At 37.8% G+C, this 51572-nt stretch overlaps 1 pseudogene; it reads left to right on the top strand.

Annotated features, from left to right (window-relative positions):
* Positions 1-15918: 15918 nt before the first annotated feature.
* On the top strand, positions 15919-41099 carry LOC114053142 (annotated as a pseudogene).
* Positions 41100-51572: the final 10473 nt, after the last annotated feature.

The raw sequence follows: 51572 nt of genomic DNA, 5'->3' as shown, positions 1-51572 counted from the left end.
GAAGGAAGGAAGGAAGGAAGGAAGGAAGGAAGGAAGGAAGGAAGGAAAGAGTTACCTGAAGGAGCTTAGATTATATTACAATATAAGGGTGTAATGGGGTGTGAAGGGAGAGGGAGAAGGTAAGACTATTAATAGTAGGGCAACTAGCCTCTTTCCTATGCTCTAATATTAAACATCCATCTAACATGTACACAGATAAGGGTTGGAAGGTGTGTGCAGTTTGCTGTCCCATAAAAAATGAGGTGACCAGTTAGGAAAAATGGGTAAGCCATCTGGAGAGGCTCTACTAATTCTGTCTATTGTCAAATAGTATCAATGGATTTAATTTTACTGAGACATTGAAAGAGCTAAAAGGAGCCTTATGAAGCAAGATTGTTGTTGTTTGTCCTTCGTTCTGGATCATGACATGAGAGAGGTGATGCCATGACATGCAAGTGAATTGGATTTAAGTGGAGGTGGGCTATACAAAGTCACCAGCCTCACTTTCCCCTCCAGAGCCATCTGGGTCCAGTGGCAAGATATAGATCAGGATGACAGGAGATGGCCTCAGATGCAATGAAAACAGATGAAACAAGATGTATGATTACAATAATGTAATTTTTTAAAAGGATAGTTGAACTCAGACCAAAGACTTTAATGACCAGTCCTTATCCTTAGGGAAGATGATGAAATACACTTCCTTAATCTCTATATCAAGGTAGGGACCTATAGGTGAGAATGGTTTCTATGTTATCAGATGAAGTCACTGTATAATTTAGTTTTGCATAAGTTTCATTATTTTTTGCTATTGGTATGACAGAGGATTGTTGTGGCCAAAGGTTATTTGGAGAAACATATATAAAAGCCAAACAAAAACAAAACAAAACAAAACTCATCCATTTTTAAGTGATAAATCAGTGATACATTCTGTAATGACTATTAGTATATATATGGTCTGTAAGTTTAGTTAGACATGGGTTTGACCTTCACTAGCTTTCTTGAGTGGAGTACAGAACTTAAATCCTACTGCTGAGAGCAGTTGTGTGACCCAGGACACATCAGGTCCCTTCTTTAAACCTCAAATCTCATCTGTAAAGTAGGGACAAAAACATTTCTACTATCTACCTCATGGGGTTGTTGTGAGGAAAGTGTTTTGTAAACTTAAAGCACTGATATTACTATTATTATTATTATTATTAATTTTCCATGGTCATTCTTCCTCACCAGGTACGTCAAAAATCTGTTTTTTTTTTTACAAAAGGGGTAAGGAAAGGAAGCCTCAGGACTCCAATCCACTACCACTAGCAGGAAGACAGCCCTCAGGACATGCTCTCAGGACAATGGATTAAGAGCTGCAAATTTGTGCAGGCAACACAGAACATTAGTAATAAATTTATTAAACATAATCCTTTTCTAAATTGAATGGTCAAATTGAACTGCCATTATATTAAGCTAACTGGTAAAGGAGAAGCAAAATTGTTGAATGCTGTGTTCATATGAATGCTTAGATTAGTTCTTACATTCAAGTGCATGTCATGCTCGATTTATTTCTGTGGGTTCAGAAAGGCAGTTGGTTGTGTACAGTGATACACATTTGACATGGATAGCTAGCATTTATATAACACTTTAAGGTTTACAAAGTATTTTACATATATTATTTCATTTGATCCTTACAGCAACCCTGTGAGGTAGGCTTCACTATTAACCTCACTTTACAGAGGGGGAAACTGAGGCCGACAGCATTTAAGTGACTTCCTCAGGATCATATAGCTAGTTAGTGTCTGGGACAGGATTTCAACTCAGCTTTTCCTGTCTTCAATCCAATGCTCTTTCCATTACACCATCAAAGTGCCTTATGAATGAAATTGGTACCCAAACTTCTGGACAGGGATAATGCTCACACTTTTACCTTAGATACCCAAGATGAAATTAGCTATTAGACCACCCAACTTTTCCAAAAGACATGAGTTAGAGCCCAAACTTTGTGACTCTGTTGCCTCAGACAAATATTGGGATTCTTTGCTAAGGAAGAGATCTTTGAGGTCATCTAGTTCCAGTTCCCTAATTTTTGAAATGAGGAAACTAAAGCAATGAGAGATGAAGCCATTATTAAGGTTATTAAGCAGCAGAGTTTGATTCTGGACCCACAACCTCTGACTTCAAATCCATTGTTATAATCCACTATTGTTACACTCACCTCAGTTTCCTCACGTGAAATGAGCAATCTAATATATCAACGACCTTAAGCTATGGTGAAGATTGAATACTAGTAAGTATGATAATGTAATATGTTGTCACTATTACTCTAGCTATTTCATAGTATTATTGTAAAAATCAAAGGAAATAATATATATAATGCACTTTTTAAACTATAAAACACTACATGAATGTCAGTTGTGATTTCATTGGTGAATCTTCTTTATTTCCATTAGCATGTAAGCCTCTTGAGAGTAAGGGTTATTTTTACTTTTTTCTTGTATCCTTATTGTTTAGTATAATACCTAGCACATGATAAGCACTTAAATACTTGTTTGTGTGTGTGTGTGTGTGTGTGTGTGTGTGTGTGCATGTGTGGGGGGGTAGGAGGGTGTAGGTGTATACACACACATATATACTCATATATATTTATATATACATATGTGTATGTAGATATAGATATCTTCTGTGCAATTCATTTACATGTCTATGCTGTCCTGCACCTTTTCAAAAGTTGAAGATGCACATACATGTATATATGTATGTGCATGTATATATGAATAGATTTACATTTACATGCATGTATGTGTCATCAGTACATTACATATGCATGTAAATAACATGTGCATGCAAGTGAATACGCATTTGGATATGTATGTGTTGTACTGGTAATGTAAACATTTAAAATTCACTATTTTTATTTGAAAGGCAGTTGTCAGGTTGACATAAAGCTGCATTTTACTGTACTACAACTGTTTTTTTTTTCTTTTCCCTGATGCTTTAAATAAAACCTATCCCTGGGGCAAATATCTGCTGTGAGATTAAAGAAACTTAGTCAGCAATAATATCACTAGCAACAATGATTTAAAAAATAAAAATTAAAAACACCAGGCATGAAGCCATTAGTTCAGTCATTAGTGTTAATGGAGAACCTGCAACCTGCTTTCAATGAATGATTAAAGCAGAGACTAAGAGTCAGAAGGAGCTAATCAGCTCATTTTCCCCAGGAGTCAAAATAACAAGATGCAATTTTCTTCCTTGTCAAAGTGTCCAGGGAACAGAATAAACATATATCAAGCACCACCTGAAAGAGTAAACACAAACTACCTTAAGCTCTTCTCAGTAATGTTTTGTTATGATTGGAGGTCCTTTCCATAGAAAACATTTTCTTTTGAGTTAGCCTTTGTGTATGTCTGTGTGTGTGTGTGTCTGTGTCTGTGTGTCTGTGTCTGTGTCTGTGTGTCTGTGTGTCTGTGTGTGTAGATGCAGAGTAAAATTGGTGGTAAAAGCTACAGGGAAACAGCTTTGGACTGGAAATCAGAAAAGCTGAGTTCAAATCCAAACTGCAATATTTATTGTTTACGATGACCATGAGACAGGTATTTCACCTCTTTTAATCTGCAAAAACATATTGAAAGGATTTGGACAAACAACTTCACAAAGCTGTTGTGAAGAAATCATTTTATAAACCTTAAAGTTCTATATAAATGTAAGTGATTTTTATTTTGTAGAACTATCTATTTATTTGTACTGTGTATCACATAACGGCATGCATTATTCAGTAGATGAATGAGTTTCTGAAAATTTCTGGGCAGATTTATTTATGTAATTAATTAAGGGGGTTCACTGTTTTAACAGAACACTATGGTGAACCTTTTATAAAGTGAAGAATTCATGTGCAAGAAAAATAATCATCCCCAAAGTTATCTGCTTTGGAACTATAGATTTTTATAGATCACATTCTATAGAAAATGTTTACTCTAGAAGGGATTCTTGTGGGATTCTGGATTCAAGTGTGGGTTGGTTTACATGGTCTATGTGATCACTTCTCACTTTGAGGTTCTGTGATTCTCAAAAATGGGCTCATCTATAAAACCATTCTTAGTGTGATCAAGATACAGGAGGTATGCATGCATTTCCTGGGTATCCCAGGAGATATGCAAGGTGCAGCAGGAATTGTGGTGTACAGGAGTACATATTGGTCTGTGTCCTGTGCCCCACTCCACCCCCAAACCTACAGACAGACAAGAAGTGACTGTCATCATTTTTTTATTAATTTAAGTGTCATCAACAAAAAATACCAATATTATAAATGGAACAAGAAAGAAGTTGGCTCAAGAAAGCATGATTTTCTGTTACATACAGTGAAAGGGGTAAAACATCTCATATCATCAAGCACTTTGGGTTCAAAAAAGACCCCCATGTGGGTTTGTTTGTTTGTTTGTTTGTTTTTGGTGGGAAGTAAGGAAGAAGAGTGAGGGGCAGTGTGTTCTAATCAATAGAATGCTGCTTCCAATCCAAAAAGACCTCAGCTGAAGTCCTATCTCTAACACATACTGGCTGTGTTCCTCACTGTGAAGACCCAGGAGTTCCTTGTACCAATGAAATGAAAAGTCTAGTACCTATCTATGTATATGTATATGTGCATACATGTATAGATGCATATATGTACTATGATATGTATTGTGTTTATGTATATATTGTATGATATGTATATATGCATGTATAATATGTACAACTAATTTCAGCTAACTGTTAAAAGAAATTGTGTTAGTGTCTCCTTCCACATTTTTGAAACAAATAATTTACTGACCATAATACAATAAAAATTACAATCAACAAGAAGAATTTGAACAAAAGATTCAGACTTAAATGGAGGCTAAATAATTTAATCCTATAGAATGTGTGGTCAAAAAATAAATCATAAATACCAAATTCAATTGTAACAGAAACAACATGTTCAAATGATCAATCATTAAACATTAAGTTCCTACTATGTGTCAAGTATTGTGCTAAAGAATGCAGGCAAAATGGTCTTTGGAGAAATTTGTATGTCAAAATATATTCATCAACCAAAGAGAAATAAGATCAATGAATTAATCATGTACTAAAAACACTCAAAAAATGGCAAATCAAAAAATTCTCAAATAAATGCAAATTTTATGTAAACAAATTTTGTAAACCAAAGAAAAGATTTAAAAGGTAAATACAAAAAATATTTTTAAAAGTAGTAGTTCTTTTGAAAAGACAAGTAAAATAGAAAAAAAACTTAAGCTGATTTTTTTTAAAAAAAGAAAGCCAAAATTATCAAAATGAAAAAGGAGAAATAATAACAGATGAAAAGGAAATAAATTGCTAGAAACTATTTTGCCCTATTATAGGGATGCAGATTTGACCTTGATTTCACTGATAGAGGGAAATTCAGGTGATGAAACACCTTATATTAATATAGGTAAGCACATATTCTTCGATTTGTAATCTTAGAGAGTTGTCTTGGGACACTGACAGGTTAAGTGACTTGCTTGTGGTCACACAGATGATATATATCAAAGGCAGGTATTGAACCCAGGTCTAAGTAAAAGTGAACTGAATTACAAATATCCAACAGTTTTCTCAACTATGGTACTTTCTGGAAACCAGCCATCTGTCTAGATCATCTGCCACCTGCCATATTGCCCTTTTACCCCAACTGTCTCTACGTAATCTTTCTTTAACCCAATGCTTGGATCTAAGCAGATAGCTTGCTTCCTTTCAGTAGATGTCTCTAATCTCTGTACCTGATTGTATCCTATTTCACCCATCCTGTGGCCTTTTATACTGATGCTTAGGGTCTTTTCTTAGCAATGACAAAATATTACAAACCGATGAGTCAAAGACTGCTCTTTTATATGGAAGCAGAATTTACAAAGTATCATGATTCAATAAAAATCATAAGAATCCAAGGCACACCACATTTCAAAAATCCTAAAAAAAAAGAAAGGAAGAAAGAAAGAAAGAAAAAAGAAAGTTAATGTCTAATTGGCAAATATAGACAAAGTCAGAAAAAATAAATTTTGGAGATGTGGGAAATCTAGCACTGTAATACTGTTAGTGAAATTTTGAATTGGTCTAACCATTTTGGAAAACAATTTAAATTTTATGAGAAAAGTGATCTCAGAAGTAGACATACAACCTGAAAAGGTCAAGGACAGAAAGAAATATCCCATATATGCCACAATATTCACAGCAACATTTGTCAAAGCAAGCAACAACAACAAAAAATGCACAAACTAGGTGATCATCAATTAGGGAATAGCTGAACAATTTGTGGCATATTGGTGCAGTGAGATTTTATTATGCTGTAATAAATAACTAAGATTAGTTCAGAGAAATATGAGAACGCATGGACTGATTCAGAGTGAACAAAGCAGAACCAATGGAAAGCTATAGAAAATAGCAATAATGTAAATTAAAATAATGCTAAAGGACAGCTGAACTCAAATGAAATGCAGTGATCAATTTAAACCCCAGAAGACAGGTGATAAGACAGTTTTTTAATCTCAAAAGAAAGGCTACAGTTACTACATGTTATACACACTTTGGTTGCTGTGTTGGTCAGTTTTGCTTGACTGAGGGCTGGTACTTGATGGGGAGGAAATATCAGGAGGTGACTAGTATAAAAAAAGATAAAGCAACAAAATTTTTAAATGATTAACTTATACAAGAAGATTCCACACACATGAATAACATTCACTTTTATTCACTCACTTGTTCATTAATTCATTCATGCAATGACAAACATTGTGATGATGATTAAAAAAATCCATCCTCAAGGAATTTTTTTTTTACTGAGGAAAGTCGGGCAGGGAACAAGAAATATACAAGATAAATACAAAATAGTTTGGAGGGAGAGAGCACTAAAAACTGCATTAATTAGGAGGGGACTTTTACAATCATGGACCCAGAGCAATTGAAGTAAATATCTTCACACAGTTGGTTTCTGATCTGATGCTATCTCAGTTATGATACTTGGAAGCTAAAACAACTCTGCTCTGAATAATGGCCGTCGATATAACCAGAGTTTATTCTAGGGTTAAATTAAGCAAAGCAGATAGCTGCCTAGAGTCAACCACGTAAGCAGACTCCAGAGGGAGGCACATTTTGAAGTCGACTTTTTATATATGCACAAATATGTATTGTGATATGGATCCCATTTGCTCACACTGCACTGACAGGTTAGGGTTCCATAGGGCAATGACTCCTCTCAGTGTTCTAGAAGTAACCCTGAGAGGTTGTGGCATCTAATACAATTGTTCGTGAGCCTCTATCAGGTGTGCCTCCAAAACCAATCAACCAGTAGAAGTCTACTAACTTCTGGAAAAGACTATTTACTGTGAAGGCATAGAGAGAAGAGTGGTTATAGCACATTTCTTCCGTTCTATGAGTACTCTCTAATACTCTTGAACACAAAATGTCCCTAGAGAGAGTGGGGCAAAATTAAGAGTACAATGGGAATAAAGTGTACATGGAAAGACTATGTGTGGCCAAGGGGCACCTCCTGAGTCCTGCTTCCAAATGTCTTTTCCTCCCTTCTTCATGTTGGGTTTGGTCAATTGATGGCCTTCTAGAGTCCATAATCTTAATGTCTCTCATCCCATCAGTTCATGTTCCCTGAAACTTCTGCTGGTTGGAGCAGGGCACTCTTTTCACCTCCATCTTCAGGTGCTTCATCTGTCATTAGCAAGTGTTGCTATGTTAGATTCAGCTGCCAACTCTGATTGTCCATGGAAACCTCAGTGGCTTTGATGGATCTTCTAGTCTCACTGTTTGGTTCTGATTTGTATCTTGCCACTTGACCCAGATGGCTCTGGAGGAGAAAGTGAGGCTGGTGACTTTGCACAGCTCTCCCTCACTTAAATCCAATTCACTTGCAAGTCATGGTATCACCTTCCTGGTATCAAGGTCCTCTTCCAGAACAAAGGACAAACAAAAACAACAACTCACTATTCACTGGGAAACTCCCATCTCTGGATACTCCTTCACTTAAAATCAGGAAAGAATAAACACAAAAGAAACAAAGTAGCATTAGCCATACCCCCAAGCAGCCTAATTCTCACTTGAAAGTTGGGGAATAGAGCAAAAGATGCTCAGATAGAAACTTTTGTATGCATGCACATGTCTGGCTCACCTTCTCTTAAATCATCATCCTCTTCATTACCATACTCTTTCAGCCTTTCAATGCTCATGGCCAACAATGCACTCTCCAAGTCTCTCTGTGTTGGATGGGAACTGAGAAGGGAATATCTGTGCCTGTTCTGTATAACCCACGAGGAAAGGCAAATCTGAGCCTACCATAAGGACTAAGTAGGACCTCCTTGGCCAATATCCACGTTACTCACAATTTTTTCATGTCCTAAAATTCTGCTCCTTGTGGCTCATAGGGGCCTATTTTTTTGGTGTGTCACTTAAATCAATGCTAGACAAAGATTGCAAAGTTCACAACATGTTTACGTATTCACGCACACATACACACACCATCAGTACTCCAACTCATCCCCTCCCACTCCTATTACTATCCATTAGAGGCATTGGCTCTGAGTTATAGCTTTGAATCTTAATAATTTTCATATACTCCCACCTATTTGTTGGATTTCTGCTCTAGTAATATCCTTTCTCACTAATGATTATTTCTTAAATGTGCAATTATTTTGCATTTTTCCTTCCTGAGATTTTCCTTCTCTTTTTTCCTTAAATTAAAAGGGGTGTGTGTGTGTGAAAAGAATCCATACATCAATTTCAGAGACATTAAATTTTCCCAATATTTTATAGCAAGCTATAAGTGGTTTTCTTCCTGGGCCTTTCTCATTCCTATACAATAGTGGTATTTATTAAAAGAAACTGTAGTCTTCCTTTGATGTAAAAATCCTTGCCTCTAAATCCAAATTAGGAACAGTGGAAGACTAGAATATTAGAGAATTGTTGTGTGAGACTCCATTTCTTTAGAACCACTGCCATTTATTATCTCTTTAAGGACAATCACAGCAAGTTATGCTTTTTTCTCCCTAATCAGTTTGTTCTATTGTATTCTATTTATGATTGCACAGCTTCCTTTAACCTGTGATTTGCAAAATTTATGACCACTTCAGCCTGATTTTAAAAAGACTTAAACACACAGTCCTCACAGCTGACATCTGCATTGACTGGGTCACTTGACATCCTTGCAGTTTTAAAACTTTCAAAATACTTGCTCTCTTCTTAATACAGTTCAGTTTGTGGGTGACAATACTGCATTTCTCAACAGGAAGAAGCTGGGGGATTATTATTGTGACTCAATACCAAAAATATGTTCCCAGGGCTGGCTCTAGGAAACAGTAAGTAACCTTCCATCTCCATTTTGCAGTACCCCCAACCAATCTCCTTCACTTTCTACTTCTGGACACATTGCCTACCCCCCCTCAATACAACACCATCTTTCCTCAGCTACTTCCAGCTCCTCTTGGCACATTATTCACTTATTCGCCCATTTATGCAATCACTTAGTCATTGATTATGTATTCAGGGCTTTGGACATGAAGCACTGTGCTGAGAGATGGGGCAAAAACAAAGATAATTATGAAATGTGTTTATAGTCTATGGAGGGTAGAGATAAAATACATATGCACATATGCAATGCAGTACAATAAAACAATTAAGATAGGACAGGACAGGACCAGATGGGATGGGATAGGATAGGATTAGAATAGGATGGCATAGCATAGCATAGAGTAGAAGAAGATGGTACAGGTTATGATAGGTTAGGTTGCTTTGGTTAGGTTTGGTTAGGATAAGACAGATGTGATTAGGGGAGTGTACGAGACTGGAGGGACTATTCATTGCTGAAAGAAGGAAAGACTGTTTCCAATTGAAAATTTGGGACAAGGATTAATAGAAAAGGTAATGTTTGAATTGGGCCTTGAAAGATAGGTAGTATTTTGTCTTTGTTTTCTTGCCAAAAGAAAAGAAGCTAGAAGGAGGTATGATGGTATTCTAAACACAGAATAGCTTAAACCATGGAAGTATTGAACATGTACAGGTGATATCAAATTGTTTTAAATGGATAAACTAAGTAGTTGGTGTGTATGTGTGGTGGGGGGAGGAGTTGTTAAATGAGATAAAATTGGTAGCAAGCTATGGAGGACCTTTATTACCAGCCTGAGGAGTCTGAATGAATGAAGGTAGGTGGTATGTATGTATGTATGTATGTATGTACGTATGTGTGTGTGTATAAATATATATAGATATATATGCATGAATTAATTAACTGATTGCTTTATGAATGGATGGATGGATGGATGGATGAATGATTAAAAAAAACATTTATTAAATGTTCACTATGTGCCAAAACACCAAAACAAAGAAGACAGAAATATAAAAGCAAGATAAACTCTGTCCCTTAGGAGCTCACATTGTGTTAATAGGATACAGTACATATAAGGGGGAAATCATTTATAAAATGTCAACTATGTGCTAGGCACTGCTAAGTGCTTTTTTACAAATATTATTTCATTTAATGCTTACAACAACCCTGCGAGGTAGGCATTATTATTATCCATATTTTACAGTTAAGAAAATTGAGGCAAACAGGGGCTAAATAACTTGTGCATAGTCACACAGCTAGTAGGTGTCTGAGGTTGGATTTGAACCAAGGTCTTGCTGACCTCAGGCCCTTCACACTCTTCACTGTGCCACCCATTGCTTCTCACTCTAAGGTAGTTGTGGTTAGAGGAGGGTGTTTTGGTTTGGAAAATCACAGGGATGGTGAATAGAGTCACAGGAGAGACAATTGACCCAGTCTTTCCTGAAGCAATAATAGTATGAATTTAATCATTATTCCCAGAGCAGGAGGTGACAAATAAAGGATGCAGAGAAGATGGCTAGAGTGAACAGTCAAATGGGATGTGAAGCATTGGGTGTCGCCATGGGTAGTTAGAAATCGTAGATCATGTGCCTCTGCCTCAGCTGGCTCACCAACCAGGTTAGCTCAGCCTCAAAGGGGTGGTTCCCAAACTAAACAAATGAAGTCACCAAGCCTTGGTCTCAGGAGGTCCAGAGGAAGCAATAGCGGGGTAGGCATCAAGGAAACGACTGGGTGGATAACCAGGTGGAATATGAAACAAGATATGTTTGGATTTTATTCTTAAATTCCATATATCTTTCTGCTCTCTTAATCATGGTCAACAATGGTTTACCATGCTGTCCCTCTCAGATAACAATTTTTTTCGTGCTCATAATTCCTAAGAGTAACTTAATGATGGGAATTTTAGGTACCAATACAAGGTAGCAGGCAGTGGGGAATATAATTTTGTTAAAGAGGGAGCACCTCTCTTGGCATCATTCAAATCATCTCCATGAATAAATCTGGCCTTTTCTCAAGTTTTCCGATAAGAAATGGAAGGGAAAAGCTCAAACAGAATTTTCTTTGCTTGTTTAAAAAAATCACAAGAGTCCCAAGGATCCTTCAGGGTGGGGGAACTTTTTCCTCATTTTTTTTCCACTGAGATTTTATATAGTTTTCCCTGTCAGAATGATTTTCTTTCATAGCTACTGATCATGCCACTTAGCTGGTTTCCAAAGTACTTGAAATAGATTTTTCTAGATGAGTTTTGACAGGATGTCCAAACAATCTCTTAAAGTAACAGCACTAAATAAATAACCTGCTAGTACCGTCATTCTTCCAGACCTTGTGCTACCCAAGTCTTATTTCTAATCATATGAAAATGCCCTCTGGGTTACTTGTTCTATCATAATTCAAACAGGAAGATTGACAAGTAAAAGGTAAAGTATAGTCTGACCTACAGGAAGTGTTTGTTACCAAGTCTACAGCCATCCTGTCCAATCCTTGCTTAGGATATCTGGTACTGGAGGCACTCTAATGGATGTTAAATATTTACTCTTTCCAAAAACTAACCCTACCCTTCAGGAGCTTAAATTCTAATAGGGAATACAACACATATAGGAAAGTGGTAGCAAGGAAGAGGTACTTTGGTCTGTAAAGTTATAGATGTGAAGAGCACAACTAGAGGGGAATAGATATCCTTTCCACGCAGCAAAGACAGATTTTATTATAGTTCAAGAATTGGAAGGAAGGTGGGGCAAAGAGGCTAGCTAGCAAAAAAGATGTCTGGGGAGTCAAGTAAAGCATGGCTAGAACTGCACCTAGATGTAGTAAGAAACTAAGTCAACCCACAATAAGAACATTAGAATTCAAGAATCAGAGTTTGAGGGGTCTGTGTGTGAAAAGGTTAGGTCATTAAGAGATATGGTTGCTGGTGGCTGATGCATATTGTAACATTTCTAAAATTTCCTACATGGTCTCTGAGAATTGCTGTGGCCAAAATATTCATCATCTCTCAGCAAAACTGGTGATAAGTCTCTCCAAACTTAACTGGTCCTCAAACAATAGACATAAAGGCAAGTTTCTCTGATAAAGGTCTCATTTCCAAGATAAAAAAGGAACTGATTCAAAATTATGAGAATTCTCCAATTGAAAGTCAAAGGATATGAATAGGCAGTTTTCTAAGAAAGTAATTCAAGCTATCAATTGCCCTATGAATACATGTTCCAAATAACTATCAGAGAAATGCAAATTAATTGAAACCCTGAGGTTCTCCCTAATACCCATCAGATTGGCAAAATTGACAAAAATAAATGTGGGAGGGGCTGTGAAAAAACAGGCACATTAATGCACTGTTGGTAAAGAGATTTACTAAACTGCGTTTCTTATGACCAGTGATACCACTACTAGTCCTCTACTCCAAAGAAATAAAAAAGAGAGAGAGAGAAAGGGCACATATATACAAAATATTTATAGCAGTTCTTTTTGTAGTGGCAAAGAACTAGAAACTAAAGGAATGTCCATCAATTGGGAAATAGTAAAAAATGTTATATGTATGTAATGAAATATTATTTTACCATAAGAAATGATGAGATGGCTTTAGACAAATCTGGGAAAACTTGAAGGAACTGATGCAAAGTGAAATAAAGAGAACCAGGAGACCAATTTGTACAATAAAACCACCAATATAAAGACAAACAACTTTGAAAGACTTAAGAATTCTTAGCATTCCAATAGCAACCACAATTCCAAGGGTCCAATGATGAAGCATGCTACTTACCCCTTGATAGAGAGGTGTACAGCTTGAGTCTGTACAATAAGAAGTATCTTTTTGGACATGGTCAATTAAGGAATTTGTTTTTCTCACGTAAGCATAATTGCTACAAGAGTTTTGTTTTTCTTTTTTTTTTTTACAATCGGGAGAAGATGGAAGAGAAAATAAATAGTTGTTAATTGAAAAAAAGTATTTAAAAATAAATATACAGCTTATCAGCAGGCCTATACTATATAGCTACTTATTTTTCTTTTGCCTGAGGGATTAGACCAAAAATTATTGCATGTAGTAATCTGTTCAATTTGAAGAAAGTTTAATTTGCTTATCAAATCTACAGATGACATAAAGCTTGGAGGGATAATTAACACCTTGGATGTCAAAGTCAGGATCAAAAAAGATCTTGATGAGCTAGAACACTGAACCATTTCTAATCAGATGGAATTTAATAGGCATAAATATAAAATTCTACATAAGCTTGAAAAGCCAACTGTGAAAGGTGATATTGCCTGGTGGAAAGAGAAGGGACCTCAGAAGGGAGGAAGCCCAGGGTTTAAGTTGTACCATTGACAATCTAGTTAATGTCTGCAGTGTCCCAGGAGCTGGAAGGCAGTTTGGTGGCCCAATAGATAGAGTGCTGGGCCTGGAGTCAGGAAGACCTGAGTTCAGATCTGACCTCAGACACTTACTAGCTATGCGATCCTGGACAAGTGACTTAACTTCTGTTTGCCTTAATCCGCTGGAGAAAGAAATTGCAAAAAATTCCAAGATCTTTGCCAAGAAAACATACTGTCCACGGGATCACGAAGAGCCAGACATGACTGAATGACTAAACTACAACAACAATGTGTCCCAGGCAGCTCTCTAAGATCATAAATCACCAAGCCATTGCCAGTTTGCATAAGTAATGATATCTTACTCACTGGTAATTTCTTATATCAGTGACAAACGTAGTGGACACTGAGGTCCTCTCTCAAGCTGATGTGCCAAACGTTCAAACTCTACCGCAGAGAGCACAACTCTGTTGGGTTGGCCGTGTTGTTCAAATGCCAAACACACTTTTGCCTAAAAGACTATTTTACAGAGAATTCATACAAGGCAGGGGCTCACATGATGGTCAGAAGTGATACAAGGATACTCTCAAAGTTTCTCTGAAGAATTTTGGTTTTGATTGTGAGACACGGGAGACGCTGAAACAGGACTACTCAGCATGGCGTGCCCTCATCAAGAAAGATGCTGTGCTTTATGAGCAAAGAAAAATTGTGATAGGTCAACAGAAACATGAGACGGGTCTCCCTCCCAAATGGTCACACAGACTATTTGTGTTGACCCGTGATAGAATCTTCCAAGCTCATATTGGTCTGATCAGCCACGGCCAAATGCACTGTACATTGGCCTTGACATCATGATGTTGTTTTGGTCCTCTGAAAGCACAAAGGAAAAACAACAGCAACATCGATGACCAGTCTGGGAAAAAACAACATTTCTGGGAGTCTACGTACAGGATTGGGGAGGCATGGCAGTGCGATTAACACCTGGGAATTTGAGTGGACTACAAGCTGAAAATTCGTCAGCAGTGAGATATGGAAGCCAGAGGAGCTAATGATGAAACAGTTAACCCTCTTCCTAATAGAGAGGTAATTGATTTATTGCAATTTGAGAAAGTTGGGGGTTTTTTTTGAATTTAGCCAACTGGGGACTTTGTTTTGCTTGATTGTACATTTTTGTAACAAGGGTATTGCATTCTATCTTAAATGCCACATTTTAGTAAAGACTTTGTCAAACTGGAAAATGTCTTAAAGAGCACAACTAGAATAGTGAGGAGACCAGACACCAGATCATGGAGGTGGGGGTGGGGCTTGTTGCTGTTTCCAAGTATTTGAAAAGCTGTCATACGGAAGACAGATTAGACTTGTTTTCCCTCTCCCCAGAGGGTAGAATTAGAAGAGATGGGTAAACACTGCAGAAAAGCACATTTCAGGAGCTAAGGAAATCTTCCTGGTAATTGTAGCTGTTCAAAAGTAGAATGGGGCTCCCCCAGAAGAGAGCTAGCTCTTCATCTGATCAACATGAAAGCATAGATTGCAATGCTGCTCTCCCCTGGAGATGACACAAGGTTGGGAGGGGTAGCAAACTCACTGGATGAGTATAGAGGAGGAGAAAGAAGAGGAAAGGAGAGGAGAGAATGGGAGAGGGCAGGGATGAACGGGAAGGGGAAAGGGAAAAGTGAGGCAGGAATGAAGGGACGAAAAGATGAAGAGGAAAGAGAGAGAGAGAGAAAAGATGGGGAAAGAGACAGATAAAGACAGAGAAGAGAGAGACGAGAGAGAGATAAGTGGAGAGAGAGAGAGACAGAGAGAGAGAGAGAGAGAGAGAGAGAGAGAGAGAGAGAATGGTTGTAAGCTGTATTTCTAGAGAAAATGCTTATCACACCCCCACAGTGCATAATGTTACAAAATACAAATACTAATATTCTTTCCCAAACCAAATACTGACTCATTAGAGTAGGATGACAATTTACAATTCTAGCAGGAAAACAGCTATACTCATTTATATGAACTGATTCTCAGGAGATTTTACTTGGAACTATGCCCAAGTTACAACTAGCTTCTCTCTGCTGATTCACCCCAAATTTGAAGTGACTAATGCTTTGATGATAGTAAAGTTTTCCTGAATAATGTCTTTAGTCACTGTCACTCAGTCTTCTCAGAAAAGAAAAACATATGCTAATGCTCCAGTGAGGACATTAGAATTTAACATATGGTAATAATATCCCAACCTATGCTTTTTAAAAAGTTACTGTAAATCCATGTAGTATGAACTTACGTCGTGCGAAACCATGGATGGTAGCAGGTAAATAATAGCAGGTGCCAAAATCTAGTGATAACCTGAGGTTGGAGAAAGAGACCACACGTGAATAGCAGGTGTTAATGCAGCAATAAGGTCAGAAACCAGGAGAGCAGAAATGAAGCAAACCCAATTTGGGGGTGAGGGTATGCGGGGGATAAGCAAAGAGAAAGGTCAGAGGTTCAATGTCCAGATAAGTCATCATCAATCTGAGGAGCTACCAAATCATAAAATGTTAAACTGGAAAGGACCTCAGAGGTCACTTAGTAAAACCCCTAATTGAAAGAACTGAAGGAACTGTGTTAGGGGATTGGTCAAAGGCCTTCCAGTCAGCATCCAGGAAATTCACCAGAACTGAGATATACCAGGGACAAGGCAGGCAAGTGGACAGATGAATGAGCCGTATTATCCACAAAGAAAGAAGCCAAGTATGGAAGCAGCTTGTTGTCCCTGCCTCAACTACTTTTGCTTCCCTGCCCCCATCCTTTGTGAGCCTAGCATCTAGGCATGTGATAACTGCATAGGGAGAGTGACAGGAGGGGATGACATAGTTCTCTGACAGAGGAATCTCCCAGACAATCAGAGTCTCCCTGTAACATTAACCTCATGGTCCAAGTCAAAGGACTCTGTTAAAAGGGGCATCAAGTCCTAATAAGTTCTTCCAGGTAAGCTTCTCCAATGGATAAAACACCAAATTCCATTCCTTGTTAATGTCCCATGTACAGGAAATTTTCAATGAAATTACAGGCTTTATTAAGGAAGTGTATATAGCCCTAGGACTCTGTTTCCATAACACCTATACATAACGATGGAAAAGTGAACATCTCAGTCGGCCATCTGGACATTTGGTCTCCATGACACCAAGCATCAGGATATTTGGAATTAAGTAGACAACTTCTAGGTGATTGACGATATTTTTTTAACTTTTCATATGGTTTTTCGGGTAACATAATGATGCAGCTGAAGTTCAAGACACAGTAATTTTTTTTCTCAGAAAGGAATTAGTCAATCAATCATCAAGTATTTATGAAGCCTCTACTATATCCCAGGCATCATACTTAGCATTGATGATGCAAGTTCAAAGAATGAAACAAGACCTACTCTCAGGGAGATTACATTTGAATGGGGAAGGCAACAAGAAGATAAAAACCTGTTGGGCAACAATTTTACTTGCATCTTAATACTCTATGCAAACTTCATACATGTGCTATTCCCATACCTCACCAAAAATGCACCATCCTCAATTTCACTAAATTCCTTCTCAAAAGAGTTCATATGAGATAATATATGCAAAGCGTTTTGCATTCTAGCTATCATATTACTGCTGTTATCTTTGAGAGGCAGTGTGACATAGGGCCCCTTAATATGGATGAAAAATCAGAAGGCTAAGTGTGATTATTTTGGCTGTTAGCATGTGATCACAAGTCACTTTACACCCCTTAGCCTCAGGTCACTCTTCTGCAAAATGTTGAAAATAAAACCAGTACTACCTTTTTCACAGGTCTGATGCAAGGAAAGGGTTGTTGTTGTCGTTGTTGTTTTTAATTGTGATATGCTATACAAATGTGAATTGTCATTATTATGTCATTGCAATAAATTACAATTGTTTCATTATAATAAATACATAAATATATAATAGAATAGAATAAATAATATAACAAATAATATAATTAAATATAAGTATATAATAAATATATATAAATCATGGGATTTAGTGTTAGAAAAGACCTTAGATCAGAGAATCAGATCAGAGAATTCTATAATCTCAGCCTTAAGATGGACCTTAGTGACCTTTGATCCTCAAAACAACCCTGTGAAATAGGTTCTACAGGTATTATAGTCCTCATTTTATAAATGAGGTACTGGAGGCCTGGAAACATAAAGTCCCTTTCCCATGTACACAAAGAGCATAAGTAGAAAAGGTAGAATTCAAATGCTGTTCTTCCTGGCTCCAAGTCCTGAGTTCTAAAATATACCTGAACAAGAATCCACTGTTAGTGGCACCAAGAATTCATCTAGCAACTCTGGAAAGCAATTTAGAAACATGCAAACTTTGCATGACCCAGCAATGCCACTACTGGGTCTATACTCCAAACAGATCAAAGAAAGAAGAAGAGAACTGATGTGTATAAAAATATTTGACAGCTCTTTTTGTGGTGGCAAAGAATTGAAAACTTTTGGGGAGCCCAACAATTGCTGGTATATGAATGTGATTGACTTATTGTGCTATAAGAAATCATGCAGATAGTTTCAGAGAAAACTTGGAAGATTTTGAAGAATGGATAAGCATACCTAGAAGAACAATTTATTCTATAGCACCAATAGTGCAAAGACAGCAATTCTGAAAGGCATAAGAATGCTGATCAATGAAGTGACCAACCACACTTCCAGAAGACTCAAGATGAAACATTCTGTTCCCCTCCTAACACCGAGGTAATGGACTCAATGTAGATTGAGGCAGGTTTTATTGGACATGGCCAATTGGGGAATTTGTTTTGCTTGATTGTACAAGTTTGTAACAGGGGTTTTGTTTTTCTTACTTTCTTAATGGGGAGTGGGGGAGAAGAAAGGAAGAGAAGGGGGATTATTAATTGAAAAAGTTAATTAAAATATGTGTACATATATGTATATATATATTCACATAAATACCTATCTGAGCAATCTTTGCTTGAAGACTTCCAGTGAGAGAGAACTTCCTCCTGCAATTCCACTTTGGACAACTTTCACTTTATTTAAAATCTAAACAAGACATTTGCCAGAAATTGAGCCTTGTATATGTTCTTTGAAAGCTGATATAACATAGCTTGGTGGTATGTAGATTCAAAGATCAGTCAATCTTTTCACATGTCAAGTTATTTAAAGCTTCTTCAAAGAAATAATAATAACTATATAGCATAATACAATCAATAAGAGGCAGAGGAGAATAAAAGAGAGCTGGCTGCAAAGCCTGGAAGACTTGGGTTTAAGTCCGACTCTGAAACATACTGGTTTGAATGACCCTGGGCAAGTCACTTTACTGTTTAGTGCTTCAGGTCCAATGTTGTTTTAATCGTACCATCATGCTTCTCAATGAAGTATGTCAATCCACTAAGACTCTGGGAGGATCACTTTACCAGAGTGCCTAAAGGAGCCTCTCAGAGATTATATATTACAGAGAAGGAGCCGACCTTCATTGATAGAGGGAATTTCCCCACAAAGAAGTTATCTATATTAATGGAATTATAGGTTCAGAACTCATCCTTAACACAGCCTAGGATATAGATACTACCTATGAGAGAAAAATTAAAAGTGTATTATGCAGTATATTAGACCATGGAGTTCTGGGTATAAGATCTTCTAACTTTACTGCCATATTTTCAGATAAAGACCCTGAGGCTGCCTAATATCACACCACTTGCAAGTGTCAGGGCCAATATTAGAACTAGATTTCCTGACTTTAGGTACAGCACTCATGGAGAGGCAACATGTTATAGTGAATAGCACACTGGATTTGTAATCAAGAAGACCTGGTCCAAATCCTGTCTCAGATATTCATTCTCCGTGTGGCTGTGGGAAAATCACATAACCTCATTGAGTGTCAGTTTCCTCATCTGTAAAGTAGAGATAATTACAGCATCTACCTTCTAGGACAATTGTGAGAATCAAATGAGTTAATGTATATAAAATGCTGTTCAGGTGCCACGGAAATAAATATTAGGTAGTACCAATGTTTCCATAGCACCATATTGCCTTAACATGCCTAGCCTCTTAATTGAAAAGTGTTTGGTTCGTTAATAGATAAATTTATTAAAGTCAAGAAATGTAATTTCATAGGGCATAATTCAAATTCTTGAAAATTCGTGGTTTAAAGGTTGGGAATTTATAGGGGAAAAATAAGCTTCATTAGAGGGATTCTATTTTTAAGTGACTTTTATTAAATTATATAAACGAGAGCAATCTTTCTCAAGATGTAGGTCAACCCAAATGTTACACTGAATTAAATTACAGGGGACACCGGTCAGTCTCCAGGAGGCTCTGCAGGGTCGGCCGACCTCATGGGCTAGATGGAAATCAGTCGAGCCCTGGTTGCCTGGTACAGCTGCTGTTGCTATGGGGATGGACCCATGCGAATATTCCATCTGCTGAAAAAGGGACAGTTGGAAACCCTCTTGCAGGGCTAAGGCAGAAACACAGCAAACACATGACTCATTGGGTTATGAAGGCTTATTTGAGCAAGACACTGTTACCCAGATTTGGAAATAAGCAAATATGATGCTTCTGCAGCTAAAAAAAAATGCATTTGCTTTCATTTTTAAAATGTTCTTGAAAACAGTTTTATGATCAGTCGGCTTCCTATTCATCCCCAGAGGTAATCAAGTCAATTGAATGCTTTGCATGTGACCTCTATACAGAACTCATATTTGAGGCACCCTGGTATTTCACTTAGCAGCTGTCCTTTTGTTTGGATTTCATTTTAAATTCAGGCTCTTTTGTACAATTGTATTGATTTCAATGGGCATCTTATTTCCTTGCTAGACTTTAAGCATCTTGAGGGCAGGGTCTATTCCTTATCTAAACTCTGCACCATTCTTAGCATCTGATACAGTCCTTATTGGGGTGTCTACTTAGTAGCATTCTCTCTTTCTTGAAATGGTTTTGCATTTATCATTATATTTTTAATTGAGTTCTTGTGCACATATCTTATCCTTCTAGTAAATTGAATATAAACTCCTTGAGGGCAGGCACAGTGTGTGTGTGTATGTGTGTGTGTGTGTGTGTGTGTGTGTGTGTGTAAGAGAGTGAGACAGAGAGAGACAGAGACAGAGAGAGGGAGAGAGAGAGAGAGAGAGAGAGAGAGAGAAAGAGAGAGAGAGAGAGAGAGATCTTTATATCCTTATCCCCCTAGCTCAGTAACTTTCACATAATAGGAATTTAATGTGTATGTTTAATTCAAATTTTAATTGTATATGCAATTCCTGATGCAATTTTTGTTTTTATTCTATGTTAATTGGGGATAGAAGAAAGCAAACTTAAACCTGAAAGATGCTTCTTTTCTTTAAAGATATTATAGGGAGGAGTACAAAAAAATAAAAAGCAACCTTGAATAAAAGAATGTGCTATGTAACTCTTATTTCTGCTGGACAGCAATAAATTAGTTGGGAACCATTCTTACATTTTTCTTCTGCTAATATGGAAGTCTAAACAAGACAAAAAATGTTTGCTGAAAATCTGACTGTAGAATGAATGCATGAATGGATGGATAGATGAATGAATGAATAGGAAAGCACTTAAGTGCTTACTATGTGCCAAAGACTATGTTAAGTGCTAGGGATACAAATGGAAAAGTAAAGTTAGTCCCTACCTTCTAAGGAGGGACTAATAGAGAGAGATATCATACATTAGTCATGTAGGAACACTTTGGTCTGGCCCTGGACAGTGATAGGAATGGTGAATGAGAAGATTAAGGGATGAAATTGACACAACCCTTCCAGGAGCAATGACAGAGTTAATCATGGCTCCATATCTTGGGAGTTTCCAGCTGAGCAAAAAGAAAAGATACAAGCAGTTGATACAGCTACTGGGAAGATGGTTGGAGAGGAAGGAATGAAGTGAGGCATGGATGGGGCCTTCCCAAAATGGTTGACCAGGCAAATCAATAGTGGGGTCAGAACAGGGCAAAAATTGCAGGCATCAAAAGTTAAAGCCTCCATGTCAAGGCCTCAGATCCTTTGAGAAATTGGCAGCAAAGTAGGGAATATATTTGGAGTATATTTAAATTTCTCAGCCTCTCAGCACTAAGTAAACTTGTACGTAGTAACTTTGAAAGGATAGGGAGTTCACTGCTTTTGAAAGTTTTCCTTCTAGAAATAGTAATCATCACAGCTAGCATTTACAAAGCACCTACTATGTGTAAGGACTTTACAAATGTTAGTTTATTTGATCCTTACAATGAGATATTCCCTATGAGATAAGTTGCTATCATTATGTCCATTTTATAGATGAAGAAACTGAAGCAGACAGAGGTTTAGTGACTCCTTCAAAGTCACACAGCTACTAAGTTGTCTGAAGCCAAATTTGAATTCAGGGCTTCCTGACTTGAGGCCCAGCCCTCTATCTACTGGGCCACCTCCTGCCAGTAAAACAGTAGTCTCCTAAGTGAGAACTCCCAGTTACTAAGTGAGTGCTGACCTGGTAATTAAATTTTTAGTAAGAGTAATGTGTTTCACACCTTTAATAGATGAAGCAAGTCAACAAACACTTATTAAGCACCCTTTATATGCCAGGCACTGTGCTAAGCACTAGGGATACATAGAATGGCTGAAATAATCTCTGTCCTCAAAAGCTTACTTTCTAATGGGAGATATAACATGCAAACAACTATGCCCATATAAAATGTATAGAGACAAAATAATTTCAAAATATTGTTTCATCCTTAATCCTTTTTATCCTTTTTAATTTTTATTTTGTGTAAGTTTTATAGGGCTTAGTACAATTCATTTAAAATTAAATATTTATGTATATAATATATAGGTATGTGAATAATATATGAGTATGTATATATATGTATATATATACACACACACACACACATACATGGGGTTGTGCTCATTTGTTTAAAATTTTTTTTTGTTTGTTTTTGTTTTTTTAGGCAATTGGGGATAAGTGACTTGCCCAGGGTCACACAGCTAGTAAGTGACAAGTGTTTGGTCTGAGGCTGGATTTGAACTCAGGTCCTCCTGACTTCAGGGTCAGTGCTCTATCCACTGCACCACCTAGCTGCCCCTTAAAATTATTTTTTACTGATGAGATGTACAATAAAAATTTTGGAGCCAACATAATAGATAATGGAACATTTGCCCCTTTGCCCTTGGGAAAACATGCCATTTATGAAGTGGGAGATGCCTTCAGGTCAAAGCAGCCACAAACTGCTTCCCCTAGAAACTCTACTTACTGACCAGACCCTAGGGCAGGGGTAGGGAACCTACAGCCTCAAGGTCATATGTGGCCCTCTGGGTCCTCAAGAGCAGCCCTTTGACTGAATCTAAACTTCACAGAACAAATCCCCTTAACAAAAGGATTTGTTCTATAAAACTTGGACTCAGTTGAAAGGCTGCACCCAAGGACCTAGAAGGCCACACGTGGCCTGAAGGCTGCAGGTTCCCCACTCCTGCCTATGGAGGTTTTGTGGTAACTTTCTGCCCATAGCCCAAGAACACTGCTTACTAATAATGAAGAGGTTTACCTACAATTCCCAGAAAAACCTTAAAACTTTTAGATTCCTTATAGACTCACTGTATCTCTCTCAATTTGAAAGCTTATTCAAATGCATCTTTCTTCCCTGGCTCCAAAAAGAACCTGGCTTCAGTTTTGTTTACCCGTCCCAGGAAACCCTTAAAGTTTTAGAAACTGCCTTATTTCCCTTTGAAAGCCTTTTGAAAGCAAACTTCCCCTTCCAGCTCCCTTCATTATCTATTCTCATTGTCCGTTCAAATCACTCAGACATTCCAAACGGAAATTCTCACCTGGACCCTTTTCCAAAGGACCCACCTCCCCCATCAACTGACTTTCCCATTGTTTTGCCTTTCTGGCCATTCCCACCCTTAATCCTAGCTAGGCACCAGTGTTCCTTTCACCCCAGCTTGCTGGCCACCCCCATGCAGATCTCCCTAGACCCCTCCTCCCCTTACCCTAAACTGCTTGGCCACTCCTTGGACCCCTCCTCCCATCACTCCAAACTGCTTGGCCCCTCCCCAATCAGTCTGTACTAAAGGCTCACCTTTCCCCCATTCTGATGCTGAGCTGTTCCCAAGCTTAGAAGCTGAGACCCCTCATGCCCGCCCATTCTAAGGGCGTCACCTGGCCTGACCACCCTAGCCCCAGCCCCCACTCAGAGGCTGAGCTTTCTAGACTGCTTCAAGCTGCTCATCCTTGCCAGCATCACCTGACCACCTTGTACCCTATTTAGATCACTGATGTTTGGGTTCCTTTGGAGTCTGGCCTATATGCTTATCTTTAATAAACTTTTTCTCTGGCTGGAAGTTTAGTTGAATTCATTCAGGCAGATCCGCGCCGTGATTTGGGCTTTTTCCCACGATCTTGGGGTGCCTTTGTGCATCTAAGAGCACCTCAAACCCCCCCCTTCAATACCACTGTCATTTTGGAATACATCCTGTGGCCAGTCCATTAATACCATGTCTTGATAAGCTATATTCTCAAGGGATGAGTGTATTTTCTCAGAAACTTAATAAAAATTATTACCAGCATCCTTTGAAAAAATTGAATTACTTTCAAAGCAATCATGGCTTTTAAAAATCCATTCAGAGGATTACTACAGTAAATAAATTCTGTTATCTGGTGTTCTATTAACTGAAACTTTCTGTTAAATAGATCCTTCATAGGTACAGCCTTAAGGTTGGCCCTAAGCAAAATTTCAAGGTTAGTAAATATTGCTTGTTTGTTTGTTTTTGGTACCTCTCCAGGATCCCTTTTTTAATTGTCACAACTTCCCCAGACAGTGATGTCACATAATTTCATCCAAACTTTGAAGTGCCTTCTTGCCCTCCACCTGGAACTGCCCTACCAGGATATGGTCCATGGTGCAGATCTTTCCCATTTCTCTGCTGTTATCAAAACATACCTGTTTCGTGTGTCATTCTTTCCAGGTTTTACCCTTCCCGAGTAACATATTTGCAATTTTAGCAGAATTCTTTTTTATTCCATTACCCAATGGAGCTCAGGAAAATGGTGGAAGTTATGTAGGGGCAAGAGAAATTTCCATTGTATTAAGTTCTATAATTAGTCAGCTGCCTGCTAAACATAACCATAGGGGCTGGTTATCAAATAAAATAATGGTTTTTAGTGTCTTGCTTGACCTGTGCGAGATAGAAGAAGTACAGAGTAGCTACTGGTTTGCTATATATATATATATATATTTTAGCTAGGCAATGGGGTTAAGTGACTTGGGTCACACAGGGTCCAGGGTCACACAGCTAGTAAGTGTTATGTGTCTGAGGCCGCATTTGAACTCAGGTCCTCTTGACTCCACTGTGCCACCTAGCTGCCCCGGTTTGCTATATTTTAGGAAAGACACTGAAAAGTTGGCAAAGATCCAAGGGAGACGACCAAGATGATGAAAATTATGGCAACCAAGCCATGTGAGAATCATTTGAAGAAACTGGGTATGTTTGACTTGGAGAAACAAAAAATTTTAAAGGTATATGACAGCTATCTTCAAATATTTGAAGAGTTGACATGAGCAAATTGTTGAGATTCAACTTGTTCTACTGAGTCCCAAGGGGCAGAATTAGGGTAAAGTGGTGTAAGTGACCATGGAGTAACTTGAAGCAAAGGTAAGAACAAAACTTTTTTAACAATTAAAGGTATTAAAAAGTAAAATGGACTGCTTTGGGGGTCAGGGAGCTCCCCATCACTGAAGGTTCAAGGCATTCTAAGATCCTCTGGTTCTTTTTTTAATCACGGAAGAACAATCAATTTTCTGGATCATTTGAGCACCCATATTGTGTCATATTCTAATTCTTTGAAAATTAGTCATCCATGCATGGTCATTGCAGCATTGTGCATTAGCTCCATTAATGGGGGAATGGAAATCAGAAACATCAGATCTAAAGTAAGATTCAAAAACCAAAAGCAGCATCTGACATTTTTGTAGATATAATGATAGAGAGAGGAAAGAGTACGTAGACTAGTTAGTGGAAAAGGGAATTAGACAAAACTGAGACATCTGAGTTTTGAAGTGCTTCTCTTACGTGGCCTTCACATAAAACTACTGATTGTTACCAGAGGCTGATGTGTATATCCATAAGTATATACCTAGATGGTCAAATGGATCTGTGATCTTATCAATGTGTTGGGTGATCATGACACATTTATGTGTGTCAATCTTGTTTGATTCCTATCCACATTTTCCCATGAGTCTACCATGGGAGTTCATCCAACATTCTAGGGTCTTTGTGAATTTCTGTTGGCAAGACAAGAAGATGTAGATAAATAAATCAGTCCATTGATCAACAAACACCTATGGGCTAGGCACTGTGCTAGAGATAGATAGATACACAGATATATAGATACATAGATAGATGATAGATAGATAGATAGATAGATAGATAGATACATAGGCAATGGTTTGTGATTTTTCAGCATAGAAACTCCCTCTACTAATTCACAATACGTAAGTTCTAAGGTGTTGCTTGAAGAACTTAGGGAATAAATTATTTGCCCAGGGTCAAAGAGCTAATAAATTTCAGAAGTGGGCTTTGAACACAAATCTTTATGAATCAAAGCCCTCTGTCTGCTATGCCACATTGCCTCTTAAGTGTGTGCATGAATATATGCATACATACACATGTATATATACATATATGTATATATACGTTAGCATATACATGTATATGTCCCATCAGAGTTATAAAAGTCCTGAAGTTAGGGACTAAGTTAGACAGTAGTCTAGTACATCTAGGTCTTTATCTTTGAGTACACAAGGAAATGACTAGTGATAGTTGAAAGATTAGAAATCATATATGAATGGAAAAGAAAAGATATAACATTACCTCTATGAATGGAAAGGGCTTGGAAAAATTATTTTTAAAAAATCAATTTCAACCTAAATTGACATTAAAAAGGAACTAAGATGGTCACTATGTTAGACTAACTTCAGATAGATTAACCTCAAAAGTGTAAATCAGTGAGATAAATGGAAATTAAGTATCAGAGCCAGGCATGGTGGCACATGCCTATAGTTCCTGTTGCTGGGGTGGCTGAGGCTTCTAGACTGTGTTATTTCTGAGCTACAATAGGGCTAAAGATGTCTGGGTATCCACATTTTGTCCAGCACCAATATACTGAGACTTGGGACCAGAAGGTTACCAGGCTGCCTATGGAGGTGTAAACCAGCCCAGACACCACTCTGCCATGAAATATAGTAGTAAGATTGGCCACATGAGTGACACTTTACTTCCAGCCTGGATGATATGAAACCCAGGCTTTAAAGAAAAAAAAAACTGTCAGCCTAGCATGGATTCAATCAGGCTTGGACATAGTATTGCATAATATTATACTGATACATCCTGATACAAAAAAGTAATAAAATATCATGAGAATTGAATAATAAAGAATAATAAAGAAATGAATAATAAATTGAGAAATAAATGAATACTGAGCAGATGGAAAAAATAAAAACAAATTCAAAATGCTGTTTGTGAGAGAACTGTGCAGCTGGGAGAAGAAACCATCAGCTCTCTCTACAGGGTTCAGCTATAGGCCAGGTTATTCAGGGTTGTCACACTTGATTGGAACAAAAGATGCCTACAAAGCTCGAGTTTGCGTGGCCTAATTCTCATACAGCAACTCACACACTGTATAATGAATGACTGATGTTTATATCACGCTTTATTTTTAACAGGAACTGCTGATGTCATCATCATTATCATTATTATTTTTTATTATTATTGTTCCTGTGTCCGTGGGATCCTCAGTATAGGGAACTCACAGTGTATAAACACCTTCTCTGCAATTTAGAGTCTCAGAGAGTTGTTTAGAACACTAAAATTAAGTGACTTACCCATGATCACTTACTCTTCTGGATCAGAGGTAGGACTCAAAGGTTTCTCTCACTCCAAGGCTGGCTCTCTAGCCATTATACAACACTGCCTCTTAAGACAGATGTTTGTATGTCACTTTCAAGTTTGTAAAGCACTTTACACTCATGTAATTGAAGCCTCACAAAAATATCTATGTCATTCCTACCAGGACTATTTTCCTTCATTTTACACATGACGCATTTAGGGCACAGAGTTACAAATTAAGGGACTTATTCGAGGTCAAACACTTAGTGTCAGAGGTGGCGATGATGATGACAGCTAAAATTTATAGAGGGATTTAAAGTCTGCAAAGCGTTTAATTTGTTCCTCACAGTGACCCAGTGAGGAAGGTGCTTTCATGACCCTTATTTCTAAGATGCAGAAACTGAGGCAGAGTTTAAGTAACTTGCCCTGAATCACATAGCTGATAAAAATCTGAGGCAGAATTTGAACTCGGATCTTCCTTACTCCAGGTCCTGTGGTCTAACCAAAGCATGGCACCACCTCTGAGATTTGAATCCATGAGTTGCTGCCACCATGCAGCACAGCCTCTTGCTGAAGGCACCCAGAATATTCAGTGGACACACTGTGGCAGATTTACAGTAAGACATAAAAGGAACAATGAGCATTTATATAGGACATTAAGGTTTGCAAAGTGTTTTGCAAAATCTCATTTTATTCTCACAAAAATCCTGGCAGGTATGTACCAATATTATCCTCTTTTTACAGATGAAAAAGCTGGGGTAGACAGGGGATAAATGACTTGCCCAGGATCACACAGCTGATAAGGATCTGAGGCTGGATTTAAACTCAGGGCTTCCTGATTCCAGAGACTAGGGCTCTACCCATCAGGCCATTTAATAGAGTCATACAAGAGGGGCAAGCAGAGGAGGGCTGTGGACTGCAGCTGCTGAAGAGAGTATTCAAATCACAGAAACACTGGTCTATGGATATATTTGCCTACCTTACCTCATTTGATCATTACAATAACCCTCTGAGTTAGGTAGCTATGACAATCCATATTTTACAGATAAAGCAGTTGAGACACAGAAATGATCATACAACTTTTAAGTATCAGAGGCTGCATTTGAACCCAAGCATTCTTGACTCTGATTCCGGTGTTTCATCTACTATCCATTCTGCCTGGCTCTATATATTATTGACCCAATTCCATGCAGTCTAGCGCCTTTGTTTCCTCAAGTATAAAATGGAGTTAGCTTCAAAATCATGGGGGGGGGGGGGAATGTGGGAGAGGGAAAGAGAGGAATAGAGGAAGGAAGGAGGGACAGAGAAAGGGAAGGAGGGAGGAAAGAAAGGAGGGAAGAAAGAAAGGAAGAAAAAAGAAAGAAGGAAGGAAGGAAAGAGAGAAGGGAGAAAAGGAGAGAGGAAGGGAAGAAGGGAAAGAAAGAAGGAAGGAAGGAAGGAGGAAATAAAGGATGAAAGAAAGAATAAAGAAAGCAGAAAGAAAGAAAGGAAAAAGAAAACCCTGTCACAACTATTAAAGACTGTTGATACCAAATGAGAAGTCATTTTCATCTGTGGAGAAAAGAGAAAAATGCATCTGAAATAGGATACTAAAGCAAAAATTAAGTATTTTTCCATTTAAAATTTTTAAATATAACTAGAAGAAGAAATTGTGTTGAAAGTTAAGCAAAAGCAAGTCGATGGAGGAAACAATGTGATTTATTTGCATTTTTTTAATGCATTCTAAATTCACCCACTGTGTTGGGTAGCTCTAAGGAAAAGATGCACATCTGGAATTATCATTTCAATCCTATAGCTCTGAAGCACTATCCCCATCAAAAGAAATAGCCCCAGTTCTAAATGGACTTTTACAAATCAAAAAAAACATGTTTTGCTGACAAAGCAGTAGTCATAAAGCTGAGCAAGCTATAGCTGGTCCCATCCACAAAGCACACATTCAGTATCTCCAGCCCAGCCCAGGACACAAAGCAGTCAATGATAACTATCAGTTTAGAACTTCAAAAGCATATTCAAAAATTTCCCCTTAACTGAGATAACCCATGAAAAAGAATTCAGTGAATGTGACAATGCTCACAGCTGGCAAAAGTTTTTTTTTTTTTTTCCCTACTACAAGCAAAGGATGTACTTGAAATCTGCATAAAATGTATAAACCTAATAATTACAGGGAAAATGTAAATGTCTCTGGGCAGTAAATGTATTCTTTTGTCTAAAATATGAGAAAAATAAGTCAATGGGTTTGGAAAGTTTTAGCAGATTTTCAGTACCATTAAGCGCCTGCCGAGTCTTGCAAAAGGTCTGTTCGCTTGGATCCTGGCTCTTACCCAGATCTAGGTTCCCCTCCATCTTGGCTGAGATACTCGAGCAAGCTTTGTGAATAAAGTATATTTTAGCATGCCACTAGGCTTAAATTACTTTCACTTTGACAGATTTTTAAAATTCTTAGTAATTTTTTTTCAATTTGGACCCCACCTTTGGTGAATACAGAAGACAACAGTAAAGAAAAATATTGTCAAGCAAATAGCTAGGAAAAAAATACTAAAATTCCTACTAGTTTCACCTGTTAGTCCTAAATAACTATAACTCAATAAGTCAATCAATTTACCTAAAGATGATTTTATATTTATAAAATGAGGGTTGGTGTCATAATCCTATCATGATATATTTTTATATTTTTTCTGTTTTTTACTTAACCTAGCAAGTCTTTACCTTTTAGCCTTCTTTATACTAATCTTGAGAATATGTAACCAATATTAAAATATAAGCAAATACCACTGCCTTTGGCAAGTGGTTAGATGGCCCAAAGATATGAAGACCTGGATTCAAATCCTGCCTTAGACATTTATTAGCTGTGGAATCCTAAGAAAGTCATTTAATAGCTCTCTACCTCAGTTTCCTTGGTTGTAAAATGGGAATTATAATAGCATCTACCTCTTAGGGTTGTTGTGAGGTTAAAATGAGGTCTATAAAGTACTTAGCACAATGCCTGACATTTCATAAATGCTTCTTTCCTTCCTTTCCTCTTCTCCACCCACACTTCTTACATCACAAGTATGAAGTAACAACTAGAAGTGCCAGCCATAGAACCAAAAAGATCTGGATTCAGGTCCTGCCTCTGACACACACTGTGTGACCACAAACAAGTAATTTAATCAGTCAGTGCCCCCAAAATACCCTCCAAGATTCAATCATAGGCCAGTTCCGGCTACAGATCAGCCTTGGCAAAAGAAATTTCCCCACCTGGCAATTCTATATCACAGGCCCAGAAAAACAAGCAATAACTGGCCTCAGATACTTACTATTGTGTGACCCTGGGTGAGTCACTTAACTCTGCCTCCAAAAAAAAGAAAAAACAAGTAATAACATTGATCAGCCCTTCTTAAATAGCCTATATCTTTTAACCTGGCATAAGTGCATATATTTTACTGATTCTGGTGAAATAAAAATAACGGAATAATAACAATTCTAGATTAAGACCTCTGCTTTCATAATTTTCGATGCTATCTCTAACTATATTAATTTTAAAAAATGAAACCACAGGGTTTTTCTATTCTTAGTTCCTTGCTTCTATTTTTATTTTTTTCCATAGTTTTCTAAATTAATCCTTCACCTTCATCTTACACAAAGAAGTAACCCTACCTCTAACCTTGGCAAACTCCTCCACTTGCACAAGAAATCCCATTCCTTCCTATCTCCTCCAAAACGTCCCTTCTGACATCCCTAGCCTCTCACTTATATTTAATCTCTCCACATACACTGGCTCTTTCTCTACTACCAACAAATATACCCACATCTCCCCCCTTCTCAAAAAACCCTTACTCAATCCTTCTATCTTGGCTATTAGCATATATCTCTTTGGCCCTTTGTAACTAAATTCCTTGAAAAGGCCATTTACAATAGCTGCCACTACTTCCTCTCCTCTCATTCTCTTCTCTACCCACTGTGATATGTCTTCCAACTTCATCATATTGCTAGAACTACTCTCTAAAATGACCAGTGATCTCCTACCTGCCAAATCCAGCTGTCTTCTGGACAATCTTCGTTCTCCTTAACCTCTCTGAAGTCTTTGACGCTGTTGATCGCCCTCTTCTTGATACTCTCTTCTTTCTGGGTTTTCAGGAAATCTCTCTTTCCCATCAGACCACTCCTTCTGTCTCCTTTGCTAGTTCTTCATCTAGTTCATGGCCACTAATGGTAGGTGTCACGCAGGATTCTGTCCTAGTCCCTTTGCTCATCTGTCTATATTTTATTTCACTTGGTGATTTCATCAGCTTTCATGGAGGGATCTACTTATCTGCCTCAACAAGATACTTTGACCATTTTTGCTTTCCTCAAGTACTTTTCCTTCTGAGGATCTTTCTTCTCTCAAGTCTTTTCAATACCTTCATCTAAGACACTGCTTTCCTTTAGGTTCTCAGAAGCATCTATGTTTCTAAACCTTTCCACAAATATAATTGTCCAAATCCAAAAAGGACAACACTCTGTACATGAAATAAATTCAAGGTAGTTAAGGATGGAGTTCACTAGCAGATAAGGGATCCAGAAAGGCTTTATGTAGCCGATGGCGCTTGGGCTAGATCTTAAAGGAAGAAGGGGATTCTGATAGGCAGTGGTGAAGAGGAAGTGTAGTCCAAGCATGAGATATGACCAGTGCAAAGTCATAGTGATAAGAGATGGAGGCCCATTATGAGAAACAGTATGAAGAAGAATTTGATTTAACAGTACACTATACATAGGGAAGTAACATGTAATGAGGCTGGAAAGAGAGACTGATGGCAGAATGTGAAGGGCTTTACAAAACAGGTGAGTTTATATTTTATCCTAAATACAGTAGTCATTATAGTGTATTGGGTGGGGGTGGGGGGTGAGATGGTCAGATCTACACTTAAGGAAAATCACTTTGGCAGCAGTGTGGGAGTTGGATTGGAGTAGGGAAAGATGTGAAGAAAGGAGAGCAACTAGTAAAGGGAGTTTCTTCATCCAGGAATTCCCTACACTAATGAAATATTAGATCCAGTCCCTATGCCTCTGTGTGTGTGTGTGTGTGTGTGTGTGTGTGTGTGTATGTGTGTCTGTATCTATATTTGTATTCATATATGTATGTATATGTGTTGAGCATATTTTATGTATGCACATAATAAGAATAATTATATATTATATAGTGTTAATCCTTAAAATAACTCTTTAAGGTAGATAATACAATTATAATCATCCCCATTTAAAGGATGAGGGAACTACTGAGGGCCAAAGACTTTCAGAACTTCCTCAGGGTCTGAGATGGGATTTTCAATCTCCTGTTTCTGAATCTAGCTCATTTCCTACTAAACTTTGCCCAAATGTGTTGACAGCTTGCTCGTGGTTACACACTTCGTCCCTGTCACGATCCTCAGGTTTAACATACCTTTGCCTCTTGGTTCTCATCTAGCTTCCCAATGCCTGATGACAACCCAGGATCTCTGACACATTTTCTAAAGAGTACCGTAGCAACAGGAGCATCACCCTACTTTCTGCCTGCTGTAATTGTCATGCTGCATGGGCTGAGTCTGTACCCTCTAGGAGATGGATAGCCTCTTCTCCCAGAACTATTGCAGACAACTGTGGGGAACCTGGCTCCCATGTACCTTCTGTGAATCCTTCTGTACCACCCCCTACCCTCCACGCACAACTAAATTTGCCTTGATACTAGAATTCCCACATTTGGCTCTCCTACCCATATTCACTGGTTTTAACTGACAACAAATATGTTTCAGCTTTAGAATATATTGCAATTCCGTGTTACTGTTTTTAAAGGCCATTTGAGTGTTACTTGCCTCATTGGTTTTCAATCAGCACATATTGGTGTGCTCACTAATCAAACTGATTGATTCCATTAATCTGGGTGGTATCCAGAGTCGAGTGGGAAGGCAGGGAGAAATCTTTTGATCAGCAATCCAGGGCTATACGCTCTCTTCCCATCTTGATTTCTATCTCCATCTGTTCTCTCTTAGGGAAGAATTAATGATTTTCCTCCCCTTCCTGTTGTCACTGGTATATGCTGCGCCAAGGAAGCACACTCTTTCCATTTTGGGCCAAAGAGGCAAACAGGGCCAATGTAAAGTTAATACTGGAAGGGAAAGAATATGCTATCCCCACTGCCAAAGAATGATTATTAGTAATTATTATTTTATATGAGGAGAGAAGTCATGAACTCTAAGATGGTTAATTGAATAGTGTTGTACCAGAAGAGTTAAATAGCAGTGGGGGGGGGGGGGAGAGAAATGAATGAGTGCTTTGAAAAGTCAGATTTGCCGATTACCTTTTAAATAACCTCTTCTCTGTAAGAGGTGCTTTATTGATATGATATTAGCTTTTCTTTATGTGACTTCCATTCTAATCAAGTACACACCTGATATTCCTCACTGTATGATTCGTAAGTCAAACTGAAGTGGCCTCTTCACTGCAAGAAGTTTTAGACAAAAAATTATGCCTGGCCTTGGGTCTTAAGTCTCTGTAAACACACCTTTAGTCTTTTTGGATGCCTCAGGTATATTATCTTTCATGGACTTCTCAAAGGTCAGAAAAGACATTCCTTTTTATTAATAGATCCCTAGCTAACATCTCACACTTGATTTATTTAATTTTTAACCCCTTGATTCTTTCTTATCTCTGTCTTTCTCTTAATGGCTAATGAAAAAAAGTGATATGAGTATTGTGATACTTAATGCATTCTATTCAGCTTTTAACTTTCTGCTTTTTTATTGTTAGCTTGTCATTTTCTCCCTGATTTACTCTCTTAAATGCCCTCACACTTATTAATGCATTATACAGTGTTCACATTGTCACACAACAAATATCCTTGACAAAAGTCACATATAGATATGCCTTCTTCTTGTTCAGACTAATAATCAAATCAATATTATAATTGCTTCCATGAAAAGCATGACAATTTACTTCTCTGACTCCCCTAAAAATCCATTTGGTTCTGAGTTACAGGCTGCCTACCTAGCTCAAAGCAGCCTTTCCTGACCATTACTTTCTACTCCTTCCTTGCCATGACCATGTCATCACCATCCCTCCTGTGTCTCTTCCACTCTCAGTGTCTTTCCATTATTTACTTTGGAATCCACATTCTGTTGTTAACAAATAGCCCTTCTCCCTATACAATATGTGATGCATTCAACAGAGCACTGAACTTGGAATCAGGAAGAACTGAGTTCAATTCCAGCCTCAGACATTTACTAGCTATGTGATCTTGGGCAAGTTACTTCATCTCTGCCTGCCTCAGTGTCCTCATCTATAAAATGGAGATAATAATAGCAACAATCTCCCAAGGTTGTTGTAGAGGTCAAATGAGAGAATACACATAAAGCATTTTACTTACATTAAAGCACTGTATAAATGCTGCTGTTATTATAAATTATATTTAATTATTAACATGCTTGTATAACAGCTCCAATTCCTTGACAAAATATAGAGCGTTTCTATTTAGTCTCTATGTTCACAGAATCTTATCACAATTATTGGGGGCTGAACCTAAGTTAATCCATTATAACAGATTCAAGATTTAAAATGTAGTAAGCAATAATGGGTCATAAAATCCAATCAAAAAGCACCAATCAGGTCTTAAAGAAACACACTTCAATGTAAAAAGGACATAAAATGTCATTCTCTTTCATGGTCACCAAGTCAGGAACTCAGGATGACAACCTACAGGTAGTTAGCACCCAGGAAAAACTACTAATGCTGTTTAACAGCACAGGTTAAGCCTATAATGCTTCAAACCACACCTGGCCTATCAAGTGCTGAACTAGGGGGCAGTTAGGTGGCACAGTGGATAGAGCATCGGCCCCAAAGTCAGAAGGACCTGAGTTCAAATCCAGTCTCAGACCAGACATTGACACTTACTAGCTGTGTGACCCTGGGCAAGTCACTTAACCCCAGTTGCTTAAAAAAAAGAAAAAAAAGGACTGAACTAGGCTGAGAAAAGGGACAGAAATGGAGAAGAAAGAGACTATGGCAATGGCCATAACAGTGGCAAGAACATGATCATGTTTCTGCCCTCAATGGTGCAGAGAGGCCAACCACTGCTTCCTAATGAAGGCTAAGCTCCTACTATATCCCATCCCATGGGGAGAGGTCCCCAAAATTTTCTAGGTGATGTTGTACTGCTAAAAGAAACAAAACAAGTCTAGCAACAATCCTAGAGCAGGAAATTAACATAAGAGTCAATAAGACAATAGAAGCTATCTTCTTGAAACAGTGAAGGCATGAGATCTTCTGAGATTAAAAACAAAAATAAAAACAATTATGATGGCCAAGAACTACACCAGAAAAATGGAGTCCACTGAATAAATAATAATACCTCCAATATCATCAGTAGTTCCAAATAAATGACAACACTTTGGACATGTTCATCAGTTCCCATCACAAGTCTAGTTGAGGACCCATGATCTCCTTCACAAATCATCTGAATGAAGGTAACTAAAGTCACAGGCCTTTTTAATGCAATCTATCTTCATCCTAACCTCACAATAGGACTCCTGGAAATATTTTATTTGTTTGTTTTATGTTTCTTATTTCAAATATTAGCAAGTTCACTATGAATTATCATTTCTTATAAGATAAACATAAAAATTTAATGCCCATTGGTCCCATTCTCTTACTCCCACCTTTATTTAGTTTTAATTTTTTGATGAAACTACCAGTGATGATTCATGAAATGTATCAGAGTAACTCTGATTCTATTCTGGTTTATGCTATTTCTTCCTTCTCTACAGTGCTTTAAGCTGCTCTGATTCTGTCTTTGGTCACTGACTGATCTCTTATGACTTTTGCCTTAAAGCAGGCTCTCCTTGTATGAGGTGCCTCACTTCTCCCTTAGGGTGAGAAATTCAAATCCACCTTTCTTTCAAAACCTTTGAAGACAGGCAATGTACAATTTTCCATAGTTACTAAAATGTTCTAAGCATCAGGCTTCTGCAGATATCCTCAAAATATGCACAACAATAATATGCAAATGAACTCTAAAACAAGACATTTTGGCCACATTTGCCTGTAGTAAATCATTTTTTTTCTCTAAGAGGCAACCTTACATCCAATCTTTTCTTATCTGTGTTTCTCCCCACCACTAAGGGCTGATTTTTTTGGTATGCCTCATACAAATGCCATTTTTTCTATACCTTTCAATAAATAAAACATATTCAAACCAGAAAGTGTCACCACTTTACACTTAGAGTAGATCTTATCAAAGTCATGTGTTGAACCAAATCTATTTCCCTATAACTCTCTAAGGTTCTATCTATTTGGTTTTGTCCTCTGGAGAAACAAGATAATTGTGCATCCTTCATAGGAAAGCCTTCAAAATATCTGAGGCAATCCTGTACCCCGCAAGCTTTCTCTTCTCCAAGATAAATAGCTGAAGTTTCCTCTTGTGATATAGTATTCTGACTCTTCCTTACACTACTCAGTTTCCTCCATGTGTAATCTATCTTGTCAATATCTCACTGTGTAGATCCTGAAACCTATACTTATATGTAATCTGACTCATGCATAGAATAATGGAACTTCTCCCCCCACCCCAAGCTACTTCCAGACTCCCCCCCATTTGTTTGGAAGTTGATTTCAACCTGGGCTTTGAAAGATGGATAAGAGACAGGAAGGAGAACATTCCAGGCAAAAGAAAGAATCTGAGCAAAACTCCAAGGGGACAAGAAATACTTTGTGTTGGTGGTAGAGTGAGCAGAATGGAAAATGCATGTGGGAGTGGATAGTGAACAATGTGGTTGGCCAGGTATAACAAGAAAATATGATGGAGGACCTTGAAAGTCAGGACAAGGAATTTAGATTTGAAGTCACAGGAAATAAGGAGGAATTCAAAGTGTTTGAGTAGTATCTATAACTTGGCCAAATGGAAAAGGGTCTGGATCTGCAGAGGACCAGTATTTAAAATATGACTCCCCGATGAGTATTTCTGCAGGTTATTTCACAAAATCACAAAGAATATTGTAGGAGAGATTCTTGTTCAGACACATCTGACATTCTGGGGTTCCATGATACACCTTTGTGAGCTTGAAGATACACTTAGACTCAACCTTGATTTTGTTATCTGTAAAGGAGGGAGTTGGACCAAATTATCCTATAAGGAAAGGGGCCTGTGAAAATAGTTTGTTGGATGCATGAGCTAAGGGCATGAAGTAAAGGAGTCTACCAGGTGGAGAGAGGCCATTCCAGTAATCTATGTGTAAGGAGCTGAATTTGGGAGTTAGCAAAAGGAATGAAGAGTCATTTCAAAGACAAAACTGAATGGTCTTGGAGACTAACTGGATATAAGGGTTGTGAAAAGGGGATGAACTAATGTTTTCAGCATGAGAAAGAGGCTCAAAACATTTCCACAAGAAAGGCTGTCATGTGGAAGATGGACTGGAATTATTTGGGGATTCAGAGAATTTCATTCAATTTAACAAACATTTCTTAAGCAACTTCTTTGTGCAAGACTCTATGGTAGGGATATTAAAACAAAATAATATGACTTGCCTTCACATAACTGATGTTTTTTGAGGAGGGAGAATAAAACTTACACATGCATAAGTATATGCAAAGTATAAAGCTATTTGACGTAATTTTAAGAGGAAGGCACTTCTAACAATGGAACAGATCATAAAAAGGTTTTATAATAATCTAATTAATATAACAATATCTTAACATAATTAATATAGCATAACATATATTAATAATATCATTATATATACTTATATACCATATTAATATATTATGTATAATATATAATTGAAACATAATTAACATAACAATACAATGCAATGTAATAGAATATAATGTAATGTGATATGATAATAGCTGACATTTATATAACACTTACTATGTGCTAAGCACTTTGCTAATACTATTTCATTTGATCCTCACAACAACCCTGCAAGGTAGGTGCTATCACTAATCCCATTTTACAGATGAGCAAACTGAAACAGCCCGGGGTCACACAGCTACTAAGTGTCTGAGGCCAGATTTGAACTCAGGTCTTCCTGAGTCCAGGCCCAAGGTTCTGTTCACTGTGACACCTACCTGTCCCTTATATAGGAGGTGGCAGCAGAACTGTACTTTGAAGAAAGTGAAGGATTCTATGAGGCAGAGTTGAAAATGGAATGCATTCCAGACATGGGAGATCAGCTATGCAAAGGCCTGGTGGTACAACTAGCCTTACCTAAAGAGAACAGGAGAAGTGGAAAATGTATTGTGGAAGGCATGATGTTTCAGGATGAGACTAGATGTGGATGTGGAATTGGAGGACAAATCCTACCACTGTTACTATCTATGTGTGTAACCTTGGGCAAAGTACTCAGCCTCTTTAGGACTCAGTTGGGAGCTGCTCAGGGGCCATGACTATGTGACGTTTGTCTTTACATCCCTATCCCACAGGCCAGTGCCTGGCAAGACAATTGACAGAGCAGCTCATGTTTTCTGACTCCAACTGCAGCATCAGCCATCACAGAGTTTCTAAGCACTTTGTCGCCAAAACAGTTGAATGTTGACCCCATGGACTCAAATGATTTTAAGCCGGAAAAGACCTTAAACATCATCTGATCCGGTCTCCTCATTTTACATATGAAACAACTGAAGCATACAAAGGTAATGGTCACGTAGGACATAGGTAGCAGGGTCAGAATGTGAACCCAGGTCCTTAACTCTACAATCAAAGCTCTTTCAGCTACATCACCCTTGATCCTGTCACAGTTTGTTACGCAAAATGTAGCATTCGTTTCCATACTCTCTTGAATTAGTCTAGACTTTCTTCAAGTATAGATACATTTTCTATCCAAGGTGTTTGTGAGCTTTATTTTTTTTTCCTCTATCATGCTTAGGACTCTCTGTATCCACTGATTAACATCTGTTGGTCTGGCTATGTTCCTTGCACACAGATTTTCTCTTCTCTCCTTGGCCAGCAATTTCATAAATGCATGTCACTGGTCAAAAGGGAAACCAGCTGATAAAGTAGAGCAAGGAGAATTGGTCACTACAACTGCCAGAGCAACTTAAAGTGTATGCCCTACTGATAATATCATCTGTCTTCCTGCTACAAATTATTTTGCCTTTGAACATAGGACTCTTGATTCACACTTAGCTGGTCCTTTTTTTTTCTCATTTTCTTACATGTAGGTTTTGACAAATTTAATCAATATAATTATTCCATTCTACATTCTACTAATTGTCCATTTGTTTCAGTTGCGTCCCACTCTTCATGACTCCATTTGGGGTTTTCTTGGAAAAGACATTATAGTAGTTTGCCATTTTCTTCTCCAACTCATTGAACTGAGGCAACCATAATTAAGTGACTTGTCCAGGGTCACAAAGCTAGTAAGTGTCTGAGACCAGATATGAACTCAGGAAGATAAGTCTTCCTGACTTTAGGCCCAGCACCCTATCTCCTGCACCATCTAGCTGCCCCCTATTAATTGTAAGCACTTAAAATGTCCTATATCCTTGGTTCATGGGATATATCACTCTCGTGGTCAAATCATATATTCCTAAAGAAAGGACATCCTTGACATTATTATTTTTTTTTTTTTGCATTTAGAGCATCATCTTTGTGTTATGGACTTCTTGGGCAGTCTGGTGTTGCCAGTGGACCCTTTCTTAGAATAATAGTTTTTTTTTTTTATCATAATTGAAGGAAATACTTTCAGTACAAGCTTTAGCAAGGGTCTATGTAGGTAGCAACATGTTCCCCATCTTTTGGCCCTCTCACATGTGTTTTCCCCTCCAGCTCTACTACCTACCCCGCCTGCAATTGTGATGAAATAGGCCATTTCCTGCACCAAGGACTTCTTGGCCGGTGACATCACAGCTGTGATCTCCAAGACAACGAGGGCCCCCATTGAGACAATCAACCTACTAGTGCTGGTGCAGCATACAAGTAAAAAAAGTTGCTGTTGATAAGCAGTACAATGGATTGTATAGTCTGAATTCTGAAGGATCAGGGAGCACTTTCCTTCTGGTAGGATATGACTTAGTAAATGTCACCAGATCCGTCCCCATCCAGGCCTATAACTTTGCCTTTAAGGATAAGCATGAGCAGAGGTTTGGGGGAGGAGTGGATGACCATATGGAGGAAAAGCACTGGAGATATTTTGCTGATAATCTTGCTTCTGGTGATATAGCTGGAGTCACTTATCTCAGCTTTGTCTGCTCTTTGAATTTTGTGAGTAGTTGATGTTGAGAAATTTGATACTGAGAGAAAATTCAAGGCCACAAGAGACTGCCTTGTGAAAATTACCAAGTCTTTTGGAATCCATGATTCATATGAAGTTTCTAATGTCACCATACAGGGTATTATTATCAATAGAATCTATGATACAGCAAAAGGTATGCTCCCAGACCCTAAGAATGCTCAAATTGGGATAAGTTGGATGACTGCACAATCAGTGCCTGCTGTGACAGATATGGTCTGCTATCCCTTTGATACAGTAAAGCGGCAAATGATGATGCAGTCTGGGTGTCAAGGAGTTGATATTATGTACACTGGGATGCTGGAGGAAGATTGACAAAGATGAGTGTGGCAAAGGTTTTGTCAAGGGTGCCTGGTCCAGTGTTCTCAGAGGCATGGAGGAGCTTTTGTCCTATATGATGAATTAAAAATAATCTAAATGCATTCTAATTGAAAATGGAAAAAAAAATTACTATAAATTCCATAGAACAAAAGTGTCAAACACACAGCCATTGGGCCACATGAATTCCACAACATTCCTGAGTCCAGTCTGATCCAGATTAAAATCTAATTAGGAAATATTTAACAAAATAAAATACAACACAACTTAGATAACATTAATATGTGGTTCTTTTAAATGAATATGGGCCCACAGAGGTCCATATATATGGTTTAATGGCTCTTACTTCTATCATAAGGAATCTGGGTGACACTGGATAAAGTGCCAGGCCTAGAATCAGAAAGACCTGAGTTCAAATTCAGCCTCAGATACTTACTAGCTATATGACCTTGGGCAAGTCACTTAGCCATGTTTGGCTCAGTTTCCTCATCTGTAAAATGACCTGGAGAAAGAAATGGCAAACCACTCCAACATCTTTGCTAAGAAAAACCCAAACAGGGTCACAAAGAGTTGGACATGACTAAAACAACTGAACAACATTTCTATTCAAGTTTGACATCACTGTTGTAGAATGCTTAGCCACACTTTGCCCCATTGACCTTCAAGAAATTCCTATTATCTTTTAATTTAGTCCAGACCAAGTTTTTAGAGGAGCCAAGAAAATCTCTTTAAAAAAGTACACGACTGGTATATAACAATAAGGGAAACTAGTTGGCACAGTGGACAAAGCTCTGGGCCTGTAGTCAGAAAGATCTGAGTTCAAAGCTGGCCTCAGACACTTAGTAGCTGTGTGACCCTGGGCAAGTCACTTAACCCCAATTGCCTAAAAACTAAAAAAAAAAAAAACATGTCTCCTAACTGTACTTAAGCACTATGTAGATGCTTTTGTACAGATGATTTTGTACTTTACAGTTATGATCTATGCTGGGCGTTTTACTGTAAAATGATAAAAAGAATGTTCTAAGAGTCCTGATGTAGTAACTAGACTATTAAGAATGGAAAAGAAAAATGTAATTTTTCCCATAAAAGTTTACACATCCTCTGATATCTATCCATAAATCCCTTCAGAGTGTATAAACCCCAGGTTAAGAATCTATGCAATATTTCCATACTGATTATAAGGAATGAATGAGATTGAGCTGTGTATTAAGGATTGTTAAAATGTCAGAAGAGGGATTGGTGATAATGATATATGAGACCAAGTAGTATGTAATGGAAACTTCAGTGATTCAGAAGCCAGAACATTTGAGATTTACTTTTTCCACAGCTGTTCATCCTCTTTAAGCCTCAGTTTTATTCATTCTTTCACTCACTCAACAAGTGGAGGAAGTGACTATTATATGCAAGATATCATCTTGAAAATGATAATAACATAATATGTGGAAAACACCAAATGAGATAACACGGGTAAAACATTTGAAAAACTGTTAGTGCTATGTAAACGATAGCTATTATTATTGTTGTTATTGTTATTGTTATTACCTGATAGATAAATAATCAGTCCTTCTTATTAAAAACTCCCAACTTAGCCATTTCTTCCATTTTAAAATAAAGAGTTTAGATAAGTCAATCTATAAAATCATTTTTAGCTCGCTATGAGGTAAGGTCCTCCAAAGTGGTACTTATTTCACTGTTGGCTTTATACCCTCATGTTCTACCAAAGTGTCTGGCACATAATTGTTGTTGTTGTTGTAGTTACTTTAGCATAGTGACTGGCACACAATGGGCCCTTAATAAATTCTTGCTGAATTAAATTGATTCCGAATAGTAGCAGGTCAGTGGATTTAGCAAAGATTTTGGAGGAAGAGATTCCAAATTCTCTTAGTTTACTTTGTGCCTTTTCTAGCATGATTAAGTTCTATTATCATTAATAGGAGTAAAAGAACAAAATTCTTGGTTTTTAATTATTTATTCAGTATTTTATTTTCCCCAGTTATACATGTAAAACCAACTTTTAACATTTCTTTATAAAATTTTAAGTTCCAAATTCTCTCCCTCACTTCCCACCCCTACTTCCCACCCATCATTGAGAAGGCAAGCAATTTGATATAGGTTGTAGTCATGCAAAACATATTTCCATATTAGTCATGTTGTAAAAAAAAACAGACAAAAAAAACTGAAGAAAAATAAAGTAAAAAAGCATGCTTTCATCTGTATTCAGACTCCATCAGAGGAACTAAATTCTTAATATAAAAATATGTACTCAGGTATTAAATAAAACATTTTGCAAATATGCAAGACGGTCCCTCAAATAATAGATTGGGGGATGAATCATCATAAACCAGCAAGGGAGAGACTGCCATGAGGAGAAAGTCAGGGTAAACCTTCTCCATTGAATAACTTAGTGGTTATGTGTGCTGGAGGATTCGGGATGTCTTTATAGAATCATAGGATCTAAGAGTTAGACAGGATTACAGAGGTCATCTCTTTCAGTTTCCTACCCATTGCAAGGATTCCATCTAGTTATTGAACTCTTGCTTGAACATCTCCCCTCTGGCTGATCATGGGAAACTGGATGATCATGGGAAACTGATCATGAGGTATCCCATCCCATTTCATTTTAATATAATCTCTCCTTGCTTATGTAATCTCTAATTGTTCATAAATTCTTCTTTATATTGATCTGAAATTTATATTATTGAGCTCTCCAGAGCTAGGAGGGGAAAGTTACCCTATTAAAAACACACACACACATAAACATATATATGTTATATATAAAACATTTAAATATAGTGCCACATCTAAAACATATATATGTACATATATGTGTGATAGAGAATAAGAACATAAAGATTCCTCCTAAGTGAATGACAGATTTCTGAACAGCTGCAAAATTGAACAGATGTGCAGAATCTTAAGTAAGTTCTGTTTTCCAAGAGTGAAGGACGCAGACAAAACAAAGAAGCAAAAGAGGAAGAAAGGAGATAATGAGAAACACATATCAAAAACCAGGGCCTATGCTGCAGAAGGAAGGGGCTTTCATTTCATTGGATGGATAAATTCAGGGCCTAAGAAACAAGTTTCACATTAACAAAATAGCCCATTACAGTCTCCTGATTGTCCATCCATGTCTTTAATGTGAGACGATTGTATGATGCAAATGTTATCTCCACTGAATAACAATCTATAGTAAATCAGCTTTGCAAATAGGAAATTTACCAGCTCCAGCTTATAGCAATTTTCCCCCAGACTGAGGTCCACAGAGATATTGGTGATGCCCAGAGCATTTGCCACTTAATGACAGCCATCCCATGCCACCTGGCCACCTATGCTTAATAAGGATGAACATTATGAGATATTGTAACGAGCCGACAAATAATGCCATCACCGTACATGTTCAAGTGCCTATCAAATTAAGTTCAGTATATCAACAATAAAAATTTAAATAAATTGCACAGATTTCCCCCTTCCACCCAACTCCCAACCCTGCGATGTTTACCTTAGCCAGGTACAAGTCATTTTCCATAGAAGAATGTAGGCAGCTCGAGGGAAGGATTGCTTTTTAATATTATTTTATTTTTGTTTTTATTTCACTGGTGCCTGGCATATTACAGGTAATTAATAAATATTTTAAATTGAACAGATCAAGAAGGGGGACATCACATGAAAGTTAAGTGCCCAGTGTTACAGGGCTGATGTTGGCCTCAGGAAGGGAGGAAAAGGTTCCAAAGATCAGGGCAAACAAGTCCAAACTAGACTAGGTTCCAGACCCAAGAGGAAGTGAATAAGACAAAAAGGACTTGCTGTGTTTCCAGCCTTGAAAGTCAGAGTTTCTCCTTTATAGCTAAAGGAAGAATAAAGAAAGGCTTCCCTGCCTAACCAAGCTAATGACCAAGACTCCTCTGGCACATGTCAATAAAAAGCCTAGAGCAAGATTACAGAAAGAAGCATCTCTTTTTGTTTCCCTTTCTTGAATCTGGGCCATAGCATGCACTTCTGTTTTCTGACAACAATAAATTGACAGAAGTATCATACATAAAAAAAACAATAATAATAATGGGGAATTGTCCAAATTTGAAGCAGCTCTATTTCGCCTTATTATCCAGGTGCTCCGAGGAAACCACCAAAGAATTTCACCAATGGTTATTTTACTCTTAACAGTCTACTTCTAAAATATTTACAACCTGTTCCCTCTTTTTTTGGGGGGAGGGGACATTCCAAGTCAGTTGATACCTGTCATCATTCTTAGGGCTGTGAAATGCTGGAAAGAGTACTAGATTTACAGTCAAAGACCCTGTGTTCAGATTCTAGCTTTTTTTCCCATTAGACATTGGGAAAATCATTCATTCTCCCTGGGCCTCAGTTTATACATATGCAAAATGGTAAAAAGTCATAAATGTGCAACCTACTTCATGGGGTTTTTTGAGCAAAATTCTTTGCAAACTTGAGGGGCATATGCTAAATTAAGGTGCCCATTTTGTTATTGCTTTTGTTATTGCTGTTGTTGCTGTTGTTATTTTAATGGACTCAGAGTAAACACCAAAGTGCAGGCCAAAAAAGCTGTGATCATATCTCTCTCAGGATTACTCCACCTTGGAAGCATGGAAACCTTGCAGCTCTTCAGAACTAGCTCTGAAAATAGCAGCATGAAAAAGCTTGATGCTTGTGACAGTGCCTTCCCATCCTCACGTGAGCAGAGCTGAACTTTAACATAAAGTTCAAAGTCAAGAAGTAGGCTAAAAAAATGACTAAACAAAGGTGATCATAAAAAGATACTATGGTGGTAGGGAAGACCAAGACAAACTCCAAAGAAGACAACAATGTGAAAACAGCTACAAACAAAACTTCAAAGAAAAATGTGTATTAGACAAAAGCCCAACTAGAATACCTGAGTTGAAGAAAGACATAAGAATGGTAGTGGGAAATTTTAGAAAATAAATGAGAGTGATGTAAAAAAATTATGAAAAGAATTAAAAACTTGGTAAGAGAGGCACAAAAAAGTACTGAAGAAAATAACATTTTAAAAAACAGAATTGGTCTAATGATAAAAGAGGCACAAAAACTCATTGAGGGAAAGAACTTTTTAAAAAACAGAATTGGCCAAATAGGAAAAGAGGCACAAAATCTCACTGAAGAAAATAATTTCTTAAAATTAGAATGAAAGCTAATGACTCTGCGAGGCATCAAAACACAATAAAACAAAGTCTAAAATGAGAAAAAAAAGTGAAATATTTCATTAGAAAAACAATTGATCTGGAAAATAGGTAAAAGAGAGACAATTTAATAATTATTGGACTCCCTGAAAGCCACAATAATAGAAAGAGCTTAGATGTTATATTTCATGAAATTATCAAGTAAAATTTCCCCGATATCTTTGCTACAGAGAGTAAAATAGAAATCGAAAGCATCCACCAATCACCTCCTAAGAGAAATCCCAAAATGAAAACTCTCAGGAACATTATAGCCAAATTCCAGAGCTCCCAAGTCAAAGAGAAGATTATTCAAACAGCTAAAGAGAAGTAATTCAAATATTGTAGAGCCACAGTCAGGATCACACAAGATTTAGCAGCTTCCACACTAAAGGATCGGAGGGCTTAGCATGTGATATTCTAAAAGGTAAAGGAACTAGGATTACAACCAAGAATAAACTACCCAGCAAAACTGAGTATAATCCTTCAGGGGAAAAATAAATACTTAATGAAATAGAGGATTTTTTTTAGCATTCCTGATGAAGAGATTAGAGCTAAATAGAAAATTTGACATTCAAACTCAAGACTCAAGAGAAGCATTTAAAAAAAAGTTAACATAAAAAAATAATCATAAGGGTCTCAATAAAGTTGAACTGCTTTCATTCCTATATGGGAAGATGATACATTTAACTCCTAAGAACTTAAAAGACATTTACATAGGCTCAGATTCTTATAACCTAGCCCCTGCTCAGATTTTTACAATCTAGCCAATAGCTCACAGGTGCTCAGATTCCTTAAGAGTCTAGCCAATATGGCAGATCTTTAATAAACCTTGTCTTTGGCTGAAAGAAGGCTTAGATCAAATTCTTTCATGCAGGACCCACATGTTGTGATTTTGGGATCCCAGCACCCCTTAACCTCTCAACTGCATCATTTTGGTGGCCCATACAGGGAAACTGCCTAACCCCAAGTTCTTCTCCAGCCAAGACTGGAAGGTATATAAGCCTTCCCCCACCCCCTCCTTTCTTGCTCTGTAGTTGGGGTCACTCTGTAAGCACCAAGGCTTGCAGGTGCTTTGTGGGTAGGCAATAATAAGGCTGTCTCGCACACGGCCTGACACTCTCAGGCTCTTGATCCACTGGTTCGGTTCGAGGTCATGGGTATACTGGGTACACCTTCCGCAGCAAGGAACAGACACCCTATGCAGAAGCGTATGCTCAATTCTGTCAATTCTCTTGGTGCTAGAGAACTGGGAAAAACTGCAGGTGCTTTTTGGTTTCCCAGGCTTACTTACTCCCTTTCCTCTACACCCCTGAATCCTCCTTCATGGAGGTTATGGGGAAAAGTTGGAACAGCTAAAAATATTTTAGCAGATTCTAGAAGTTTTGTGTTCAATCATGAAAGAGAATCTGAGAACAAGACCAAAAATTGGGGGACCATTTGGCTAACAATGACCCCACAAAATATCCCCCAGGAACAGCTGCTGTTCCCACTACTGACCAAGCACGAGATTATCAGAAGAATGAGGTTAGGGGAAAGATAGACTATATGGTAATTTGCCTGTTAGAAGGCCTAAGAACTGCATTTCAAAAGCAAGTAAATTTTCAAAAAATTAAGGAAATTACTCAGGGAGAAAAGGAAAACCCTGCCATTCTTTTGCACTATTATACTACTTATCAATATGATAATATTTCTAAAGCACTTGGCACAGTGCCTGGTACATAGTAGGCACCATATAAATGTTATTTTTGTTGTTAATTGTTGTTGTTACTTTATATTAACAAGTAAAATTATCTCCCCCTAAAAATCTTAGAAGTGTTGTCTAAAAAATGTTCTATGTATAACTCAATGAATTGTCTTTTTTTTTAAATCACTTGTCTTACTGTAGGACTTATTCCCCTTTAAAAAAAAAAAAACCTGGATTCTCATTTTCAAAGCAAAGCCAAAGTAAGAGGGGAAGTATAAATAGTGGTTCCTACAATTGTTTTAGGCATCCAGTGAGTCAGATGAGAAAAGAAGCTCTAAAGGTCTGATTATCATAATTAAAGCAATAACAAATAAAGAAAAAAAAAGTAGGACTTCTAGAATTTCATACATGTCTCTTACTAAATATGTTCACTAGAGCAAAGTATACTTGAAGCCAGTCAGTGAGTTGAGCACAGTTTTCCATTTAATGCTTCCAGTACAATAGAAAACTACACATCCATTGTGTACGTGCCCCTAAACTATATAAACATTATTGATTGATCCAAGTCCCCAAATTGTTCAGAACCCATACTTGGCCTTCACTCTTGCTTGACACTCATTCTATTCTAATTTCATGCATTTCGTAGCTCATTTCCCACAGCAACTGTTCCCAAATTTTCATCTCTCATCAAGCCACCAGCCATTGCACCAATTCTGAAGCTTACAACCCATGACTTAGCCCTCTGCTTCTCTGGGAAGATTCAGGCTACCTCATGGTAGCTCCCCTCCACATTTCTCAATGCTGCCACCCATTCTTTCTTTCATCCCTTTATGTCTCAGAAGGACAGATAACCCTACTAGAGATAGTAGAACACTTTTTCAGACTAACAACAAGGAAGACAAAACTTTAATCTCAATTCTCCTGGGTTCAGAAAATAGTCTGGGTGTGCAGAAGAATGGATAGTCACTAGCCTACTTGGCTTTCATTCTTTTGTTTCTTCTCCCATTCTTGCCAATAGTCTCAGGGGTCATGACCTCTCCCAGACTCTTCTCGATTCCCTCAGACATATGTGCATTGATCTGTGGAGTAGATTCTTCAGCAGGTCACACTGTTTGAGGTAGTGCCATCCCTAGAAGGGTCAGGTCCGGGCCAACAGCTCTTCCACAGTGGAGGATAGTAATTACCACTCCTCATTTTTATGTAGATAACCCTAATTCTTAGCGACAAAAATTCCTGCTACCTCTTTCCTGGGTTCCATCATATCTCATTTTCTCCAGGTCCTTCTCCAAAAACCTTCCTGTCTCCTTCACGTATCTTCAATTACTCCTTCCCTATTGGTTTGTTCACATATGAAACAAAAGATCAAAAAGACCTCAGGTAAAATTAAGTGAAACATATTCCATCCTGTCCTGCCATCCTGTCTCCACACTGATTATCTCAGGGATAAACAAAGAATTTAGTCTCTTTAGGCACTCAATCACAGTCCAGGAAGAATTGCTAGTAATAACATGGTTTGCTGACTCAAGTGGTATTTTCCCAGATATGAGCACTTGCCTAACAGTAAATGAATTAAGATCTCAAATATCTATCATTAAAAACAACCAATGAGCTTCAGCATGTAGCAAGAACGAACCTTTGTTTCTAAGAGCCCAATTTAGGGAGATGTCTAAGTCTTCCAGTGCTTAGCATGGTGCTTGACACCTAGAAGGCACTTAATAAATGTTTATGAACTGACTAAACTTTGTAATTATGTATTGATACACAAGTTCCTATATTAAGTACCATTCACTGTCTCTAGAGGGATGCCCAGTATCTTCTTTCCAGTATGTAATGCCTTCACCTCTTCTGAAAAGAGTTCTCTGATGCTTCATCTTGGCATGGAGGTGGCACTTGGATAATGAAGTCTATGTCATTGGAACACAAGCTCTGGCAGGTCTAAACAGGCTGAAAATCCTTTGATTACACAGCCATATGCTTGTCATCTGAGGTCCAGCCTAGCAAAATTCACATCAATGAATTGTTTTTGGCCACACCAATTCTTGAACACTGTTTCCCAAATTCAAGATGGGTAGTGACCTCAGAGAAACATGGGAAGACTGCTGAATGGATGCAGAGTGATGTTAGGGATCCCCAAAGAACAACATTCTCAGTATAATAATGTCAATGAAAACAACATTGAAGGGTAGCAGAGTTCTGATTAATTGTAATGACCAATCTTGGTCCAGGAAAACAGAGAATGAAGCAAACTTCCCTCTTCTTGGTAGAAAGATGAGACTCCTAGTGTAGAATGTCAGACATAGTTTCTTCCTTAATTAATTCTTGTTTTATGGTCCATTGATGGGGGTGGGGAGGATTCTATGGGGATACAGGACAGTATAGAAATAAATGCCTAAACTGTAAAAACAAAATCCAAAAATAAGAATTTAAATTTTAAAAATGAAAGAGAAAGGAAGGGGCTACAGAGAACTGGGGCTTTGTAACTCCCTATATATAGCACGTTAGAGGACCATCCTAATTCCTTACCATTTGTCATGTTTCTAAACCTAGCATACAAGAGTAAAAAAAAATACAGAAATGCAATGCCATACTTGAATGTATATTAAGTCTCCAGCCTCTGTTTTCCCTCTATATTTCCTAGACTTTAAACCCTTAAGTCTAAAGTAATCATTTTGTAGCTAAAACTCAGACTATCAGGGTTGCCTGTTAATCCAAGCTAATTACTCTAGTGTGAACACATCTGGAAGTCATGCTGCAGCTAAACTGGGTCAACTGACAGATCCAATACATCTTCCCGTGTGTTCATTCTGACATACATTCTACCGAAAATAAGCGGTCATTAAAGAGAAGGAGAATTTAAGAATGACATTTCCCTAAGTGTACAATTATTATAATCGCTGAGGCTGCAGTCACCGCGTCCTGACCTTTTGTGACTATTTCCTTCTTTCTGCAATGGAAATGGCTTCATAAACTAGCCTAATGAAGTAGAAGCAGCCAGCCCACAGAACTACCCCTTTCCTTGGTGGTCCTCAGCTCTGCTGTGGAAAAAGGTGAGGAAAGAATGTAGGTGATTCCTCAGTCCTCTAGGAAACAGAAAATCACACTGGCATCAAAATGGCAGAGTGATTGACCTCTAAATCCTCAATACTGAGAGATGCTTTTCTCTCACAGGAGGAATCTGGTGCTCCTTCTGAACCCAACTTTGTTTATGGCCCCTAACACATTCTTCCTTGAAGAGTACTTTCTGGTGTGCATGTCTTATCTCCCTTAAGAAAGTTAATTGTCCTGAGGACAATGACCATACCCTGTTTGATAATAGTAACTAATATTTATCTAGCATTTTCAAGTTTACAAAGCACTTTACATAAATTATCTCATTTGAGCCTCATAGCCACCAAGTGATGTAAGCACCACATTTATCATTCATTATCCTTCAGAGAAGCTGATAACTTGCCTGTAGGCACAGAGAATTGGTATCAGAGGCAGGATTCAAAGATAGGTCTTCCAAAATAGATTCCTGAACTCTAACCACTCCACCATAATCCTCATTTTCTTTATCTTTATCCCTTTGCATCTAGCACAGAACTTTGTCTATATTAGGGAAGGAAGGAAGGAAGGAAGGAAGGAAGGAAGGAAGGAAGGAAGGAAGGAAGGAAGGAAGGAAGGAAGGAAGGAAGGAA

Source organism: Vombatus ursinus, unplaced genomic scaffold (assembly GCF_900497805.2).
Source record: "Vombatus ursinus unplaced genomic scaffold, bare-nosed wombat genome assembly UNPS02014810.1, whole genome shotgun sequence".
Classification (NCBI taxonomy): domain Eukaryota; kingdom Metazoa; phylum Chordata; class Mammalia; order Diprotodontia; family Vombatidae; genus Vombatus; species Vombatus ursinus.
This window is presented reverse-complemented; position numbering and strand designations above follow the sequence as displayed.